Raw genomic sequence first — 56,430 nt, forward strand, 5'->3', positions numbered from 1 at the left:
GGTGTGGTTTTGGGTTGTATGACTTTTCTAGTAGACTTTCTTATGGGCTGAGGATTTTCTAGATCCTTTGCCTCAGAAATACCCTGATCATTCATCTCCATAAAAACTCTCTTCTCCGGTTCAAAACTTCCTTTATCCTTTTCCTGCCTATCCTTTTTCACCCTTGCTTTTGCATCAGCAATGGCATTTAAGGTTACATCAACCTTTTTGGAACCATCTGGCAAGGGGATGTGTGCAAGCATTGTTGAATTATCTGGTGCAATGTACAGACCATCTTCATATCCCTTTTTCTTCAAGTGCCTCATTTTCTCCGCCATTTTGGCATTATTTGGTGGGGGTTTGTCCACAAAGATGATAGAGGGAGGAGCAGTGCCAGTGGTGTTCATAAAGTGAGCCTTCAGGGTTTTTATATCTGCCTGGGTGTCTTTGAACCTGGCTTCCATGATATTTCTGATATTTTGAAGCTGAATTTCATGTTGCTGATCAGCATTTGCTCTTTATTGGTGAAGCAGAGGTTGAAATAATGCCCAAAGGTCAGTGGGAGCAGGTGGTGCCTGCTGTTGTTGTAACAACTGTTGCAGTACGGTTTTGATTTCTGCAACAGATGTATCCAGTTTGTTAACCCTCTCCATCAATTTTCGGTACATTAAACCATCATCCAATTTAATGGGATCGTCTGATTTCCCACCAGAGGTGGTTCTAACAGTGGTTGACTAAGGGAGACTTTCCCAAAAGTCATCCCCTGTTGCCCCTTTTTCTTGGAACTGGGGACTTCTTTCCTCAGCAGAGGTTACCAATCTAAGCTCACCAGTGTATACAGGATACACACCAGTATTTAGAAAGGTTCCCATAGAAGAAATTGCCTTCAAGGAAGTCAGATTAATGAAACTACTGTCCAAGTGTAAACCAGTGGGTTCAACACTTGTAGTAGCTGCTTCACTTGAACTACTGACAGGAAGTACTTGTACATCCTGCAGTGTATGTCACACCCCCAAAATCCACCTGCGGATAACACCCGCTTCGAGGGCGTGACTGACCAGGATCCAGCCACCAATTATACTGAATAATTAAGTTGATAACAAAGGTAACACTTACTAACCATAGGATTAGCAAATATCAAGTTCAGAGTTTAAGGTTTCAAGTTCAAACAGTAATAAGTAGCGGAAGCATAAGTAAAGTAGTAGTTAAACAAGTTCATATTTCAAAATAGGTAACACCCAACACAAGGGTGGACAGACACTACTCATTCCCAAGCAGCAAGCTCCTTCGTCACTGGTTACCTGCAAAGCATGCAGTAAGGGGTCAACAATAATGCTGAGTGAGTTCACTAGTTGTCCAGTTTTAATTACCAAAAACTTGTTTTACCAGTTAATTTATCCGTTTATACATGCCATGGGGAGCTACCCCAAAAGTTAGCGACTAAACTGTTTTTCCAATACCGAACACTAGGTAACCGTTTGCGTTTCCGCAGGATGCCCCGATGTCAATGTTCTATCATCATTGACGGATGCCAGAGTACATTAGTTCACGACCGATCCCAAACCAGGGCACGGTGTGAGGCTGGTAAAACCTAAATAGCGCTATCAACTAATAACCCGTTCGCCTGGCCCCGGCGACTAATCGGTATTATGTAGTAGGGACTTGAGTGATAGAGTTTCGTTTAGTGCCGTTAGTTGCAATCCGTATAAACAGTAATTAACCAAAGGTTTCCCAATACAAGGGAAGGAAAAGTAAGTTTGTTCCCAGTAACTAGGGAAGGAATGTAAATGGTATCCCCTTTTACCAGGGGATATGATTGTTTTAGTCTCGTGTCCCAAACCACCGGGACGCATGCTTTTAAGTTGTGAACTCACCTTGGGTTGCTCGGTAGGTTTAGGTTACTTGTCAATCACGTTGGTCACCACGTCCTAACATGGTTACCGGTATAGGTCAGGTTCGGTGTACAAGCATTCACATAAAAATCTATACACATAACTGGCACGTAGCATACATACAAGTAAACAGTCGTGGGGTTATTGGGCAGGCCTAAACATTTAAGCAGTCAACATCAACACATAATCCAGTCAACAGATAGCCCAAGTTAAACACATTATGGCCCAATAACCAAAGTGGACAGCCCAGTCGCAACCAGGAGGTCTCGAGTCGCAACCAGGAGGTTTCGGCTTGTCACGCTGTGGTTGCGAGTCGCAACCGGGATCTCGAGTTGTCACGTTGTGGTTACGAGTCGCAACCGTCATAGTCTCGAGTCGCATCGAGTGGTTTCGAGTTGTCACGCTTTGGTTGCGAGTCGCAACGGCGTGGTCTCGAGTCGTAATGCCGTGGTTGCGAGTCGGAAGCTGTCCCTTTCATGTACACGTGATGATGCAGATATGACAGTCCAATTTGTACCAAGTAATCAGGCCCAAATCGGGCAACAGCCAATGAGGTTTCACAAACAACTTTGCCTAATCTGAATATTAGTAAACTTAGATCAAACTTTGCCATTTTTGAAATCTTCAAACTACATTCAACAAGTTCATCCAATGTTCATCATTTTTCTAGGGTTTTCATGCCAACATAATCACACATTTTTGAACCAAAAACCACATATTTTAACAAGGTCAATAAGCAAGAACACAAAACATTCATTTTGTAACCTTTGGTTGGCATAATCATTCCTAAATCATTATTCTTTTGGCCATGTAAACATATTATCATGCTTTCATACATAAAGATTTTCACATAAAGGCAAACCTCACAAACCATCCTAAAGATCATGCATAATATCACTAACCAAGCATTTCTAGTTCATAAACATTTCACAAATCTTTTATACATAAAGTTAACACTAACCGGTTGTGAGGAAGAAGAATGAGCCGAAAACAAAGAGAAAGGAATCGAGAAGATGGAGTGTCCGAGTGATGATCTTGACCGAGTTCTTGTCCGAGATCCTTGCTTGAACCGAGATTTTGGAGAAGGAAAGTGGTGTTTGTAGAGGGTTTTCTAGTTGAGAGAATAGGAGGAGTGTGTGTTTGTGTGTTTGTGTAAAAGTGAAGGAAAGTGGGGAAGGTTAGGATTATATACCAAGTATCAACAAGACTAAGGGGTTTCGGCCCAAACCGGTTACGGCCCAAAGGCCCACTCGAAACCGATTGGCCCACTCGCAACCGGGTGGTTGCGAGTCATGGTCTCGGGTCGTGGTCTCGGCTCTCATATATATATATATATATTTAATACATACAACACATAAAATGCATAAAGGATCACGTTTTCATTTAATATCATATATATACACAAAATATTACAAGGTGTTCGTTCGGAAAAACCTAGAGTGTCACATTATCCCCAAGTTTTAAGAACTTTCGTCCCGAAAGTTAAGGCAGCCACTGCCAAGCTAGCGTGTTTCAACGGGGTGTCACAGTGTAACCTCCTCAGGTGTTGTTGGTGGGTTAGCAATGATAGGAAGCTCAGACTCAGTCACCTTCTGTGGCATGCTCTCAGTGATAGGTGGTTGAGAGGAACTGATTGGTATCTGAGTTATATCAACTGCATCCAACAAAAGTTTTGTTTGTGGTGGAATTGTAACAGTGAGTATGGGAGTGGAAAGAGGATTTGCCCCGAGCAGTGGGCTGGGGATGATGGATTCAACCGAGTCCAAAGCAACATAATTTGATGTCCCTATTTTTACAACCTGTTCTTTTTGAAAAGAAACAGGAGGAGCTTGAGACTCAGGTTGAGATATTTCTACCATCTGCTGTGAGGAAGTAGCAGCAGTGATTTCTGGTGACTTTTGTGTTTTCACCGGCAGTTGCTCTGGGATCTCATCTTCCAGAGTTGCCTTTGTTTTAGGTTTGAGGGGCTTTTGTGTTTTCTTTTGTCTTGGTCTTTTGGTGGATTTAGGTGGGGGGTTCACAGCAGTTGTTTTGCTGTTGTGATCACCTTGAGCAGTGGGCTCAGCAGCAGGTGCCTGAGGAGCAGTGGTAGCTGCTAAAGTCTGCTCAGGAGCCTCTGCTTGTGTTTTGGACACTTTTGATAGCTTTGTAAATGTTAACGGTGTAAGACCATTTATTTGAAAAGACTCACCCTGGATGAGTACATGAGCATAATCCTTTCCAAATTTCTTTTGAAAATAAAAGCTTAGGAACCTTGGAAATAGTAAAAATGATTTGCTATCAACATTTTTTACCATGTCATTAAAGATCTCCTGTGAATAGTTAAAGTTTTCCCCATGCAAGATAGCATATGCCAGGTATTAGATCTTTAATGGAATTTCATTGAAAGCAGTGGTCTTATTAGAAACACACATTAAGAGGGTATGAAACAAAAACCTTGGGGCAGGGGGAAAACTGCCTTTTTGCAAAGTTTTTTTTTTCTCATTTGCTTTGCATACCCTCTTTCTAAAAAATCTGTTTGATACTCTATTTTAGGGAAAAAAGTCTTACCTTCAAGATCATTGAGTTCAAACACCTCAGAGATGGTTTGTGGTGTTATTTTAACATCAACACCCTTTATCGAGGAATTGATCGCTATGGGTGTTTTATCTTGATATTCAAGTTTTGCATTTTTCCAAAATTCCCTCTGGGTTGCCAAGTAAATCGGAGCATCAGAAGTCAACAAAGTTCTGTACTTTGAAGACGAAAGGGCATCTATGACGGAATTGAACGTATCAGTGTTACTTGGTTTTGTCAACAGACCTAAGTAGTTATGGGGAGCTTTGTATCGAATTCCTATGACCTTTTGACTGGATTTCCTTTTAACTGATGAAGACCTTGATTTTGCCATTTGAGGAAGAAGGACGATGAGGAATTTTGAGAGAAATGGAGGATAACTGCTTTGAAAAAGGAAAAATGAATTCGATTCGACAGTTAAAAAGTTGTTTGGGGGTTTGATCAGGGTTTTATAGCAGAAAAAGTGAATTGCTTACGTGGAAGCAGTTTCAAAAGATCTGATGGCTATGAATTGTCCACGAGCCAACTCCTGATGTGTAATGGAATACAGTTGTTTTATAAAGACATTGATGGAATAATAACAATGGTTGCAATGATTACAATCAAAACAGTGGGAAACTTTAAGTTATCAGTGGATAGCCCTGAAAACATTTTAATGCTTATAATTCATAAAAAAATTTCTTTTTAACTATTTTTAAGATGAATGTTGAGATTTTTAAAATAAAGTATTACATATAATCAGTTAGCATGCAGGGGTGATGTGATAAATACCGTTATATATAAACAACCCACTGATATGAAATTTAACATCTAACAGAGTATAAAATACTGATGTGATAAATATGTTAACATAAACAAAGGTAAAATATCTGCTTTTAATTTGAACAACTTTTGTTATTGGGCATTGGTTCGTATTTGAGTTTGTATAGCGTTTGTCTCGAGAGATAAACTTTATGAACCACTGCTACACTAAACACTGTTACATGAGAAACACTGGTAAATAAATAATAAAGTTGAATCCACTGTAGTTGCTGAAACGCAGCTGCTACTGAGCAGTGGCTTTCCTTTCGTTGATCAGCCTTTAGGTACATAAGTGGTTGTCTTTAACAGGGCTTTGTCCTCAACAGTGGAACGCTCTCATCAGCCTTTAAGTACATCAGTCTTTATTGAACATCTGATTTACTTTTGGTTAACATCTGTTTGAATTTTTCAACATCTTATCCTGTTGTGCTTTTGTAAGATCTATAATATGGGTTCATGATCTAATTCGGTGATTTTAAGACAATGTTGTTGAATAGAATAAGATGGTTGATGTAATGTGGTCGTATTAATAACAAATAGTAATTAATCTAAATAACTTTTCCGAGCCCGGGAAGCAATCCTGAGTAAAAACCTACTACCATTATATATAAACATATCAGTGATATGAAATCTAACAATCTAAACATAGTATAAAACACTGATGTGATAAATACTGTTACATATAAATACTGTTAACATAAACAAAGGTAGAATATCTGCTTTTAATTTGAACCACTGTTGTTGTTGTGCAGTGGTTCGTCTTTGAGTTTGAATAGGGTTTGCCTCGAAAGATAAAATATAGCTAACCACTGCTATAGTAAACACTGTTACAAAAGAAATACTGGTACATAAATACTAAAGTTGAATCCACTGTAGATGATGAAGCACTGCTGCTACTAAGCAGTGGTTTTCCTTATACGGATTGATCAGGCTTTAGGTACATAAGTGCTTGTCTTTAACATGGCTTTGTCTTCAACAGTGGATAGGCCTCATTAGTGCTTGTCTTTAAGAACATCAGTCTTTATAAGGAGCAGTGGTTAATTATAACAGTCCTTAGCATGATCAGCTGTTATAACCACAACATAACCCTTTGAGAGGAAGCATTGACACTATTAAACCTCTGTTGTCTTACCAAACAGATGTTCAGACACAATTCAACATCAACATAATTTAAATCTTACTCAAACACTAAATAATAAATAAAAATAAAATACAACATAGATTCATAAAATTAAATTTATTCATTTATTCATGACCTTAAAACTAAAAGTCCAATAATTACATGACATACTGAACAATATTAAAGTTCAAATCTAAGAATAGCAGTAAGAATTAAGAAACTTTAGTTTCAACTCCATCGATTGCTGAACCTCTAGATGTATGTACTTCAGCATCGCCAAGAACTGCACGTCTCTATCACCGCACTCTATATTACTGACAACACAAATAACAAACAAACCTAAAATGCAAAGGTCTCTTCTCAACTGTTGTAGCACATCTAAGTTTTCAAGATATTGCACGAATCTATCCATACTTACTATAAAAGAAGAAATCCCAATGACAAACCTGACGCAAGAAAACCTGACTTTCGATTTAATGAAAATCGAACAACGCAAATTTTCACGATGTTGCAACAATGATACTGCAACATCGATATTGAAAGGTTGATGTGTAATGAGAAGCTTCATTAAAACGACGATGTTGGAACAATGATACTGGAACCATAACATGTTCAACAAACATTGGAACAAAGAAGTGTAATCGAAGATTAGCGCCTAAATCACGAGAAAGATGCATTCAAGAGAGAGAGAGATACACACACATATATGAGCGACCGAGATTTGAATGTGATAGCAGATAATTATATCTTATTTATAGGATTAGAATATACGGTTTGAATTTTGAATTTTAAATGTGGGAACTGATAATTATTAAATTGTCTTATTTATTGGGAACTGATGTTTATTGGGAACTGATGTTTATTGGAAATCGACAGTAGTATATATCCTTATATCCTCCTTTATTAAATATTAAATATTAAATATTAAATATTTGAATTGTTATGCAAAGTAGGAAAAAAAAGAGAGAGAAGGTCAATTGTCATGATGACTTTTCTGTAATTACTGATATTATCAGTAATTACTGATCTGATTTGAAAGCAACTGTCATGATGACTTTTCTAATTTTTAAAACATAATAACCGTCAGTTTGAAATTCACATTTTGAATATTTTAAATGTCCAAAGCTCAAGAAATTAGCATTAATTACTGATTTAATTTGCAACAAATAGTCATCAAGATTTTTTTTTATTTTTTAATATAATTTTAAATTTTATGATCAAAACAATTTTGGAGGAAATTTTTCGTTATTGATGGTATGTAACGATAACGTAAAATGGTAATTTCCTTGTAATTCTAGTTTTTATTTAATAATTTCAATCTATCACTAATTAACACCATCAATAACAAAAAAGTGAGCAGTGGATGTTTGTTTAGGAAAACCACTGATGGTCAATATCAATAGATGTCAACAATAAAAAAGTGAGCAGTGGTTATTTTTCCTATCAGATGATACCCGACAGTTTTTTAAACACTGATGTTTGGACAGTTAATGGTCAACATATTTTGAAGAAACATATGTTTCACCTTATATATCAGTTGTCTGGACTTAAACAGAAGTTTGACCTTAAACAGATGTTTGCCCATAAACAGAAGTTTGACCATAAATAGGTGTTTGCCCATAAAGAAATGTTTATCTGGTGGTTTAAAACCACTGTTGGGTTAAAATTGTTTTTGTGGAGGTTGAAGGGGATTGAAACGACTGTTGGGTTAAAATATTGTTTTTTTGGAGAAGGACCATGCTTAAAATGGTGGTTTAAAACCACTGTTCCGTTAAAACTGTTCAACCTAACATGTGTTTCCATTAACTATTGCTGAAACTGCAAACAAATGTTAAAACCACTGTTTGTTATTGTACTTCTTTACAAAATTACATAGAATTCAAGAAAATGAAACAATGACTTAAAGAACTATAATTTAACACATAATCTAATCGGGCAAAGCAATCTATTATATGAGAATTCACTGATTGTTACAACATGAAACAAAACATCATCATCAGCAATAATCAGATGATCAAAATGCAGTACATGAAAACGCTTCTTCAGTTGTTGAAGAGTAGCCCTTTCCTCATATACTTGATCCTTAACTTTGTTCATAAAGAGCTCCTTTAGAACAAACTTTATGCTTCTTTTAATACAAAAAAGGCAGGAAACACCATTACTCTAGTAAGATAAAATCTTATCTTAAAACAATAGCAGATCCTTTCTTGCGTTTAGTAGGAACTACTGTGGGTTCTACATCATCATCTTCTGCACAAGTCAATTATAATCATCATTTAGTCATAAGCAAAAATTATTTTACATATAAATTTAATAATCTTTCTTTGTGTTTAATTAAACTTTATGCTTCTTTGAATACAAACCTATAATAACCCGCAGCAGATTGTGTGAATTTCAAACAACTGTGATTAGACTGAAACATAAACCGAGAATTAGAGTTTATCACTTCAAAATTAAAAACTCGAATTTGAAAATCGGAGTAGCAAAAAACACATACTTTAAACGATGTTGGAACAACAATACTGGAAACAACCGTAGAACAATCATCATCATTATCATCTGCAACAGATCATTGACAATCATCATTTAGTCAGAACTCAGATAACAAAACTTTAATTGGCAAACCAGATATCAACAAAAATCAACAGATGAAACCCTAATTTCAAAAAGAATAATCGGTGAACATATTCACAGATAAATAATCAACAGATGTTGTACTCATATCATAACCATTAAGAAAAATCAACACAGATCTATAAACATACAAATCAAACCTGAAGATGAAACAATCTTGTAAGAGAAACACCGCAGAACCATTAGCCGGCGCCCCATCTCTTGATCTAACTCTCGATAAGAAACCCTAGCAATGGTTACATGAAAAGACCCAAAACACAAAGGATTACTGTAAATAAGAGGAAATCATGAAAGTATTTCAATAAAAAAAGAAGAACAAACCTTTTGATGAAGTAATGGATGAACAAATGAAGGATGTACGCCAAAATCTAATTTACAACGTTTATGAAATTTGAAGCGCCGGAATATAGAGAGAGAAGGAACCCTGGGCATTTGTAAAAACCGAGTTTCTAAAGAAAGAGGAGAAGTGAGAAGAGAGATATATAAGGAAAAGGGCAGTGGTACTGTTGGGCGGGAATAGAGAACTGAGGATGCCCTAATTAAGTATTAAGTGACACGTAGCCCAAATAACTTTCATTTATTATATAGAGTAAATTACAAGTTTTGTCCATTATGTTTACATCAAATTGCAGGCGCTGTCCTTTTTTCCAAAAGTTTACAAGCGGTGTCCTTAACCTTCCAAAATCTTGCACGTTATATCCTTTAGGCCAAACATAGTTAGAATTTTCTGTTAAGTTTTGTCATGTACAAGGGTACTATTGTAATTTTACCTATTTAATTTAAAAATAAAAAAAAATTGCATATATAAACCCAGTTCCATATGTGGACCCAGATGAGTCGTATCCACCTCCATCAGTGATTCAGAATCCCGATTAGGGGAGATGAGGTGCTGAGCTGGGATCGTATCTTCACCTTTCTGCTTACCTTCTGCCATAACTTGACCATCTTCATTCACCGTAGAAGTTAATTGAGGTTCAGAGACATGGCGGGAAGGTGTCGATGAGTTTGGCGCCAATTCGTTGAAGACAAGATTCGATATCGGCGAATCTAGTCGGTTCACTTAAGAAGCAACCTTTCTTCCTCTGTTAAATTCTTCGTCTGAATCTAGTCAAAAATTCACTGCCGGAAATTCTTCGTCTGAATCTAGTCGGTTCACTTAAGAAGAAACCCAAAGCTGACTGCCCATTACCTTCATCAAACAAACTGTCTGAAAACCAAATGAAAAACTGAAACATATCTCTTGAATCCGTTCGCGGGTCCGTCGTTACACCAATAAGTAGTCTGGAGGTCTTTACCGCAACTGAAGCCGGAACCGGAACTTCATCAGTCTCAAGTTCTGACCCGGGGACTTCACCGTTTTTTATCCCGGTAACAAATAGTTCGTTAAACAAAGATAAATCATTAGCCGAAGAAGAGAGTGTAGATCTCGTAGAGTCAAGTTCGGACTCCGAAAGGGAGCATTTGTCATCAACTTCCTCTAGCTTACGGTTTCAACCATGGATGGAGGATGCTGTCATATCCAGCTGTCAATCGGTTCAAAACCGCGAAGAAGGTTCTCAACGATATAATTCACTAGCCGAAACGTCTACATCTCACGACATGTTCCGAAGGTTATCAAAGATTGATAGAGATCCCGAGCACGGAAGCCATAGAAGTGAAGTGGAATTTAACAATAAGGTTAGAGAAGTGAAGTGGAGATCGCGAGCATGGAAGCCATAGAAGTAAAGTTAACAGAGGAAGAAAGAGGGGTGAGGGATATAAATGGGGGAATAGAAAGGGTTCAGAGGGAAATTACCATTTTACCCTCATGTGTATTACACATGACAGTTTTTAACTGAGATTTTTAACCAAGTTTGGTCTAAAGGACATAACGTGCAAGATTTTGAAAGATTAAGGACACCGCCTGTAAACTTTTAGCCAAAAAGACAACGCCTGTAATTTGATGTAAACATAAAGGACAAAACTTGTAATTTACTCTATTATATATAATAGATACCCAATTTCATACTCATTAGGCATCTCTCTAAACTCCATCGACCACTAGTACACAAATTACCAGTCACTTCAAATGAAATCCCTAAAGCTCACATTAATATGAGAAATGAAAAAAAAAGTTACTTTGAAAGTTATCTACAACCCCAAGAAATAAAAGCTGAGAAATTTTAATCCTCGTTAGGAAGCAATAGGGGAAGAAATAATTGATTATTGAAACACATAACAAAAACAATTGTATGATTACTAGAAATTGTATGATTACTAGAAAATAGAACGAATAATTAGATTTAATTAATTGTTTATGATTGTATCTATACGACCCCTAGGTGTTAAGCCATAACAAACGGTTATGGGTTTGTCATAAACTAGTTGATGCCCTGCCCGCGTTGTGGGGCGATGGCCGAATAATGAGCGAGTGTTAGGCATTTTATTGACACAAAAAACAATTAAATCGAGTCAACCAATTAAAACAAAACACTTTTATAGTTTTGAAAAAAAAAACTAAAACAATGGCAATATTGTAATTTTTAACTAAGGGAAAGTTGTATTTTTTGACTGGGGTAAATTCGTAATTTGCCAAAAGCTAAAGTAATGGCAGCAGTACTGTAAATTTGAACCAAGGGCAAAGTTGTAAATTTTCATAGGGGTAAATTCGTAATTTTGAACTTGGAGTAACAACGTAATATAAATTTAAACTAAGGGCACAATCGTAATTTTAAGCTGGAGGCAAAAGCACATTTTTTATTTTGAACCGAGGGCAAAATCGTAATTTTGAGTTTGGGACGAAAACAGAATTTTATTTTGAATTGGGGGAAAAACGTAATTTTGAATTGAGGGCGAAATCACAATTTTTTACACGGGGAAAAATCACATTTTTCAACAGAGGGCAAAATCGTAATTTTTAGCTGGGGGCAAAAACAGAATTTTATTTTGAACTAGGGGCGAAAATTTAATTCTGAGCTGAGGGCAAAACTACAATTTTATTTTGAATGGAGTGAAAAATCGTAATTTTGAGCTGGGGACAAAAGCATAATTTTATTTTGAGCTGGGGGCAAAACCGTAATTTTAAAGAGGGGCAAAAACGCAATTTTAGAATGGATATAAAATAATAAACTGGTTGGTCCAATGGGGGAGTGTCAGGCAAAGTCGTAATTTTGAATTGAGGGCAAGATCGCAATTTTGATATGGGGACAAAAGCGTAATTTCATTTTGAGATGGGGCAAAAACGTAATTTTAAAATAAATATAAAATAATAAACGTGTTGGTCCAATAAAGAAGTGTCAGACAACTGTCTGGCACTATTCCTCTAGTTGATAAATGTGTCTGGCACTATTCCCCCACTTGATAAATGTATATATAGGAAATGGATGAAAAAAAACCATCTACTCACATTTTAAATACAAATAAAAGTGATGTATAAAGTATCATGTTTCTTTATTATTGTTGGAATACTAATTTGTAACATTATATATAAAAATATTAAATAGAATAATTTATTCCTACGTGATTGACTTGTTTATTGCACATAATTTTCCAAGTTGCACTCTCGGTCCTTCCAAAGGCACATAGCACTGCTGTCGGGAAAGCGGGGGTCATTGTTATTGGCCGGTTTATAGAAACTATAAACCACACAAACCCCCCCTCTACTTTTGTTTTTTCTTTAACATTTACCACATATTTTCTGCGTGTTCATAGTTGGCACCTCCAGTTTAGATACTTCTTCGTCTTTTAACCTTACACTCAACAATATTATTTATACGACTATAATACTTACCTATGACCTAATAGCCTAGCGTTAAGGGCAGATTTATGATGGGCGGAGGAAGCACTTTAACGTCAGCTGTTCCATTCCGGGTGATAGTTGGGCATGGCGTTGCCCTTTAGGCGTGATTAGAAGTCTTTTGTAGGATATCTCTAATTTTTTTTTCTAGATCCGTCACTGTCTAGCGCTATGATTTGAGTTCAAATCATTTCAAGTGTAAGGTTATGTGATATTTAGGTGTAAAAAAAGTTAAAAAAAAATATAAATACAATATTTTCAATTCTTATAATAAGTAAATAAATGTTCATGGTAAAATTAATTAAGTAGACAATATATGTAATTGTTATATATAAATTTTCAGCTATAGAAATATACAAATATAAAATAATTAAATATCTAATTATAAGTTGTGAGCCAAGCCCAAGTTTAAATTTAAATTATTTACAATAAAATAATTCATTTTAACCATCTTAATAGTAATATATATTATAATTAAAAACTAGGTGTCAAACTACACACTTTGGAACATTGTAAACTTTCTAAAAGTATCTCAAAAGTTAAATATGTTTATTGATTTAACAAATACAAATAATTTATTTTTGAAAAAAAAAAGATTTTTATACATCCATAATGCAAAGTGTGTGTAAAAAGACCCCGGTAGAAAAGCCGAATAACCGGAAATAGCCGGTCACCACCCACAGCAGTGTTAGAATTCAGACCTGCAAATGAGATAATAATTGCACTACCAGTTTTGACCCCTTTGTCTCTCTCTCTCTCTCTAAATTCTCTTTCTCTCTCTAAACTTCATCTCTCTCTCTCAAAACTTTCAAAAGATAGATTATATTCCGATTACAAATTGCATAAACAGATTCACCACTCGTGTTTGCGTGCGATTTAGCGACAAAAGAATCGTTGTTCATCTGATTGTCAACAGGATAACGTTTTCGCGTGAAGTTAATCCGCTTGTTCTTCACTTTTAACTGTGATTCAAGCTGATTTACACGTTTTAGAGGTGAAGAATTAGGGTTTTGTTGACGAAAACCGCTAGTAGATGATCTAAAACACCTTCGTTGATTGAAATGATGACGTCATCTGAGGTTTCGAGCAAAGTTAACAGAGAAACGTTTAATTCATCGTGTTTTAGTGATAGGAATGATGCAGTTGCTGATTCCGGTCACCGTAAAGGTATTTTCCGGCTTGTTTTATCACTGTTGAGAGAGTTAGGGTTTGGTTTTTGTGTAATTGATTGTGTTTTTTGTTATTATTTGTGTAGTTGATGAAGATATTGCGATTTATAAGGAGCTATGGCGAGCTTGTGCTGGTCCGCTCGTTAACGTGCCTCGTGAAAATGACCTAGTGTATTACTTTCCTCAAGGACACATCGAACAGGTATGGTTTTGTAAATCTGATTTAGTTATTTCATATATCATTTATTATCACATCTTTCATAAATATACATACATACATATCATATATTATATGTAATTTTTTTAAGCGTGTTAATAAATTATTCACAGTAGTGTTTTGTGAATCTGATTTAGTTATTTCATATATGTATATATGTATATATCATTTTTTTATCATATCATATATTATCTGTAAATTTGTTAAGCGTGTTGTTAAATTGTTCACAGTAGTGTTTTGAATAGGTTTACATAGATGATTAGATGATCTTATTATTTGTTTGTGATTTTAAGTTGTTTTTGTTGATTGATGTTTCGATAGGTTGAGGCGTCCACGAATCAGGTGGCGGATCAACAGATGCCGGTTTATAACCTTCCGGCGAAGATACTTTGTAAAGTTGTTACGGTCCAGTTGAAGGTACGGTTGTTGATGATGTAAAGTTGACTTAAAATTGACTTTGATTTTGTGTTATGTTGGTTAGTTCAATTAATTGATTTTTTTTTATGTTTTGTGTGTGTGTATAGGCGGAACCAGATACGGATGAGGTTTTTGCTCAAATTACTCTGATACCTGTATCTGATGTGAGTATCATGGGCTTGATGGTGTCAGCTGATTGTTTTTTTCTAGTGTTTTTAATGTTGATAGTTTTAACATGATAACATCGGTTTTGTTGTGACAGCAAGATGTAACTGCTGTTAAGGACTCTGCACCACCGCCAGAACCACAGTTTCGGGTGCATTCTTTTTGCAAGACGTTGACTGCTTCAGATACTAGCACACATGGTGGATTTTCGGTTTTGAGAAGACATGCTGATGAGTGCCTTCCTCCATTGGTTAGTAGCTTACTTGAGAGGATTGCCTTTCTTTCCTGAGTTAGTTTAAGTTTTAAAGCATGAGCATGGATTGGATCGGCTCGGTTATGGGCTAAATCGAACCTAAAGCTGATTAACCGATGATTCAGTTTTATTGTCGGCTTAGTTCAATTATCTATATACATATAATCATAACCAAACCATAACTATCGATTATCAAAAAAATATAACCGAACCAGCGGTTTCTTAACCGGTTCGTTATTTCGGCTCATCGTGTTTTCTTGTTCTTTTTATGCAGGACATGTCTAAGCAACCCCCGACACAGGAACTGGTGGCTAAGGATTTACACGGAAGTGAATGGCGTTTTAGGCACATATTCAGGGGTAAGCTGAAATGATTATTGCTTGATAAGATGGAATTTTGTTTAGTTATAAGAAAGACATACGGAGGACATTTGCCTCTAACCTTTCGGTATTCGTAATTGTTTGTAAATGGCAGGTCAACCGCGAAGGCATCTGCTTCAAAGTGGTTGGAGTGTTTTTGTTAGTTCAAAAAGACTTGTTGCTGGTGATGCTTTTATCTTTCTAAGGTAATAATAAACTTCATCTTATAAGTTATAATAATCCATGCATTTCTAAATTCATATTCTCTTTCTTACACTTTAATGTGTAAATATTATGCAGAGGCGAGAATGGTGAACTTCGAGTTGGGGTAAGACGTGCAATGAGACAACAAACGAACATTCCTTCATCTGTCATATCCAGCCATAGTATGCACCTTGGAGTACTTGCAACAGCTTGGCACGCCGTTCAAACCGGAACTTTCTTTACAGTATATTACAAACCCAGGTATGCAACCGTGGAATGTTACTGTTCTATGTTCTTTTAAGAGGCAATCCAACGTTTTAATCTTGTATTCGTCCCATTATATGATAATAATTTCCTATATTCCACAGGACTAGTCCTGCAGAGTTCATCGTCCCATATGATCAGTACATGGAATCTGTCAAGAATAATTATTCCATCGGTATGCGATTTAACATGAGGTTTGAGGGTGAAGAGGCTCCGGAGCAAAGGTACAGTTGTCTTAAGTCATTCATTCATCTTCTTGATTGTATATATTCATTTTGGTGTTATAATTTGTTTAATACTGTAGATTTACTGGAACTATTGTTGGGATTGAAGAGCGTGATCCTAAAATGTGGCCTGAATCTAAATGGAGATGTCTGAAGGTACTACTAATGTTTTTATCAAATGGTACATTACTTTAAGTCATGATGACTATCAGAACTTTAATATATTTTGTATGCTATTTAAGGTTCGTTGGGACGAAACTTCTTCGATTCCCCGTCCAGAGAGGGTTTCACCGTGGAAAATAGAACCTGCTCTCATGCCTCCTACAATCAATACACTTCCAGTGCATAGACAAAAAAGACCCCGCTCAAACATTTTGCCTTCGTCTCCTGATTCCTCTGTTCTCACTAGAGAAGGTACCTTTTTTATTTAATGGATGTGGCTAGATGGCCTGGTTGGGTAACGGGTCAAAATGGTTCTAGTTGAAACAGGCCAAGCGGGGCTGGGTTAGCACACACTTTTTCTTTCCGTTATTTTTTTGTAAGCAATAAACACGGTAGTCGTGATTAAAAAAGGATAATGTATGTGGAGGTCGCTAATGCCTCCCATACATTGAAATTACTTTATGGGCCGTCCAAGGATGTATCCTGTTTTTGTTTATACCAAATCCAACCAACAACATGCCACAATCTTTTTTATATGACGTTCTAGTTCTTTTACATTGAGTCAATGATAGATCATACATAGGTATATTTGTCTTTCCATTATTTTCATTTGGCCGAATTTTGTGTTAATGAAACTACTAGGTGTCCTATAAAGCTGTTTTGATTTTTGTGTCATCATAATGAAAAAGGTTGAATTGATTAGCGTCCGCCATACTTAAAATGCCGCATAATGCATGATGCGCCCGTTGCGCTAGTGAGAGACTGAGAGCGCATCGCAACACCTGATGCGTTGCGTTTACATGATGCGATGATATTGTGACAATTTTGCATAATGCATCCGTCGCAAAATGCGCTATGATCCACACAATGTTATTTTTTTGTTTTTTTAAAGATTGTTTTATATGGGCTGGGCTTTTGTGACTAATATGTATAATTAATTAATTAATTAATATCTAGATATAGACTCTTAGCATGCTTGATTCGGACCATTATGGTTCCTAAACTCTTTTTTGTGGTTCTAAAAATATTTTTGTATGCTTAATTTGGACCAAAAAGCATAATTCTTATCTTCTTATTATGTGAGTTTTTTAGTTTAAGTATGTTTTTAAAAGGTGTTGTGTAATTAATTTTTTAGTATTTTTTTTAATAAGGAGCGCATCGCATACGTGATTCGCTCGCACCGCTCATCAGATTTTTGGACCTAACGCATCTGAGCGCATCACGCAATTTAAAACCAAGCGCAATACACATACGTGATCCCGTAAAAAAAAGTATTTCACTATACCAATCTAAACTTTAAATAAAAAGACTAATCGGGGTTGTAAGCAATAAAAGAAGATATTGGAAATTTTTCAACCCATTCCCCTTTTAGCTATTTTTTTAATTTGAAACAAAGCAACCCAAATTGACCCTTTCACAAGTAAATTATTGAAAGCTGCCACATGTAGTAGCAGCATGAGACTGCAATTCTGATTAGTTGAGTAATCGAGGAAATCTTAAACTATGAAAATTGTTTTTAACATGTTAACTTTATACAGGACCATCAAAAATGGCTGCAGCAGACCCTTCATCAAAAAGTTCATTCTCAAGGGTCTTGCAAGGTCAAGAATTATCGACCTTGAGAGGCACTTTCATGGATTGTAATGAGTCAGATTCATGTGACAGGCCCGTTCAATGGACACCTTCTGTAATAACCGATGAAAAAGCTAACTCACTTTCTGTTTCTCAACATTATGGGTCGGGTTACGGGTTGGATAAACTCTCGCCCGTTTCTAGGACTGTTGGATCCTCCTTCACAGATCTATTATCGGGTTTTGGAACAACCAATGATTCCGCAAATGAATTCTCTACACCAACCAACGGTCACACAAATCCATGGTCCATTTCAGTTTCACCCTCCAATCTCTCCCTCAGCTTATTGGGCAGTGGTACAAAAACGGGTCTTCAATCGGGTGAAATCTCATACCAGACGACAAGAGATGTCAGGTACAGTGCTTATGACGATTACGTCCTTCATCCTAATCAGCAACATGAGAAGTGGTTGATGCCGCCACCACTTCCTTCATATCTCCATACGCCTTCTCACTCCAGTGACTTGTTGACCAAGTCGGTTAAACAAACTGAGCCCGTGAAACCCCAAGATGGAAACTGCAAAATATTTGGTGTACCTCTTGCTGGTAACAGAAATACATCTGATGCAAATCAAGGTTTGCAATCACAACAATACCTTACATTTGATTCTGATTCAAGGCCTGAACAGTCAAAGCATTTGAAAGTAGTCAATAATTTGGCAACAATCAAAGAGCAAGAGAAAGATTACCAAAGTTTCCCAGCGGTTGTGACTGTGAGGGATGGTCACGTGAAAGCTCATAGTAGTTCTACAAGAAGTTGTACAAAGGTAGTTTTTAATTCTTTTTTTGTTGGTATGATCTAGGGCTGTAAACAAACCGAATGAACACGAACAATGCTTTGTTCGTGTTCGTTCATTAAGTAATGAGCATGTTTATGAACTGTTTACGAACGCTTACCGAACGAGATTTCTTGTTCGTGTTCGTTCATTAAGGAAACGAACATGTTCATGAACTGTTCACGAACACTTATGAAACGCAAATGAACTCAAACAAATGTTCGTGACCATAAATGAACACAAACGTTTATGAACACAAATAAATACACACGAACATATATTCATTTTAGAAAAAAGAAATCCATTTTTCATCACAAAGATTACGAGAATCCACCAAAAAATAAATAAGCACTTAACATAATTATCCAAACACAGTTGACATAATTATCATAGACATTTATAACACAAAACTAAGAAGTTTGTCAAGCTTTAACACAAACTGAAATTGAAATGGTCAAATGAGGGATGTTGGGGGATGCATATAGTATAACTAGGGTTTCGAATTTTTAAAAACAAAAAACAATAAAACAAAAATACAACATATACAAACCTCTAAATGAACGAACACAAATGAACATAAACGAAAGGACGCAACCTCTGTTCATGATCGTTCGTTTAACTTAACGAACGGAATTTCTTGTTCGTGTTAGTTCATTTATTAAATGAACGAACATAAACGAACTTCCCGCCGAACGGTTCTCGAACTGTTCATTGAACGTTCGGTTCGTTTACGGGCCCTACTATGATCAATTTGAAGAGATCACTATTTCGACCTGTTTACTAATAAATGAGTCGACGCGGGTTGTTTTTTATTTTTATCGGGTTGATTTGGGTAAGATAAAGTAATTTAAAGTGAAACAGGTAATATGGGCTGATAGTATATTGCTAACTAAAAAAGTCACTAAATAATATTTTATGGACATAAATGTTCGGGGTCAGCCAGCCAGACCCATATTGGTCTGCGCAAAATATTTACTGTTTTGACCGTTCTAACCTGCCTTACGCGTCAATTTTGCTACGTCTAATGACTATAAATGCTGTAATAACTCTGATGATTAATATTTTCAGGTTCATAAGCAAGGGATTGCTCTTGGTAGGTCTGTGGATCTCACAAAGTTCAATAACTATGTTGAATTGATCTCTGAACTGGACGGGTTATTTGAGTTCGGTGGTGAACTGAAGAGCCAAAACAAAAACTGGCTTGTTGTGTATACAGATGATGAGGGTGACATGATGCTTGTTGGAGATGATCCCTGGCAGTAAGTAATTATGTATTTTCAACATGCTGCTGTTAGAATTTTTATAAATGACGCATGCATTACTTATGATTACAAAAAAAAAAAAAAAACAATATTTTAAAATATTAACTCAGATTTTTGTATAAAACATTGACAACTCAGCCTTTGGTATGTTCTAACGCATGTATGATGGTCAGGGAATTTTGTGGCATGGTCCGGAAGATCTTTATTTACACCAAAGAAGAGGTTCAGAGGATGAATCCTGGGACTCTAAACTCAAGAGATGATGACACTTCATCTGTAGCCGGAGACGCTTATGAAAAAGACCAGGAAAAATAGGAATAATTAGGTAAGAACTTCATCTGAACATTGCATTTTCAAGTCCCTAGTAATTAATTGTGTTAAAAAGTGTGATTTTGATGATGGTTATGGATTATACAGGTTGATGCTATAGGGAGACAATTGAGAACTGAAATAAGTATTCGATTGGACCAGCTTCTAAATTCTCCGGTAATATAATATTTTTAGTTTTTTTATATATAACATAAACATAATACAACGATTGTCGAGGGTATGTGGATGCTCGGAAGTCAATCGTTTTATTCTGTATAGAGGCTACGCTCTCCAGTTTTTGCATGCATGTATGCTAGAAGTTATATGTGAGTTTCAAGAGTTAATTGACTCATAGTATGAACGTCTCATATTGTTGCTAGTTTAATTTGATCATCTGTATATAGTTTATTTGGTTAGAAAACTCGGTATAAGTTAATAAAATTGTCTTAAGACTTGTTATAACTAATGGACATTGGCTGTTGGCTTTTTTGACTTGTAATAAAATGTGACCCGTTTGCTAATTAAAACCAAATCAAACGAATGAAATGAAATGATATGATGTGATCAGCTCTAGCGCGGTTGAAACATGTCCCGACTGGGAAATGGTTTCAGGTGAAGAACACATTTCGCTCATGGCCCCTTTGAAGCAAGCGTCACTACATCAGTAGTCACTTGCATGCATACACAAAACCCACTATTGCCTTCAGGAAACACCATTAGTAGTCGTTGAATCTGAGTAACCATCACAAGATACATAGCCAACCGACTCGAAATCACACATCTTGTATTGAGCATATTATTACAATAAGAACACTCAAATGCTCTCTTATTAATTTTCTCTTTTTTAACATGACAAATGTTCAAGGTGTTGATAAGTTAAAGTTGACTCACAAGTCTATAGTTTTAGTGTGAAAGAAGTTCGTTCAAATATTTGAAGTACATTTGCTTAAATGGAGTGAAAAATCTACTAAAAATGTGAACGGATGACCCTTCACGGCATTGGTGGACCCAAGCTTTGGTTTGGGTGGTCGGGCGCCCCCCTTGAAAAAAGAATTTTAGTGTATTTTCGAGGTAAAAATCTCGACTGCACCTCTTAAAAATTTGGTTACCCTTCGTTTGCATCCCCAGAAAATAATTCATAAGTCCGCCACTACTTCACGGTCAGGTCTATAGTTTTAGTGTGATGTGTGAAAGAAGTTCGTTCAAATATTTGAAGTAAATTTGCTTAAGTGGAGGGAAAATTCTACTAAAAATGTGAACTGATCACTAATTACTAATTAGTGATTACCCTTTACGGTCAATACGCGCCTCGATTGTGACAAAACTTGGCCTTTTGATTTTTGGTCTTTTTTCAGTTACATTTTTAATCATTCGACTGGAAATTGATATATTAGGAAGTATCAAAAGATTCAAACTGACAATTTCCTTGCGAAGTACTTTTGAAGCCAATCCGGGCATGGTTCTTAGTGGAGTGGGTGTGGAAGCGACAAGGGTGCGGGGTGGGGGTGAGGAACACCGCCGCACCTAACACGGTTTCAAAGCCGTATAGTGGTGAACCGTGAGGTGAGGTTGAGAGAACCGTTATGCAACGGATATTAGATTTAAAAACCAATAAATACCTTTTAACCTATGTTTTTTACACCGATTTCATATCGATCCTATTTTCATTTCAATCTTCTTTCTCAAATTCCATGTTTTTGGCAACGCTAGATTTTTCAACACTAATTTCATAGTGAAGGGATTCATCACTTTTTGTCGTCATCGGGCGAAGATGAAGCTATTTCGTTTGAACTCATTAATGAATTTAATATTTTTAAATATATTAACTAGTTTACATTTTTTTAAATAGGGGTTGGGATGATAGAAATGTGAAACATAATTACACTCATGGTTTAGGCATGAAAAGAGAGAATTGACGTGACTTGATGTGAAGAGAGAGGCATAGCTTCATTCATTCGTTGAGCCTTGGGGATAACCATTAGCATTGAGGTCAATCACCACACCACCTCTATCATACAACATTACACGACTCAAGAGTGCATGGCCAACACACACCTAAAGCGCCTACGTTCCGCTTGCAGCCAAGACGGCCACAACATCTTTGTGTCTGGCTATGTATACGGATGTGAAATACTATCCTTTTTTGAGGGAAGAGAGAGGGAAGAAGTTGCTGCTACACCTCACGAACTTCTTACTGGAGCAATACTAAAAGCTTGATTGTTTGGATTCACATCTTTTGTTCATATTCCTGCGCAGTTAGGACGTCTTAGACTACACGAAGTGGGCACAGTTTGGAGGTCTAGAAGTCTCTCCACGTCGGGCACACCGGCGTGGAGGGCGGCGTGGTGTGTGGGGTGGCAAAAACTTCACAGCGTGGAGCAAATTTGGGTGATGAGGCGGCGTGCAATGGTTAGTTAGGGTTAAAGCTGTTGGACCAACCATTTAAAAAAAGATTTTTGAATTTTAAAAATTAAATAAATCACCCTATTTAAAACCCAACCCATTCCACCATTTTTACCAAAAACTCTTCTACCACACTAAAAAAATTATAAAATCTCTAAAGTTTTATAAAAAAATCCATCCCCACAATCATCCTTTCGATCCGAACAACCCGTATGGTGTAGATGACATATCGAATACTACTTTGCCTTAACCGTCTCAACCCCGACTTGATCCAATATATTGGCTTACGGGCATCTTCTTCCGAATTTCCCTATGTTCCCCCCCACAAATACAAAACCTTCCTCAACAACAACCGCTCACTCCTCTACCCCAAACACCCACTACACCCAAATCTGTGCCCAAAACGCAAGCTACATCCGAACCCTCTACGCGAAAAAAACGAAACCATAGGAAGATAACCGATGCCGAGAAGGAAAAAGCCAAAGAGGATCGTCGCCCATATCCATGGATAAATGATGAAGTGGTGGTGTTGACGAAAGCTTGGCTTTCTATTTTGGAGAACTCGGTTCTAGATATAATCTATTTTATATTTATTGTAAAAAATAGATATGTTTAAAAATTATGTAATTTTTTGATATTAATAGTATATATTTTTTTTTTAAAATAGGTACCAATCAACACAGTGACTGGAATCAAATCAACGAACTTTATCACACAACATTAGTACGAGATTACTATCGGAAAAATGACAGTCTCTCGTCAAAGTGGCTTGAAGTAAATCAAGCCATGACCGCCTTCAACGACCACTACAAAAACCTAAAGAATAATCCAAAGAACGGCGAAACCGATGCTGATTTGTTGACACGTACGATGAATTTGTATTCAGACGGAAAGAAGGGGGGGTCTTTAAAATTTATTCATTGTTGAAATGTTGCGAGGCACTCCTCAAAATGGGCAAGATTACCTCTAGCAGGGCAATCATTGTCCAAAAGGTCGAAAACTAGTTCCTCTACTAATCGCTCGGATGCCCGTACCGAGCATGAGATAAGCTTAAGCAACGACGATGTTGAAGTCGAGCGCCCACTTGGTAGAGATAAATAAAAAAAAGAGGGCGCAAAAATCACATACTTTGAGTGGGGAACACACCCTCGGTTTGGCCAACCTAAATGAATAAATAGTTTTGTTCAACAACATCCAACAAGAAAGAAACGCCCACAAAGAAAATGTTCTCGAGCATTTAAAAAGAAAAGTAAATTTGAAAAACGAGAAGGACTTGGCGAAAGAAAAGCAAGCATAGATGAAATTCCTCGCTATGGAAAATGATCATCTTGGAAACGAAAAAAGAGAAATATTCGAGAAACTGAAAGAAGAAATCAAGACAAAATACCGTACTTAGTTTTGTTTTTTTTATTAGTTTCGGTTTTTTTTATTAGTTTGTTTTTATAAGTTTATGTAATGTTTTTTTATTAATGTAATTTCTCTAATTAATATTAATGTTTTTTCTAAATTCAATAGATTTGTTATAATTTTTAAATATAAAATAATGATAAAAAGTGCTTGTCACGTGTCACACCACGACACCCTTTCACGCCTTGTCTAACTCCTTTCCTTTTGCACCACGCCACTTTTCTGATAGTTGTTGACGTGGCTGCCTCATGACGCATCATGCCCCCTTTTCAAGCCCCCCCCCCCACACTCCGTATAGTCTTAATTATGTTAACACATCCCTTAAAAAAACCTTTGTGGCAATTCCCAAATTATTTAGGTTCGCATGAGCAAGTATAAAGTCTTTGATTCTTCAAACCTGAAGGGATACGGTCCTGAAAAGCGTGCGCAAGTGCGCACACAAGTGACCATACCACTAGAATGACATCATCAGGAATAGGGCTGGCATATCGTGTCAACCCGACCTGTTAAGACCCGAACACGATAAGACACGAACCCAAAATAGGTAAACACGAACACGACACGAAATCTTATCGTGTCAGATTTTCCAAACACGAACACGAACCTGATAATAAACAGGTTACACGAAACGACCTATTAAGACACGAAAAATTTACCAACGTATCATACAACTTGTTAAGACACGAACACAACATGTTAAGACATGAACACGACCTGTTACTACATGTTTGATATTTAGCCATTAACATGTCTTAACATGTATTGTATAATGGTCTTAAGTATTAACAGGTCATATCGTGCCTAACATGACCTGTTAAGACACGAACACGATAAGACACGAACACGAAATAGGTAAACACGAACACGAAATAAAATAGGTCTTATCGTGTCGACCTGTTATAGACACGAAACCTGTTAACTTCGTGTAAGTTCGTGTCGTCTTATCGTGTTCGTGTTAGAATTGCCAGCCCAAATTAGGAATAGATCATGGCGAGACCTAGTGCGCAACAGGCCTCGAGACAAACGACCCGTCGTCGTTACCGACGTGCTAGGCCATTACTGAACAGACAATGTGTTCAAAGATCCCAGGCAACATAGCAAATATTATATACGAGCAGTGTTTCAACCAGTTCGACCCTGAGGAAAAGGCGCGCCTCGAACCCATAGACTACCCTCTTACTGGTTTCAACAATGAGGTCGTCTTTCTGCTGGGTCAAATATCTTTTCCTATCATGCTCACAGATGGGAAACATTCAAGAACTGAAGATGTCACTTTTATGGTCCTACATGCTAATTCACGTCATGACGTCTTGTTAGGGCGCGAATCTCAAGGAGATTTCAGCATGATCACGTCCACACCCACTCGGTAATTGGTTTCCCAACGGAAACGGTGGTGGCCATAATGTATGCAAGAAAAGAGGTCATGATGGCCGACTGTAAGGCCATATAATTGAGTAGGTTTACGCTTATCTTTATCAAACACATTATAAGTTATTTGGACTTAGTTGTCTAGTGGGCTTGGGTCAGGCCATGTGGGCCGAATTGTTTATGGACCCTATATAATGATATGTTTAGTTGATTATTAGGGTTAGCTCATTAGGAACATTGGTTAGACACAAGAAAAATGAATTTGTGAGGTTGTTGATTGTTTTTGGCTTGTAATCGTGTGTACCAGACAATCCTTGAGGTTGTGTGCACTTGTTTCTAATACAATCGACATTGCTTGTTCTTCTTCTACATTTTTCATTGTTATTCCGCACTTAGATTAGTGTTTGTGATATCCGATTGAGAGTTCCTGGACTTACAATTGGCATCAGAGCCTAAGAAGTCTTTCGAAGGCTCGGTTTCATTGGATATTACTCGAAGAACAAGAAAAAGTGTTTGCAGATTCGAAGAATATTGGTAGACTCGAAGAACATCAAGAACAGTCTTGAAGATTCAAGAACACTTTAAAAGTTCGTGTTTTGATCTGTTTTGGAGCTTTACAGATTGTGTTTGCAAGTTTGTTTCGAAATTATTGGTGGAAAGAATCTTGGAAAATTGAATTTCGATTTTTTTCCTTGATTTTTGGGATTTAGTTTTGAAAAGGCAGTCAGTGTAAGGGTTAAAGTCTGTTGTGTACGGGTTTAAAACATCTTAGTGTACGACCTGGTTAGTGCGCGACCTGTTCGTGTGCGACCTGGAGTGTGCGGGATCAATTCAGTTTGTGTACTAGCCCAGATTGTTAGGGCCCAAAGAGGTTCAGTGTGCGGTCCAAAATAAGAGTGTGCGACCTAGCATATTAGTGTGCGAGCTAACATCAAGTGTGCGGTCCAACGGTTAGTGTGTGGTCTAAAACAAACCAGTGTGCGACCCAAACTGAAGTGTACGACTTCAGGGTGTGCGACCTAAGATAAGTGTGCGAGTGTGTGCAAAGGTGGAATTTTAACCAAATGATGTGTACGGTTTTAAACGTATTTAAGCGTAAAATTTGATCTGCAAACAATCTTGGCAAACCGGCTGCAAAGTTAGACTCGTGTGATTTTTAGGCCAAAAAAATGTTTGGACGTTGTATATCATTGGACTCAAAATTTCGAGACGAGTCTAACGATACGATATGGTAAAAACAGTTTTCGGTCAGCTTTCGAACGTTTTTAAAGGTCCGGTTCAGTTAAACAGACATTTCCGAGGGATCAAAGTTTAGCTACTAAGAAATGTCTTCTCAGAGTGATGTGCTTGAGAAGAAACTTGAAGGTTTCAGATACTTTCCTGGTGAATCTGTAGAAGCATTAATTAGCCGGTTTACTGAACTGCTCTTAGAAATGAATAATGCCGAGATTGTTGTGTCTACTCATGTGAGCAACAAGAGGCTTCTGGATGCTCTAAAAGGTATTCCAGATAAGGGAAAGTGTAGCTAGTTTAGATGTGTAAATCAGATCGTGTTGACAACCAACTATTACAGAATGAAGTCTGATGAGCTAATCTCACTTATGAGATCATATGATAAGGCTGACAAGCAGAAGGCTCAAGGCAACACATCTGCTGCACTTTGCTCATCCACTCCTGCTGCTCCTGCTGCTACATTGCTTGCTATAGTTTGTTCATCCACTCTTGTTGTTTCATTGCCGAATTCAGATTCAGGTTGATGTACAGGTACTCAGATTCGTGAGTTCACTCCCACTCTAGCTGAGGTATATGTAGATAATATTTGCTGTAATACTGCCTGTAGAGAGAAGGTAAGCGGGTACAAAGAACGTGCCAACTCATTAGTTATGCAACTGCAGTTATCTAAATCTGATTTATATCATATTCAAAAAGATAATCAATGGATACAAGGATATGGTGGATGCACAAAAACGTGATATCCGCCAATTGCATAACGATTTGAGTCAAGAAAAGTGTAGGCATCTCCACTTCAAAGAACTTTTAGAAAAATTAACTATTGAACTTGATTCTCTAAAATAAATATTTGAAAATACAAAGTTTAATTTTAAAAAGTTTGACATTTCAAGTGAAAAAGTTGAGAACATGATAAATAAACAGTTAAAGTTTAGTAAGAAAGAAGTTGGGAATAAGAGTTTGGGATTTGTGCGCATTCCTCCACCATATAATCATTCCTATACCTCTATTCCTATGACTGAAGAGGAGATTGCTAACATGCCTGACATGGTCTATGGGCGGGCTAGTGATGTCAAGGTTGAGCCAGCAAAACCCACAAAAATTAAAATCTTAAAGCCTAAAAGGAATGAAACAAAGACAACTGAACAAGCATCTACACATATCTTTGTTAAATAAAAAAATGTCGCTAAGCAAACAGATACATTGAGTTTTGAGAAAAATGTTGAATCGGCTAACGAAACGACTGAGCCAGCTGCACCATCTGACTCCAAATGTGAATCACCTGAAGCAACTGATTCTGAGAAATTTGAATCAGTTGAATCTAGTGAATCCAACTGTGAGTCCTTTGGAGTAGATGAATCAAGCAGTGAAATTCTGACTGAGCCCAAAACATCTGAAATTGATACACCAAGGCTAGTCAAAAGTGTAGAAGAATGTGTGAACGATACTGATGCTTCTACTTCATGTGCAGGCGAGGTAAAAGTAGAGGATTGGGTTGAGTGGGATGATTTTGTTTGCCAAGAAACCGCTGATGTTTGTTTAAAAACACCAAATTTGTCTGTTCATGCTCTTCCATATGTGAAAAAGGCTGCTTCTAAGCCAGTTTTGAGAGGCCCATTAGATAAACACGTGCCTCCAAAACCAACAATTTCAAATGAAATTGCTAAATCTAACAGTGAATGTGTTAACTGTTGTAGACATGGATATAAGAAGCAGGGCAGAAAGTTTGAACAGTCTGTAAACAAAAAATATCCAAAAAATCCTATAACTCGTACTCATCATCGGTTGGATCGAATGGATCAGGATATGCTCATTATGTGAAGAAGCAAGCATGTTACAACTGTGACATACCCGGTCATATTGCACAAAATTGAACACATCGTCCCTATATGCCATATTATACAAAGAATCAGAGGGTTACATCAAGGGATAGATCTTATTTTAAACCAATGAAGGTTGAAAAGCCCAACACAATGATGAATAAGCATCCCAAGGTTAAACCATCTGATGGGGACTTGAATGCTGCGAAAGCTAAAAGGAAACAAGCTTTGAAACCTAAACAAGTATTGAAAAATAACAAGGTTGAAAAGAAAACTGTTTTGCAAAAGGCACCTAAGAATTAGAAAAGTCTAAACAAATTTGGAAAGCAAAACATAAAGCAGCGACATCACCAGTCCTTGAAACAAAAGGGGACATGTGTTTACGGGAAGTGTCTTATGTTGATGCTTCAGGAATACCCAGGACCATGATGGCCTGTGTACCAATGTCTTACTGATCTCCTTATTTTTCAGGGACAACAAAGGAGGAGCTGTTGACAATCCTTGGAATGTTGATAGCGGTTGTTCCAGAGATATGAAGGGTAACATTTCACTGCTGCTAAAAGTTTTAATTCTTTACAATTGATATGTTTCCTTTAGAGGAGATAAGAGAGGTAAGATAAGATCAGCGAAAAAGGTACAATTTAGATTTCATGTTCTAATCTTGATATTGATTATTCTTAAATCTGATGATGGAACGGTTAAGCAAAACAGCAAAAATATTTTCATTTTCTTTCGTTTCTATCTTTGTAAATACATTTTCTTAATAAGGTAAATTTGCGCATAAGATTTATGCACAAATTTAGGGGGATAGAGAGAGACATATGTAAATATTTGCAAGTGAGAAAAAAAATGAGAAAATACAAAAGCATTTGAAAAACAGAAAAAATACAAAACGATTTTATTGCAGCATTGGGAAATGAAATAAATGTTCGTGTTAAAGGGTTTTGACCAACACATGTAAGGTGATATAGCTGAAAAGACTAGGATCTATTGTGATATGTCGAAAGGCTTAACGCTCAAAAGATAAAAGATACAAAGTGATATAAACATAACGAATTATACACCATGTGGGTAACATACCATCGGCGTATGATTTCATGGTCTTAAATCTTGCGTTGATACATAGCCAGCGTCTGAGGTTTCGGGTCTTTATGTTGATGAGTCATCCGGGGATATCATGACTGTCCTTCCGTTGCATCCAGATTATATGCACACCTAGGCACAGTCAGGATATCTTAAAAGCGCCAAAGAGGCCAAAAACCTTAAAAGAAGATAAACTTAAAAATAAGGGAATTCCTGAGAAGCTTATAAAGCTAAATTCATACCAAAAAGGTATTTGCCTAATCCTCGTTGGACACATATATTGGTCGCTCTGCTGTACGAAAGTACTGACCTGTCACCAATAGTCTGACGTTGTAAATAAAAAGGATGAACTCAGTATACTCACTTGCTACGATGAATCGTGGTGCTTACCTTGATCGCGAGGGTATGTCATAGTATGGGACACACAGGTACTATAGTATAATATTACCTTAATCGTATCACGAAGTTGAAAATTGAAAGTTGAGCGTTAGTTTTAAGTGGACAAACATATCGGCACGGTTAGACTCAGTTGATTTTTAGGACAAAAAAAAAACAGTTTTCGGAAAAATTTGTTAAAAAAACAGTTTTCAGAAAATCCCGAAATAGGTGTTTAACATTATATATCATTGGATTCGTAATCTCGAGACGAGTCTAACGGTATAATTTGTTAAAAACAGTTTTCGAAAAAATTTTATACGGTTTTAACAGTACGGTTACGGTAAAAGCTCGACGAGGACCAGTAGAGAAGTTAGATTTGGATTTTGAAACAGGTTACCAAAATCCATTTAAACTTTTAAGCTGTGTGTTTAAAGATGGTCAAAATGGACAATGTTAGTGAGACAGTTAAAAATTTGTCAAAGCTGATAAACGTCAAAGAATATGCTGTATGGAAGAAAGAGTTTGAGGCATTTGTTCAAAGTGAGGATTCTAGGATATGGAGCTCTATGATTGATGGATATGTTGTTCCTACACGTCATGTTGATGGAAGAGTTATAGTGATTTCTTATGAGAAGATGGATGAATCTGAGAAACAGGTGGTTGATGCTGAAAAGAAAGCTTTAGCAGCGATAAAGATGTCCTTGCCCAAGGGCATCAAACATACCTTTAAGAAGTATGGGTCTTCTAGAGAGCTGTGGGAAGCTTTAGAAAAACGTTATCAGAGTTCATCTAGACAAAGTGCAGGAGCTCGTGCTTCAGATGAAGAAGCAGATGCTGCGAAAGAAGAGAAGAAGAGGAATGTTGAGAAAAAGATGCAGAAGTTTCAAAGGGCTTGAATGATGTGAATGGACATACAACAGAGGTAAATATAAAATCAGAATTTGTAAGTCATACATGTCATAATTGCACTGAACTACAAGGTAAAGTTGACAGACTATCGGAGCAAAACAAAATTTTGTTAGCTGAATTGGAAAACTTGAAAGAGTCAAATGTTCTTTATCTATAATACTCTATAAAGCAAATGTGATGGACAACATTATAATTTTATCGTACTTACAAGTTACGAAGCACCATGTACAAGGATGTGTAAGCCATTTTAGAGGGGTTAAATATGTATTTCACCCAAAATTTTAAGACACTAGAGGGGTAATTGGGGGATTTCATTGGATAATTGAATGCAACAGTTTCAGATCGATTTCTTTTCCCCCAATTCTTCTTCTCAAACCCTAGATCCTTCTTTCTTTCTCCTTCGTCTCAACCAATTTTCTTTCGGTCCCATTACCACCGCTCAAAACCCTATCCCCATCATCAATCTCCGGCGGCCATCGATTGTTTCGCTCAAATACTTTTTTCTACTCATTAGTAAATGATATGATGATGACAACAAGATCACATATCGTCCTCAGCCTGGTGCCGATAAAGTTTCCAAGGATTCAAGTGTAATGCTTATTTTGTTTAATAAGTTTGTTGCTTACGAATTATTTTGTTTTATATAATCAGTTATTGGTGTTATAATAAACAGATAGTTGGAGTTGTTACCATGGGGTTCGTCAAAGATGCTAAAGCTCATATTCACGTTCAAGGATACAAAGTTTATCATAAAAATTGACTCATTAAGGTTTGAATGCTTTTACAAACAAAATTTTCAACAACAAATATAAAAAAGTATCTTACAATGCTTCTTATTTTACAGCCATTTTGGTGACTCTGGAATAGTACAGGAAGTGACGGTCGTGGAGTAATAGGTCAGTTAATTTGGAGACTTTATGTGAATACATGTTACCACAAAATGATTTTTTAATTTTTTTTCTTGTTGTGGATTAGGTGTGTTGGAGGCTAATTTTGTAGAACCAGCTCATGATAAACAAGGATTCGAGCGCACCATTGTTCTTTCAAGACTTGAAACACGTCTTATTCAGATGCAGAAGACATATTGGTATACTCTATATGATGATTACGCATATCTGTAAGGCCTGTGAGGTGGATAATTTGAACCGTGTATTATGAATTGTCGATTTGGGTTATGTTTATCACTACCGGGTTAAACGCGCAGAACAAAAAAGATACAATTAAACAGGAAATTGGTTAAATGGGTTGAGTGTCTTACCAACGTGTACTTTTAATACATTAAACCTCTTAAATCATTCTATTACAAAGTTTAGGTTATTAGTGAATGGTTTAAAATATTCAAGATGGGTTACATTTGCTTCAGTTTCGGAGGTAATTACTATTTATATAGCAGCCTTTTTTCAAAGCAAGTTTTTTGCTTTATTTATTTTGACAGGTTGGGTAATGGTTTATAACGGTCTCATTTTCAGTACGGGTCAAGCATTCTTCTTATTTAATGTGCTAAAAACCTGTTTGTTTTGAAGGTTGTCGAAGAGGCGTGCCCAAAGTTGTTACCAAATGTCTTGTGTCAGTACCTATATGATTTATCCGAGAAGTTCATGAGTTTCTACTCAGGGTGCCAGGTATATATACTTAAGCCTTTTCTGAAGTGTGTTTCTAAAGTCAGTTATATGGTAAGTTTGCCTTTTTTACCTTTTAAGTTGCGTATAGTCAATAGGTTAAGAACATATAATTTGGCAGTGATGTTATTTTAGATACTTACTTAGTGGCCTTGCTGAATGTATAAAAGTTTAAAACCACGTTACTTTTATAAAAATCAACCCTATTGGGATTTTCTTTTATACATATACCAGAAAAATGTTGGCATGGCTGAATGATTTGAAAGTTAGTTGGTTTCTCTAATTATTATCAAATAATTAAAAAAAAGATTTCCCCAAACTTCTAAATTTTGTTTTAAGTTTTATTCTTCATGTAAGTAAGGCCTATATTTTTTTTTGTTGGATCTTTTGATTGTATTTTGTGTTTGTAATTAAAATGAAAATGGATGAGTGTGCAGCGGAATTATGATGAGAACAAACTTTGCATACAATCAAACGAGAGTAATACTTTGATCAAACATCTTTACACAATGAATCGGAAGATTGAATTTATTTCAATAACGATTACAATGATTGATGAATGAATTCAAACTCCCCCCAGCTAGAGCTCAGTTGATTGTTCGTGCAAAGAATACGATGGTGCAAAAGAGCTAATAGAACAGTACAAAGTACTGATCTATTTATAGGCACTTGCAAACTACTGAGCATCTTAGCTGACGTCACCATGAAAGTGACATCTAACCTCCTAACAAACTCTAACCTCTGATCTATACAAACACTGCTATGTTAACTACTGCTATTACATTATATTACAAAACAGACTATTGATCAGCTGCTGCAACCTTCCACTGCTGTGAACCCAGCAGCACTTGTCCGGATCAGCACAGCTTGACTCAAAGCAGTAGATTGAATCAGCAGGGCTTTAGTCTTTCATCAGGTCTTTTCTTGAGCAGCAGTTGTAGGTCAGCATTTTGCAAGATCAGCAGATAGGAGGTCAGCAGATGTTGAAATCACTTTCAAGGGGAGAGGTTTGTATGTAATCATCTGCTTATTCTGGATCCACTGCTCTGATCCAGTTTTGGATTTTATTATCTGTTCCTCTGATAGGGTTCAATCCCAACAATCTCCCCCTGGAACAGATAATGCCAAAACTCTTCATTATTGTGGACATTTATTGCCTCATCAACAGTTCCCTTATCTGTCCTTTAAATTGTAGTTCAAAGTTAAGGGCATCTGTGTCTTCATCATCCCTGCTAAGTGGAAGATCAAGGAGATCCTGCAAATCTTCAAGACTCAGGCCAAGAGCTTGTTCCCTTGATATTTTCTCCACTTCTCCACCAGACCTGAGCAAAGTCAATACGCAGGTCTGTTTGTCAGTTTCCCACTTTTGTATTTTTGAGCCTGGTGGGTTTCTTGGGAGATGTTTATTTGCAGAGGTATTTGGTGAGGCTGGCCTATTCATAACTGGCTGACCAGTATTTGCAGTTTGACCCAAACCAAGAGTTTCAATGATCATTTTCTTTATGCCTCCTTTTACAAGGTCATCTCCTTTTATCAACTCTTGGATGGTTTCAGCTCCCAACTGTTTGTGTGACCTTCTTTTATAGATGGCAGCACCAGTTGGAGCAGTGGTTCTCCTGATTTGCAGCTTTGATGGTCTTTTTGAAACCTCAGCTTCAGGATAGTCAGGCTTTTGAGGAACTTTTGGATCTTTCTTTCTTAATTCCTGTTAGTGCATTATCTGTCTATCGCCTCCGTCAATCTAGTCCGTAGCAGAAAACCGAAGAAAACGAGAGTTACATTGTTATATTTTAGTGATAGTTAGTAAAAAAGGCAAGGTGGCATAATTGTAATTAATGAGATTCCTCATTAATCCTTGGCCTATAAATAGAACTCTAGGGCTTCTAGTTTAGGACTTTTTGAGCTTTTGTCATTTTCACAACTTGGAGATTTCTAGAGCTAGAGAGAGAAAGCTAGAGAGAGAAAGTTCATTGTACGTGATTCAGGTGCTGTACACTTTCAGATTCGTAAATAGAATCACGTTTATATTACGTCTCGTGTGTTAGCTCGCGTTCGTGTACGGATTCCGCACGTCACACGTTCGATTACGCAATCGTTTCGGAGTCAAACCGGTCCTAACAATTCCTCCAACCTTTTGTAGGTGATCCTGACAACATCTTCTTTCCATCTAGCAATTTGTCTTTTGTTTCCATATTCAGCAGCAACCAGTTCTTCTCTCATTCTTTTCAGTTCTACCTGTTTGTCAGGTACATTCTTTCTAAACTTTGCCCAGTCAGGAGGATTGTGAGTGACTTTCCTTTTTATCATGTCGTGAATTCTTGCTGCTTCATTTTCAAGCTCAGGAACAGTCCACTCTTTGTACATGTATCTCTCTCCTTTGTACTTCTTGTGAGCCATGATGCTTTCAATGTAGTCTTTCTTCAAAGTTTCAGCGGCTCTTTCTGAAATTTGTTGACTGACATTTTTTGCAAATTGTTCTAGGGAACTGACTTGTGTGAGCAGATATTGATAGGTTCTAGAAATTTCTTTGTCAGATTTCCCTTGTGTGTTTCTTTTTGAGATATCCTCTGCTTGCTTGGCCTTGATCTTCAAATATTCATCAACATTATTAGGCCAGGGATATCCTCTTATTGATGGCAAACTCCTTTTGGCAGGGTCATCCTCATAGTAAAAAGATTTTATTTCTTCTGTAACAGCTGCTAGTTCAAGAGGAAACTGAACACCTGCAGGAGGTAAGGGCTTGTGCATTCGAACTGAAGAGAGAGTAACTGATTTTGGTATTGTGACAAGAGCTAAAGATTTTGAAGATGTTTGAGATGGTGAAACGTCATCATCTTTGAGAATTAGCCTTCTCCTCTTTGTTTGAGGAGGGGCCGATGATGTTTTGGATGGAACAGTGGTGGTGGATGTAGTGGCAGTGATTAGTGATTGACTAACAGTTGTTGAAACAACTGGTGTTCCAACCACTGTTGTCTTTACAGCAGATGTTGTAACAACTGCTGTCTTCTGCCTTTTGGCAGGAGGTGATTTTGTTTTTGGTGGTGATGGTGATAAGGCAGTGGATGTGGTGTGTGTTGAAGTGGTGTGTGTTGAATTGGGAGCAGATGTTGAAACCACTGAAGTACCAACAGTAGTGGGTACAGCAAGAGTTACAACAGCTGTTTTAGGTGGTGGTTTTGAAACAGACTTTGAACGTCTGGTTGGAATGGATTTGGGTAGCCTTACTATTTTTGTAGGCTTCTTCTTTTCATCAACAAGATTTTCATCATCTTTTGACCCTGAAGTACCCTGATCCGGATAATTCACCCTGGCTTTCCTTTTGGCCTCTCTATCCCTTTTTACACTTGCAACTGCTTCTGCCAGTGCATTTGTGGTCACATCAATTTTCTTGCTTCCATCTGGCAGAGGGATCTGTTTGGTCCTGTTTGCATTTTCTGGTGCAATGTAGAGACCATCCTCTATTCCCTTCTTTTTCCACTCCTGAATTTTCTCCCCCTTTTTGGCATTATCTGGGGGAAGTTGATCAATGAAGAGAACTGTTGGAGGAGCAGTGCCAGTGGTGTGCAGGATCTGAGTTTTGAGAGCCTTTAGATCAGCCTGAGTGTTTTTGAACCTTGACTCCATTGCATTTCTCAGCTGTTGAACATGTTTTTCATGTTGTTGATCTGCTAGTTGTGCTTGATGATGGAGAAAAGGTTGAAATAGATTCCAGAGCTCATTTGTAGCAGATGCCTGTTGTGGAGCAGGTGCTTGAGGTGGAACAGTAGTGGATTGCATCTTTTGAGTTTTCAACACTTGCTGTAGCATGTTTTTAAGATCTGCAACAGATGTATCCAACTTTTCAATTCGTTCCGTCAAATCCTGATATTTTAAATCATCACCCAATTGAATGGGATCATCTGATTTCCCACTAACAGTGGTTTTATCAGTGGTAGAGGTAGGGAGTTTACTCCAAACATTAACCATTGATGCCCCATTTTCTTGGTACTGGGGTCTTCTCCCTTCAACACTTGACAACCTTTTGATGTTGCCAGTAGGATAAATAAATCCACTGGTGGTTAGCAGAGGTGCTATAAAAGGAATTGCCTCCAAGGAAGTCTTATTGATGTAACCATTGTCCAACTGTAAACCAGTTGGTTCAATAGTTGTAGTGGCTGCTTCACTTGGATTACCACCAAGAGTTACTTGTAACTCAAGGGGTGTAACCTCCTCAGGTTGTGTTGGTGGGTTAGCAAAGAATGATACATCAGGCTCAGTCAGTTGTTGAGGCATATTCTCATTAACAAGTGATTGAGAAGGACTGTGTAATTCCTGGTTCAAATCTATTGCATCCAACAAAAGTTGTGTTTTTGGTGGAATTGTGGATGTGAGGTGGGGTGTAGAAAGAGAAGTTGCCCCGGGCATTGGGCTGTGGATGATGGAAACGAGTGTTTCCAGAGCATCATAATGTGGTGGCCCTATGTGTACAACCTGTTCTTTTTGTGAAGAAGCAGGAGGAGTTTTGGTTATGGGTTGAGATATTTATACCAACTGCTGTGAGGAAGTAGCAGCAATGGTTTCTTGTGACATTTGTGTTGTCACAGGCAGTAGCTCTGGTATCTCATCCTCCAGAGTTGCCGTTTTGATTGGTTTGGGGGGTTTTTGATTTTTCTTTTTGTTTGGCTTTTTGGGATTTGTAGGTGTGGGTTTCAAAACAGTTGATCTGCTGCTTTGATCACCTTGAGCAGTGGGCTCAGCAGCAGATACCTGAGGAGCAGTGGTAGCTGCTAAATTCTGCTCAGGCACCTCTGCTTGTGTTTTGCAAGGTGCTAACATTCTTGAAAAAGTTTCAGTTGTTAAGCTGTTTATTTGAGTAGACTCACCTTGATTTATTGCATCTAAATCATTCTTACTGAATTTCTTTTCAAAATAGTAACTTAAGAACCTTGGAAACAGTAAGAATGACTTTGTTTCAACATTATTAACCAAATCTTTAAAGATTTCCCGAGAGTAGTTAAAATTTTCTTCTTGAAGAATTGCATACCCCAGATTTTGAATCTTTAAAGGGATTTCATTGAAAGAAGTGGTTTTGTTTGAAACACATAGTAGGAGGGTATGAAATAAAAATCTGGTTGCAGAAGGAAAATAACCTTTTTGTAAGGTAAGTTTCTTCATCATTGTGGCTTCATACCCTCTTTCAATGAAGTCAGTTTGTAACTCGTTTTTAGTGAAAGAAGTTTTACCTTTCTGATCATCAAGTTGGAAGACCTCTGAAATGGATTGTGGCGTGATTTGGATAGCTTTACCCTTTATAGAAGAGTGTATGGTGGTTGCAGTGTCTCCTTGTTTTTCAAGGGTTGCATTCTTCCAGAACTCCCTTTGGGTCTCCAAATAGATTGATGCATTGGCGGTGAACAAAGTTTTGTACTTTGATTTTGCCATGATGTTAATGATGGTATCGAAGACATCGGTGGTTCCTGGTTTTGTGAGAAGACCCAGGAGATTGTGAGATGATTTATATGGGATTTCAGTGGAGATTGCCTTTTGAGAGGCTCTTTTCGATGATGACTTGGATGTGGGTTTTGCGGATGGCTTCGATTTTGTCATTTTTGAATAGAATGATCGAAGAATTTTGTGGAAGATGAGATGAAAAACTGCTATGAGAAGAGAATTTTTAAGAAGTCAATTCGACAGTAAAACCCTGTTTTGGTGGTGAGTGGGGGATTTTTATAGGGAAGAAAGTGAATGCTGACATGGCAGCCGTTACAAAAGGTCTGACCACTATGTACTGCCCACGTGACAACCCCTGGTGAAAGTGAAGGACAGTACTTTGATGAAAGTGAGAGATGAAAGCAGTGGTAAGGAAGCAGTGGATGATTTTCACTATCAGTGGATAGCATATCAGTGGATAAGACACTGCTTTTGAACAACAGAGATTATCAAAGGAATGAGAGAACAAGGGTTGACTTTCAGCAGTGGACAGACTTTTGAAGTAGAGCAGACTTTTGAACAATCAGTGGTTATGGCAGACTTTTAAGGATTATAATGAAAATTTCATTTTTAGCTATTTTTAAGGATGAATTTTTGATTTTCTGAAAACATTTTGTTGCTTTTATTCAAGGAAAAACAAGATGTTGCTTGTTATTGCATGTTCAGCATCCCAATCCTAGAGACCAAGCTTTCAAAAGTGGTTGTATCAAGTGCTTTTGTGAGCACATCTGCCAGCTGGTCTTTAGTTGGGACATGATGCAGAGAAATCAAACCTTTTTCATAGCATCCCTCACAAAGTGATGTCTGATGTCGATGTGTTTGGTGGTAGAGTGGGAAACTGGATTTTTGATGATATTTTCTGCTGCCTGGCTGTCCAACATGAGTGGTGTTTTTAAGGCAGTGATACCAAAATCCAATAACTGATTTTGAAGCCACAAGAGTTGGGCTGTACAGCTTGAAGCAGCAATGTATTCAGCCTCAGCAGTGGATGTTGAAACTGTTGCTTGCTTTTTGCTTTGCCAAGAAACTAAGCAATCACCTAGAAACTGGCACCCTCCTGAAGTGGACTTCCTTGTGGTGTGACATCCAGCAAAGTCACTGTCTGAAAAACCTGAAAGCTTGATATTCCCATTAGCTGGATACCAGATACCAAGTGTGGGAGCACCTTTTATGTATCTGAAGATCCTTTTTACAGCAATGAGATTTGATTTTCTGGGAGCTGATTGACTTCTTGCACAGACACATGTTGCAAACATGATGTCTGGTCTAGATGCAGTTAGGTACAATAAAGACCCAATCATGCTTCTATAGAGTGTTTGGTTAATCAGCTCATCCTTTTCATCAGACATGACCAGCTTATTTGTTGCCACGGGTGTGCTGCATGGTTTACAATTATTCATATCAAATTTGGTCAAAAGTTCTTTAGCATATTTGCTTTGACGAATGAAAGTTCCATTTTGCATTTGCTGTACTTGGAGACCAAGAAAGCATTGCAGCACACCCATTGCACTCATTTCAAACTCAGCTGTCATGAGTTCTCTAAACTCTTCACACATTTTGTTACATGTGCTTCCAAAAATAATGTCATCCACATAAATTTGGACAATCATTAAATCCTTCCCTCTCCATTTAAGAAACAGTGTTTTATCAATGGTACCTCTTTTGAAACCATTTGAGAGTAGGAAGTTGGAAAGAGTTTCATACCAGGCCCTTGGTGCTTATTTCAGGCCATACAAGGCTTTGTTTAGCCTGTAGACATGATCAGGATAAAATGGATCCTCAAAACCTGGAGGTTGACATACATACACCTCTTCTTGAATTGTACCATAGAGGAAAGCACTTTTGATATCCATTTGAAACACCTTCATGTTGTGGTTGACAGCAAAGGCCAGGAACAGTCTAATGGCTTCCAATCTTGCAACAGGGGCGAATGTTTCATCATAATCAATCCCCTCTTCCTGTCTGTAACCTTGAACCACAAGCCTGGCTTTATTCTTGACAACAATGCCTCTTTCATCAGTTTTGTTCTTGAAGACCCACTTTGTGCCAATGGGACTAACCTCTTCTGGCAGTGGTACAAGCTCCCATACTTGTTGTCTTTTAAACTGTTGGAGCTCCTCTTGCATGGCTTCTACCTAGCTGTTGTCTTTCAGTGCCTCTTGGTACTTGACTGGCTGATGGAGTGATAGAAAACCAGCAAAAAGACAAATGTTTTGGGTTTGGCTTCTTGTGAGCACCCCTTCATTGATGTTGCCAATGATTTGATCAGGTGGATGAGATCTCAAGAAGATTAAATCTCCTTGGTATGGTATGATGGCATTTGTTGGTGAAGGCTGCAAATGTGTATCATCTGAGCTAACCACTGCTGGTGACTTTGATGACCCAGCAGTGGCTTCAAAAGGTGGTGGAATAGGTGGTAATGAAGTGGACAACTGCTGACTTTTATCCACTGTTTGAGGACTTTTGTCAGCAGTGTTTGAAGATGTGGAAGCAGTGGTGGATGGGCTACTTTGATCAACAACTGTTGAGGTAGCAGTGGTTGAGCTTTGACAACTGTTTTGAACAGCTGGTGCTTTTCCCTTTGTGGCAGACCTTTGAGGAATGATGATTTCATACCCATAGTCTGGTGTTGTATCCTCTGATGGACCTGCACTGTTAGTCTTGATAGCAGTATTTTCAAAAGTAAAATTTTCAAGATCAAACAGATCTGCAGGATTTACTGGGATTTTCATTGATGAAAGTTCATTGAACTTTACATTCAAAGTCTCCTCCACTGCTTTGGTCCGTGTATTGAACACTTTGTATGCCTTGGCAGTGGTTGAGTATCCCAGATGATAACCACAATCAATTTTGGCTGCAAATTTTGAAATGGAATCTTTTAAGTTCAAAATAAAGCATGGGCAGCCAAACACCTTGAAATATGAGATCAGTGGTTTGATTTTATACAGAATTTCATAAGCAGTCTTTTTGTGCCTGGGGTTTATTAAAACTCTGTTCTGGACATAGCAAGTAGTGTTTACTGCCTCTGCCCAGAAAGTTAATGGCAAACCTGAATCTGCAAGCATAGTTCTGGCAGCTCAATCAAAGTTCTGTTCTTTCTTTCAACAACCCCATTTTGCTCTGGTGTTCTAGGGATGCTGTACTGCCTTATAATCCCTTTCTTCACACAGAAGGCCTCCAACTCCTTATTTTTAAATTCTGTGCCATTGTCACTCCTGAAGCTTTTCACTGGAAGGTCAAATTGCTTTTCAACCTGTGTCACAAAGTCTTGCAAAATGCCTGCAGTCTCATCTTTTGAGTGTAAAAAGAAAGTCCATGTAAACCTAGAAAAGTCATCAACAATAACCAAACAATATCTTTTCTTCTTGAGGCTCATGACTTGAACTGGGCCAAACAAATCCATGTGTAGCATTTGCAAACACTGGGTTGTTTTGGACTCTTCAATGGACTTGTAAGAACTTTTATGCTGTTTCCCTTTTAAACAGGAAATGCAATGTTCAGGACATGAAAACAATTTTTGTGGTAGGCCTCTCACCAAACCATTTTTTGAAATTTCAGTGATTGTCTTAAGATTTGTGTGCCCAGCCTTCTGTGCCAAAGTTCTGTCTCTTTGTTAGAGGCAGCTGAGAACAGACAGGCATCAGCTCTGGGACACTCTTTTGACATATCAACAACATAAACATTGCCACTTCTTTGAGAAACAAGTTTAGTTTGACCAGTTTTGATTATTGCTTCAATCTTTTTAACCATTTCTGGTCCAACAATTCTACAACAATCATTTGTGAAGAATGACCCAAACCCTTTGTCACTCATTTGTGATACACTCAGAAGGTTGAATTTTAGATTGTCTATCAGATTGACATTTTCAAATTTTACATTTCCAGACTGCACTGTACCAGACCCCAGAACTTTCCCTTTACTATTATTCCCAAAGGATATATCACCCCCTCCATGGATTTTAAAGTCTTTGAGGAGGGCTTTACATCCTGTCATGTGCCTGGAGCCTCCACTATCTACATACCAAAGACTATCAAAACATGCAGAAGCTCCCTGCACATGAAGTAAAAGGATTAGTTCATTAAGGGCTCCAAAGCCAACAGGGCTTTGGATGGGGTTTCAACAGTGTCTGGTATGGATGCAGAGTGATGGACAGTGGTTAGGTCGGGGGTTTGGACAGTTTTAGTACTGTTTCTTGCTAACCACTGTTGGGGGTCTTAACCAATCACCTGCTGATAACCAAAAGGATGCCTATTCACTCTAGGTTTAGAGGGCCTTTTGTAGGCCTCATAAACGTGTGGAATCCTTTGGTAGGACTGTTTTTCCTTGCCTTTTCTGAACTGATTGGCAGGGGGTGCATCAGTAACCTGAACATCTCTTTTGACAGATGTTTGGTTCAGCTGTTTTGTGACAGTTGTTTGAACTGGTACAAACAGTGGTTGTTTCTTGGTGAATTTGACAGATGATGATGATGATGATGGACTCAAGGATGTTTTAGCAAGGTACTCATTCTTTTTCACATCAAAGTTTTTGAGATACACACATGCTTGAGTTTTGTGGTTTGTTTTACCACAAACAATGCAACTTTCAGCTGAAACAATGACACTTGTTCTGTTTATATCATAAGCTTTTAAGTGGAAACAGTCTTTTGTTAGATGATTCATTTTCTCACAGAATTCACAAAACAAGTTATCAATTTTTTCTTTCTTCTTTCTCTTTTCAGACTCCTTTGCAGCAGAGGTTTTAACCACTGCTGGGATGTCCTTGAGAGGTATGACTTTAGCTTTTGGAGCTTTAACACCATCAGTTGATGTAAAGTCCATTGGCTTGAAATTTTCAAGAATATCACACTCATTAGACCATTTTGGTTTAAACTGATGATTTTCAAGCTCCTCAAAAGTAGAGGATCCCATTGGTCTGTCAAGTGTGATTTTGTTACCAAGTTTGTCAGTGATTTTCACTTCTTGGCCATTCTTGTTTGTGGGGATGAACTCAGTGATTTCATCAGTGGTTGAAACAGATTTTCCAAAAGCAGTGTTTTCATCATCATGTTTTCTATAACCAACCCCAAATTTCACATTGCTTTTTATCTGTTTTTCAAGTATAACCTCATACCCTTTGCATGATTCCACCCATCTCTCACATGTGATCTGGGTGGACTCTAACTCCTTTTTGCAAACTTGGTATTTTTCTACCAGAGTTTGTAGTTGGGTTTTGGTTATGCTCTGCTCTTCTTTCATGCTGCTAATCTCTTTCTCTTTTTCAGCCAATTTGTTTTTAAGTTCTTTTAGAGATCTTTCAAATTTGACTTCATCAGTTAAGATTTTATCCCGAAGGTTTTCATTCACCTCTTTGATGTTAGCAAAAGCAATAATGCAATTGTTAGAACACAGTTTTTCAAGAACTTGAGGTGATACCTTGGCAGCAGCCATCATTGCACAATCACATTGAGGATTTTCTTCATCTTCAGCTCTTTCTTCTTTCTCACCTGCTTTTTCTTCTTTCTTTTCTTCCTTGTTCTCTTCGGACCATGGGTCTGTCAGTGGTTCAATCAGGGTACCTGAACTTTCTCCCAACAGTAGTTCACCAGCTACAGCAGTAACCACTGCTTTAGTAACCTCATCCACTGTTTCAATACTCAGCTGTTCCTCTTCAGTTTCAACCCTCTCCTGTATTGACTCTAATGCCATCAAACAAAATTCATTATGAGAAGAAACATTGGAAGCATAGAGTGCAAAATTTTCATCACTGAGGTCCTCAGGCATACTGCTCCAGTCAACAAACCCTTGAGTGAAAAAACTTTGTTGATCTGGTTGTACTGCTGTTGGAGCAGTGGTTTGAGGTGCAGGCTGCACTTGTGCCTGAGGGACAGGGGTTTGAACATGTTGGATCTGTGGAACAGTAGTTTGGACATAGTGCACTGGCACAGGGGCAGCAGCATAGTGAGCAGTGTTCACTTGAGCTGTTGGGACATATTAGGCATAGTGCACAATGCCTTGATTTTGAGGTCTAGGATTTGAGCTAGGATGAGTGATTATGGGACCAGTAGTTTGACTCCTACACTCCCTAGCGAAGTGTCCCAACCTATTACACTTGTAGCACTTGATTTTCGATTTATCCAACCCAACACTTAGATTCCCATGCAAACCTGGGAATTTTCGCCCTGTTCTTTTGTAAAATTTGCTAGTTCTAACAATTAGCAAGGTCAGTTGGTGCAGAATGTCCATTTCCTCTAAGTCAGTGGGATCAAAATGCTGTAAATCATTGAGTTCAAAACTTAGATTGTCTGACATATGGTTTTCGTTTGCAGTGAATGCAAAACTTGCAGTGTGAGGATCAGGGTTGTTAAAATTTGCTCCAGCAGTTATGTCAATGAAGTGATCATAACCCTGATCCTTAGCACTACTCCCAGATTCTTCTTGACCCAGAAGAGCAGTGTTACCGAATGTATAATCATCAACGGTTTTTCCTGACTCTTGTAACTTCCTTTTCTGGTTCAACTCCCTTTCGTAGGTCAGGAGTCGACCGTGGAGTTGGGTCAAGGTCAGATCCTTGAACTCAGGTGAATTTCGGGTAACAAAAGCTATGGTGTCCCATTTTTCTGGCAGTGACCTGAGGAACCTGCTATTTTGAGTTGAGTTTGTAAAAGTGGTTTTAACAAGCCTCAGTTCACTGATGAGACAACTGAAATGCTCAAATTGTTGCGTCAGTGATTCACCTTTAACATGACAAAATGTTTCATACTGTTGGTTCAGGATTTCCCTATTGTTTTCTATGACTTCTTCGGTTCCCCCAAACTGTTCCTTAAGCGCGTCCCATAACTCTTTGGCACTGTTACAGTGTAACAGTCCAGCATATATTTCATTGGGCAGCGCTGATGCTATGATGCTACACGCTTTAGCATCTAGTTTGATCTTTTGAAAGTCGGTTTCGGTATAGTTTTCAACTGGTTTTGGAATGAACTTTTTAGCATCTTCAGTGCTTAGCACTGTAGGAACATGGGGACCAAAGACGACAGACCTCCAATAACCTGTGCTTTGTTGAGCGAGGATGTGACCCATCCTCCTCTGCCAGATGTTGTACTCATTTCTTTTTAGCATAGGTGGTTTAAAAAGAGAGCCGATGTTGTTTTTATCATCCTGAGATTGTGACGTCATTCTTGTTGTTTTACAGACACTGAGAAATCAACTTTAACGGTGATTAATCCTTGCTCTGTTTTTCAACAAACGAACAAACGATCAGTATCAACTGTTATGAGCTGAACTATTTACGTCAAAATGATTGTTAAATCAAATTTGACTGTCCAAGCTCTGATACCAATTGTTAGATCTGAGTTTGATTTTGATTGTATTTTGTGTTTGTAATTAAAATGAAAATGGATGAGTGTGCAGCTGAATTATGATGAGAACAAACTTTGCATACAATCAAACGAGAGTAATACTTTGATCAAACATCTTTACACAATGAATCGGAAGATTGAATTTATTTCAATAACGATTACAATGATTGATGAATGAATGCAAACTCCCCCTCAGCCAGAGCTCAGTTGTTTGTTCGTGCAAAGAAGACGATGGTGCAAAAGAGCTAATAGAACAGTACAAAGTACTGATCTATTTATAGGCACTTGCAAACTACTGAGCATCTTAGCTGACGTCACCATGAAAGTGACATCTAACCTCCTAACAAACTCTAACCTCTGATCTATACAAACACTGCTATGTTAACTACTGCTATTACATTATATTACAAAACAAACTATTGATCAGCTGCTGCAACCTTCCACTGCTGTGAACCCAACAGCACTTGTCCGGATCAGTAGAGCTTGACTCAAAGCAGTAGATTGAATCAGCAGGGCTTTAATCTTTCATCAGGTCTTTTCTTGAGCAGCAGTTGTAGGTCAGCATTTTGCAAGATCAGCAGATAGGAGGTCAGCAGTTGTAGGTCAGCATTTCAAGGGGAGAGGTTTGTATGTAATCATCTGCTTATTCTGGATCCACTGCTCTGATCCAGTTTTGGCTTGTATTATCTGTTCCTCTGATAGGGTTCAATCCCAACATTTTTTGCTTTATAGCCTCTGTTGGTGGCCCATGTCAGCAATTTAGATTGGTTGGTAAAATGTAAGTTCGTTCTATTTAGATTATTAACTTGATAAATGAAAATAGGGTTCTAAAGGGTTTATGGTATCTTCATCATGAGAAATAGGGAAATAGGGATGATAATTTGGTAAATTTCAGGTACCAAACCATTTGAGTACGAGTACCCACTTTTTGGCATTTTCGAGATCTGTATTTTTGGTTCGGTATGGAATTTATCGATTTCTACCTTCAAATACCAGTACTGTACCGAACCTTTTTGGTACCGGTACCCAATTTTGGCGATTTTCGATTTCTCTTCATGGAAGGGTGTCTTTTCAACAGTGGTTCATGCTAAAGATCTCAAAACTCAGAAGAAGTAGCTTTAAAAATCATACACAACAATCATATAATTCGTAATCTTTATATCTAATTAGCGATGCACTAAAGTATAAAGCGTTGATCAGTTTTATTTGTCTGTCTGGTTTAAACAAGTATAAAGCTGATTTAGAAGAGTTGGTGATATTGAAGAAATTAGTCGGTGCTAATCTGGAGGACATACGTCATTGCGTTTGGTTTCTTTCCAGTTTCAAGTACCGGAATCATCTTTGTTTAGTTTTTGAATCTCTTCATATGAATCTTCTTGAAGTTTGGTCGTAACATTGGTCCAAAATTAACTGCTGAAAGGGCCTATGCTTTTCATCCCTCTAAAAATCTTAGAAATTGTGGAGTCCTTCATACGTACATCAAGCCTGACAACATGCAGGTTAGTACTTTTGAACTTGTGTTTTTATTTTTATCTTGTCACTTTTTGCTATTGAAGATGTCACGTGTGTCTGTTGGGAATTTGGATCCAAGGGTTAGTGAGCAAGAAATCAAGGATGAAATTGGACCCTCAGTATCAAGATTAGAATAGAAAAGTGGGTAAAAAGTTATGGATTTGTTTAACGTTTACTCAGAGTGGATCGACTGTTTTTGGTGAATTTATCATAATTTGGTTTGGTGAAAATGATATAAGAAGTATCTGGGAATGAGGTAATTAGTAAAGGAGAGTTACTTTGAAAATGAGGGAGATTCAGACTTTGCCACTTTGGATTATGATAGATTTGAATTAAGTATCTGCTATGGAAACAAAGATCATTAGCCTTATGTCACGGAGTAATTTCTGACTCACGTGTAGCGACTTAGACTTGATCTAAGTTAAGCTTTTGTGCCCAACGATGATAAGGTTTTGTGGGAATCAAGTGATGATTGCAAGTGTTGCTTACAAAGAAACAACTTAGTATTGATTACAACAAGGTGTACAAGAGTGAGCTATGAGTACAAGTATACAAACTTGCTAAAGTGTTGGGTGATCTCCAAATGAGACCCTTTTCACCTATTTATACTAGCTAACTACTAGTTCTAGAGAATTCTTTAACTAGAGAATTCTATACAAAATATCTTGGATTTTTATGAACTGCATTCTAGAAGGTTCTTTCAAAATATCCATGCTTTCTAAGTGATTTCATGCTCTTTCTAGAGGATTCTTGGCTGTGGAAATATCAGCCCTTTCTAGATCTTTGAAGGCTGGTCTAGAACCTTCCGATGGTGCCAAATCGTTCCAGCAACCTGTAGGCTGTTCCGGAGGCTTCCGGGCAGCCCTAGACACCTCTTTAGAGTTCCGGAATCTTCCGAAACTCGCGAAAATTTTGTATTTAGGCGGATCGTGACACTTAGCTACCTTGTATACGGGAAGTATATTTTATGCCGCGAAGGACTCCTCTCTTATTCAGAATTTCTAAAATGGATATGAAAATGATTAAAACTTCTTATATCTGATGCGCAGAGCCACATACATTATTGTTATATGTTTGCTGATGTGCACAAAATGCAACATATAAATTACATCAATTGTGGCATAAAACTAACCATTTTTTTTAGTACTAATGTTGGAAAAAGTGTGCTTTTGTCTTCCTTTTGTATTTTCAGGATTAAATGAGCTCAAATAAACAAAAGAAGCAAAAAGACAGCTAAATCTAACACAAATACAAGAAAAGGAACAAACGTGGCATGTCCGGCCTCCCGACAGCATCTTCCCAAGCAAAACAAGGAAACAGAGGGCTGAACACGCCCCGTGCTCAATGAGCACGGGGGCGTGCCCAAGTGTCAGCAGAAAAGACAAAGTTGTAGAAGCTTCCATCGCCCACCACGTGGCCGTGCTCAGCAGACATGGGGCCGTGGTCAACTATAAGATTCGCGGAATCCAGGCAAATCTTGATAGTACAAACATGCTTCTACACACGGGGTCGTGCTCAGCGGACACGGGGGCGTGGTCAACTAATGCAGACAAACTGCATTTAATGAAGAAAGAGAGGAGGATGGACACGGGGCCGTGCCCGAGCTTTGGTTCGGCCTATAAATAGGAGTGCTTGGAGCTCTTTCAACTCATCCCTTGGCACGCCACCTCTCTCACACTTCACCCACCACCCACCACCATCACAACACCCCATCCACCACCATCATCCATTGTCCATCATAAAGTGTGTGAGTCGTCTCGGGATCCAAGATTGATCGTAAGAGTTCTTGACAATCAAAGGCCATGTTTGCCTAAGTCTCTTACATCACTTGGTGAAGACAAGTGTTTAGTGTAATACTTTTTATTTTTAATCTTTTGCACTTTTTAATTGGTTATGTATTAATGACTTTAATAACTAGTTTCTTATGTTGAAGGTGATTCTTCCTTATCGTTTGTCCGTGGTGTCTTGGCATTATTTTACTGTCTATATAAAATAAAAGATTTTCACCATTCATATATCCACGATCTATATGGAAGTATGTTGGCTACCTGGTCGGGGGTTAAGGGAACGGTTTGGTAAGAGTCTTGCCATTGTTCAGTGTATAGATCCTGCAAAGGACCTGGGTCAAATTTAGTAGGACCTCCTTCAATACCCAACGGTATTGGATAGCGGGGGTCCAAACTCTTTGACCCCCTCATAAGTTAAACTACTATTAAAACTTTAACCCGGCTACTTAGGACTGTATCCCTGTTGACTCAGACTATTTAGCCGAGGGTAACATCGCCTTCAAAAGAGGGGCCTACCACATTATACATTAATAACTTAATTAATTATCTTTCAATAATCCGACCCTTTAGGATTGTATCCTTGCTGACTCAAACTACTGGGTTGAGGGTAACGTCGCCTTCAAAAGAGGGGCCTACTACAATAACTACACACGAGTCGGATCCAAGTGATTTATCTTGTCTATCTGTTTTTACTTTTATTTTACTTTTCAGCATTTTAGTTAGTTTTATTTTTCTAGTTTAAAAACCTTTTTCTAACCTTTTGATTTGATTAGACGTTGAGGATAAACCGGTACTAAAAGCTCTTGTGTCCTTGGACGCCCTCGGTATCTTACCAACATTATACTACGTCCACGATGGGTGCACTTGCCCATATGTGTGTTTAGTGTTAGTAAATATCGTGTTTTATAAATTTAAAACTTGGCTAAAAAGTGTAAAAAAGGCTTAAAATATACACCTAAAATATATCACACCTAACACACATCAAGTTTTTGGCGCCGTTGCCGGGGACACATGGATTTTAAGAAAGTTAGGAATTAGCGGCCTAATCAATTTTTTTTATTTTATTTTTATTTTTTTTAGAATTTTCTTAATTTTTCAGCTTCTGCAGAGCTCAGCACGGGCCGTGCCTGGTCGGACACGGGCCGTGCCCAGCATTGTCACTGGCAGTTTTTATTTTCCGAGTTATAGAGAGTTGAGCACGGGGCCGTGTCGGTGCAACACGGGGCTGTGTCCAACTTCCCAGTAACATGGGATTCGGAAAACAATCACTGTATCTCCGACCACGGGCCGTGCTCATTGAGCACGGGGCCGTGGTGAACCTTCTGACCAACATTCTTTTCTGTTTTTATTGCAAGACTTGGAACCCAGGCGCCACATCTGAACTTTCTACATAGTGTATGAGCTCCAGTTCTAGTAGGGACATAAAAGAACCTCTAGAAGAACCTAAACGCTTTCTCAGAAAAAGTCTTAAAGCTAAAAACCAAGAGAAAGTTTCGGGGGACCCACTTCCAATGGAGGACCAACGTACCCTCATGGATTACCTACGACCCACCGTGGGTAATCTCGGCGCCGCTATCAATGCACCGAATGTCGAAGCTAACAACTTCGAACTTCGGCCACATTTGATACAAATGCTTCAAAACTCCGCAACCTTCCATGGGCTTGCGGACGAGGATCCCCATCTACATATTACTAATTTCTTAGAAATATGTGATACCTTCCGGATCAATGGAGCATCAAACGACGCCATCCGCCTTCGGATGCTTCCATTTTCACTAAAGAACCGAGCAAAGGCTTGGCTCAACGCGCTCCCAGTTGGCTCGGTAAACACCTGGGATGAACTAGCCCAAAAGTTTCTATATAAGTATTTCCCTCTCGCTAAAACGGCTAAATTAATGACTGAAATTAATACATATTCACAAGAGGATGGGGAATCCTTATATGAAACTTGGGAAAGGTTCAAGGAGCTATTGCGGAAGTGTCCTCATCACGGTCTTGCGGTATGGCAACAAGTATCCACTTTCTACAATGGGTTGTTGCCACACACAAGACAGACACTTGACTCTAGCTCCGGGGGACTTTTAGGTAATCGCCGCCCACATGAAATATACAATCAAATTGAGGAAATTGCTCAAACCAATTTTCAGTGGCACACTCCCCGAGGCAATAAATCTATTGCCCCGGGTGCCCAAAAGGTGATGAAAGCACTTCTTTACAAGCCCAAATCGAGGCCCTTTCTTCAAAAATCAAAAAGTTAGAAATGACAAAAACAGTCTCGGTTATGGCTTGTGAAGGGTGTGGTGGGCCACATGAAAGTGGGAGTTGTATGAAAGAAACATATGATCAACCAGAGTCGGTAAACTACATTGACAACAGACCTAGGCCGTCGGGTCCTCCAACGAGTACCTACAACCAAGGATGGCGTAACCACCCTAACCTTGGTTGGAGAGAACCCGACAATAGTAGTAACCAAGAAAACCTAAACCAACAAACAAACTTTCAACAACCAAGAAACGAGTCACAAAATTTCTCTCAACAAGAAGGTGGACGAGAAAGGCTTGAAGATACTGTATCTCGCCTCATCTCCGATACTGAAAAGAAAAACTCGGATCGATTTCAACAATTAGAATCGAATTTTAGAAATCAACAAGCTAGTATTCAAAACATTGAAAAACAAATAAATCAATTAGCTCAAAATTTCTCCGAGATACCACAAGGCACGTTACCGAGAAATACCGAAACCAACCCGAAAGCACAAGTCCAACTCATAACATTGAGAAATCGTACCGTGGGTTCCGAAGAGGCTCCACCACTGCCAACTGAGGGAAGCACAACACCGCCCCAACAAGAGAAGGCTTCTCCTCCAATTCAAGAGCCTACTAAGGCCCCTCCGGTTCCATACCCCGGTCGGTTAATTCGTCAAAAGACCGATGAGCAATTCGCAAAGTTCAAAGATTTATTAAAACAATTGCATGTTAATGTTCCATTTATCGAAGTCCTAACCCAAATGCCTAAATATTCAAAATTTATGAGGGACTTCCTCACTCGTAAAAGGAAAATTGAATCACTGCAATTAGTTAACTTAGGCGAAGAATGTTCCGCCTTACTACTCAACAAACTCACGCAAAAGAAGATTGATCCTGGAAGCTTCATAGTTCCTTGCTCAATTGGGGAATCCCCCATTCGCAATGCACTAGCCGATCTTGGGGCTAGCATAAACCTCATGCCCGCTTCAATGTTCAAACGACTCGGCCTAGGAACAACGAGCCCTACAAAAATGAGCATACAACTTGCCGACCGATCCGTCAAATATCCACAAGGTGTCGCCGAAAATCTATTGGTCAAAGTCGAAAATTTCGTATTCCCGGCCAACTTTGTCATACTAGACATGGAAGAAGACGCTGAAGTTCCTCTCATCCTAGGGAGGCCATTTCTAGCCACAGCACAAGCAGTGGTAGACATGAATGACGGAACACTAACATTGAAGTTTGGGGAAGAGAAAGTAAATGTAACGCCCTGCGTTTTCAAACTTCCTACATTTAGAAACCTTACGTGAAATTCTAACTTTGGAAATCTTGTATTCTTTTAACCATTCTTTCATTGTAATCGTTGTAAAATACGGAACTTGCTTCGTAAATAAAACTTGTACATTACACTTTTTACCTAGTTAAATCATGTTTTATTTCATATTTCACCTTGTTACAAGTTAGGGGAAACATTGTTGCACATTATTACACAACTTAACTAACAAAATTACTCATTATAATGTTTTAAAAAAATAAAAAAATAAAGAAATATGGCAGCCCCAATTCAGCAAAATTCAGCCCATATAGTTGGGTTTTGTGGGCTAGTTTCAAGGTGTAACCCCTTCTAAACACTTCCAAAGCCCAACCCATTGAAACCCTAATCCTTCCCCTTATAAATACCACTTATAACCAGCCTCCCTACCACTTTTGCAACCCTAAAAACTCACAAAACATCCACCAAACCGTAGCTGAAAGCAAGGGTTCGAGTAGATTGACACCCCTTCACGAAAATGAGCATAACTCACTCAATTCTTATCTGATTCACTCGATTCTTTTTCCTACTTGCTTGTATAATCATGGGGTTCGATTCCTAGACTTCTCCTTGGAGAAATCAGACCTAGAAATGCCCCGAAATAGTCCATAAACTTTCTGTTTGTTTTTATGTTCATCAAAAACTTGTTTAAACCTATGCAACTTGTGTCCAACACATCTCATACCTATGTCCTAATGCTTACAACTTATCCCATGGTTGGTTAAGCTTAAAAACAAGGTTGAGACATTTAAAATCAGAGGATTAAACCTCATAAACTTGGTGTTTTGTTTAGGGTTTTTAACCCACAAGTCATGTCAAACTTTGTCTTTGATACATGAGTGATTATGGAACAACTTGGGTTGTCCAAACATACAATCCTCACATGATTTGATGATTTCTCTTAGTTAGTGTGTATATTTCTTATTCTTTATTGTATGTTCATGACCCTCCTTGATTGTTTTTTTTTACATCAAGTGTAGTGGTGAACACATAGAGGTGCCTAAATGGAAGACTTGATCTTCCTACCTCCTACATGACTTCTATGACATTTAGAGGTACCAAATGAAGATTTTAATCTTCTACCTCATGCTTGAACTATTGGACATATATTATATAACCTAAATATATTATTCGAAGAATCGAATCTTTGATGATGAACTAAGTGTTCATATGTCGGGGTACTAGATTACATCATCCTAGACTATGATAACTTATCACGATTCTAATGGAACCTTGTTCCATGAAAACATCTAAACTCCTTCGAGTTTCCTAGTGTCAAGAACAAGCATCATATGTACTAAATGATTATTTTCCATGTTATTCTCATATCTTATTTTTACGTTGTTTTAAACACCGAATCTCGACTCTAAACATACTTGAACTTTAACCCTTATACATTCGGACTCGAAATCTCTACTCGTCAACAATTGGATAATCGGAAAACATATGCAAACTTTGTGAGTATACTCGTATTCCCCCTTTTTACTTTTATCACTTTTGGGGTGTAACATGTTTACCTATTGAAACTTACACATGAACTTTTGTCTAAACACATGAACACTTCTATAACATGCTTGTATATGTGATGGCTTGATACTTTAAATTTGGGTGATTCTTATGTGTAGAACTTATCATTAACTTCGTACGAGCCAAACCTTGACATATGTAGCGCTATAGGATTAACGACCCGCCTCTACTGAAACTTTGGTGATGTCATGAGCAAGTTGCGTTTTCTTGGTTTGATATGTTAGACGCATGCCATATTTAATGTTTATCTTGAATCGCATGCTTGCTATGAGGGATTGTTCACACTTTTATCTTATGCTATGTATGTACCAAACTTGTATACTCGCCTTTGCTTTTGCATTGAATTGTATTTTAAACATGTTACAGGTTGATGATGATGAAATGAAAGAGGTAGCACGATGCCTAGATACACACTTTAGACGTTAGGTTTAATATGTTGTATCGAATTTTGGTTATGTTGGTTTGTTATTTTGATTAAACTTGTTGTTATTTGGGATCTTGTATTGATGACTACTTGAAGTTTGGAAATGAAATTGGAATTTATTAAATATTGTCACAAATAGTGTTATGATGTCTCGAGCAATCTTCACACTTCGTCTCATCCCGATGTTTCCGCCATTGGTTGGGGTGTGACAGATTGGTATCAGAGCCATAACTATAGGGAATTAGGAAAAGTAGGAATGCTTTCACCTAGTCTATAGTTTTAGAGCCTTATTCGTATGCTTTGCTTGGACTACTACATGATACCTTATTTGTTACTTATTTATGCTCTTTTAAACATGTATGTTACTCATGTGTAATATTTGACATGTTATTCGTACGCATTAAAGCTTGTTCTATTATGTGTTAACACTTGTTTTATCATTTCATTATTTAAGTACCATTCTTGATATGCTTTCTTATGTGTTTATACTTGCTTGTGTATTTCCTTCAACACACACTTCCCTCATACATTTTACTCGATTATTCTAAATCCGACAACACTCATATTGTACAAATGAGACGAATTCACCAAAATAGGCGTGAAACCCACAGTTTAGTGAACGACTCTCAATCTATCTATTCTTCTTTTTACACGAGATATCGCCATTGAGCTAGGAGTGAAATCCACATCTAAATGGCAAATCTCAAATTTCAAATTCTAGTGGACCCTCGTCAACATGTCGAAATTTAAATTTTGACCCGACGAGTACCAACCACACTTAGGATACGAAATCGTCAAGATAGGGGTGAAACCCGCACCTTGTCGACTAGTTCCACTCCTTGATTTTTTCATAAATCCCGCCAAGTCTCGAAATTTCGATTGATTTGGGACATGTAGTAGCCGGAAGGGTAAATACCGTTAACCGACTTGTCGGCGAGAGTATTTTACCTATTAGGCCAAAACATGCTCCTCAAATTCAAAAGACTTTTCGACCACTTTGGTTAGTCAAAGTTCCGTTTTGGAACACTCCAAACTTTGGTCAAACATGTGTTTCTATTGTTCATTTTATACGATGCAATCTTTCAACCTCGAGTTTACCTTTGATTTCTCTTTTCACACGCACAACATATCGAACCTTTTCGATACATTTATATATGCATGATTTTCATATAATTTAAATTCATATTCCTTGTAACAACTAGTGGAGAGGTATCATCGAGATTGGAGTGACTTCCTTACCTTGACGAGTGACTCCACCCCTCTTCCCTTAAAACGACCTCACCAGGGGTGATTCCCTTACTTAGGTGACCGTTACCCAAAACTTCTCTTTCAAAATATTTTATTATGCAAACCCGATCATGTTTTATACCTAAATCATTTATCATTATTCAAAATACCTACTTATACCGATTTCAAAATACATTGTTTATCAAACGTACTTCTTATTCTACCATCCATTTTCACTCAAATAATATACACGAGATTCTTAATCATGTCTTTACCGTTTTACTACACGAATTTACAAACCTTACGAAATGCTACCTATCAATTTAATCGGTCTAATGAATCTCTTGCCCATGAACTTCACATCTGATTTATTAACTGAAACACGTTCACATTATATCATCATACTAGAGACTTCCACTCTTAATCGAAATCAAACTAACCTTTCTCAATTACTTATAAGACCTCATAGATGTTATATGACCGTTTACCAAATACTGTTTCCAACATCAATAAATCCTTTGTTAAAATTATTTTTAAACAATCACTAAGTTCTTTTACTAAATTTCTTTTCTAAGGGTCGACGTTTTCACAAGAACTTTCAAAGTCCAAATTTTTCATGTTTTGATGCAAATGAAACAAACCCGTTATTTAAAAAAAAAAAAAAAAAAAACCTTCTCTACAACGCTTAACTCGTCATCCAAATTTCAAAACACGTGGGCTAGAAGACTTCATGGGGACCGACAATTTTCAACATACGTGAACTCCTTTTTTTTAAACAAAAGTAGCATTTCAATCATTACAAAATACGTTAAGCATGACCAATGAGTACTTTATGTTCCTTTAAATATACAAACTATATTCTACCTTTCAAACCAAGCTCAATCTAATTTTGATTCGACAAACTCAACGTTTTGTTTAAACAACTATACATGCACATCATCATACACATTTTAGTCGATATCTCGCGATAACATCATTTATATCGTTCGTATCTACATACTTAACCTTTTTTTTTCTCTACAATGTCTCAACGTACACCATATACGCAATATTTATTTTTCATACCTACACCTATGTTCATACGTTTTATGCTTGTACTCATACACATACTACTTATACGTTTTACGCTTCTACTTGTACACATACTACTTACACGTTTTATGTTTATGCTCATACATTCATGCGTATTCATACTTAAACTTAT

At 37.7% G+C, this 56,430-nt stretch overlaps 1 protein-coding gene, 1 long non-coding RNA gene and 1 other non-coding gene across 3 annotated transcripts; 1 reads left to right on the plus strand and 2 right to left on the minus strand.

The window, feature by feature from the left end:
* Positions 1 to 8,867: 8,867 nt before the first annotated feature.
* On the minus strand, positions 8,868 to 9,341 carry LOC110921135. The gene is made up of 3 exons (XR_002582204.2): positions 9,304 to 9,341; positions 9,123 to 9,208; positions 8,868 to 8,907 (listed from the first exon to the last, which is right to left on the minus strand). It is a non-coding gene; the product is annotated as an uncharacterized LOC110921135 (long non-coding RNA).
* A 4,077-nt stretch (positions 9,342 to 13,418) lies between these two features.
* On the plus strand, positions 13,419 to 20,654 carry LOC110921231 (auxin response factor 2A). The gene is made up of 15 exons (XM_022165518.2): positions 13,419 to 13,924; positions 14,013 to 14,128; positions 14,465 to 14,560; positions 14,668 to 14,724; positions 14,823 to 14,975; positions 15,253 to 15,337; positions 15,453 to 15,543; positions 15,638 to 15,802; positions 15,910 to 16,029; positions 16,110 to 16,185; positions 16,272 to 16,443; positions 17,730 to 18,589; positions 19,667 to 19,857; positions 20,034 to 20,185; positions 20,278 to 20,654. Exons 1-14 carry the CDS (start codon positions 13,819 to 13,821, stop codon positions 20,173 to 20,175), a joined length of 2,430 nt encoding a protein of 809 aa, XP_022021210.1. The 5' UTR covers positions 13,419 to 13,818; the 3' UTR covers positions 20,176 to 20,185; positions 20,278 to 20,654.
* Positions 20,655 to 50,379: 29,725 nt separating this feature from the next.
* On the minus strand, positions 50,380 to 50,486 carry LOC118481392. Its single transcript, XR_004865599.1, has one exon. It is a non-coding gene; the product is annotated as a small nucleolar RNA R71 (small nucleolar RNA).
* Between the last annotated feature and the right edge of the window lie 5,944 nt (positions 50,487 to 56,430).

The sequence above is a fragment of the Helianthus annuus genome, chromosome 8 (genome assembly GCF_002127325.2).
Source record: "Helianthus annuus cultivar XRQ/B chromosome 8, HanXRQr2.0-SUNRISE, whole genome shotgun sequence".
Taxonomy (NCBI): domain Eukaryota; kingdom Viridiplantae; phylum Streptophyta; class Magnoliopsida; order Asterales; family Asteraceae; genus Helianthus; species Helianthus annuus.

Excerpts from the sequence above, each read along its gene's own strand:
- LOC110921231 (XM_022165518.2), top strand. The coding sequence starts at position 13,819 with ATGATGACGTCATCTGAGGTTTCGAGCAAAGTTAACAGAGAAACGTTT. Across the intron at positions 13,925-14,012 it reads TGATTCCGGTCACCGTAAAG|TTGATGAAGATATTGCGATT; the intron begins GTATTTTCCGGC and ends TTATTTGTGTAG. Across the intron at positions 16,444-17,729 it reads CTCTGTTCTCACTAGAGAAG|GACCATCAAAAATGGCTGCA; the intron begins GTACCTTTTTTA and ends AACTTTATACAG.